Genomic DNA, 72,089 nt, shown 5'->3' on the forward strand with positions numbered 1-72,089 from the left:
CATGAGAAACATTGAATCCATCATAGAGACATACCCATCTCCCTAGCTGTTTCCACATGCAAGGCCTGGATTGGCTCTTTTTCTCTCCAGACATTTTCTCCTGTTCTTTTCTGAAGATTACATCATGGGTTTCCTGGGCCTCTGTGGTAGGGAGAAGAGGATAAAGGAAAAGGATGACAGTTTGGAACTATCAAATGTCAAGAAAAATAAACCAGTTACTCAGCAACAAAAACCATATTATGCAACTAGTATCTTCATTCCTCTATCATCATGGATTCCAACATCAGTACTAACTGATCATTTAAAGTCACTGTCATGATAAGCATCTTTATAACATTTACCTACTTTGTCTGGTTAAAAAAAGTTCATGTTTTGATTGGGAAATTAATTGTAATAGCAGTATAATTCTCTTTAGAATATTAAACAATAGAGTTTCATTTTGAAAGTTAGTATTAAGCTTCATCTTATTTTACTATTGTGTTTTAATACTGATTTACCTGTAATGATGTTGTGTCAACTCATAGAAATAAGTAATAATTTGTATAGTGCTTCCCAGTTTAAAGGTGCTATCACATGCATTTTCTTATCTTTATCTCAACAATTATAATAGTGAAGTATTACAGGGAACAATATTCAATATCTTATAATAACCTATAACGGAAAATAATCTGAAAAAAATATATATGTGTGTATATATATATAACTGAATCACTTTCCTGTACACCCAAAACTAACACAATATTGTAAATCAATGATACTTTAATTATAAATAAATAGTAACAATAGAAAAGAATAATGAAGTACTAGATATATCAACTAAGTACAAGAATAGATGTCATTTGCAATTCATGATTTTGTGACTTTAAAAAACATAGTTCTTGATCATACATGAAGTTTTGTATTTGGGAAAATAAACCTACACACACTGAGGCAAGATGTATACCAAAACTCCCCTAAGTTTAATGTACATGTCTTTTTAAATTCATTTATTAATTTCTATTCCTTTTCTTGAAATGGTTTTTAATAAAAACTTTACAGATAACATTACTCCTACTGATTTTTCTTAAGAATTCATAAAAAGACATTGATATTGTGACTTCTTGACTAGTATTATATTTCCCTTCTCCTATTTCTTTGTAAGTTCTTTGATTTTAAATTTTAGGAGTGATTAAGGTTGAGGTTTGGTATACTATAAGTATATATTTAGTCACAATGGTAATATTATAATGAAGCACTTAAAATTGAGCACTTAATTATTTTAATGGAGGAAATAAACTTGTTTTTGTAATAATAGCACATGGTAAAAACATGTTTAGTACTATTTACACTCTATCTTGCATAATGTTACCATAGTAAAATGGACTTCAATCCAAATAATGGAGTAAATAAATGACACATCATAGTGATAAAAGTGATAATACAGAGCAAAGATGAAAACAGATTATAAGGTCATCTACAACTCTGCACAAAGGTAATTACAGTTGACCCTTGAAAAATAAGTTATTTTTTTTGCCGTTTATTGATCTTATTTGAATTTTATTTTATTTTTTATACAGCAGGTTCTTATTAGTTATCTATTTTATACATATTAGTGTATAGATATCAATCTCAACCTCCCAATTCATCCCACCACCCCACCCCGCTTTCCCCCCTTGGTGTCCATACGCTTTTTCTCAACATCTGTGTCTCTATTTCAGCCTGCAAACAGGTTCATCTGTACCATTTTACAACAAGAGTTTAAACTGTACAGGTCCACTTATACACAAATTTTTTTTTTCAATAGTAAATACTACAGTACTGTGATCCAGGTTTGGCTGAATCCCCAGATACTGAACCACAGAAAAGGAGGAATTGGAACCAGGGATATGGAGGGCTTACTGTAAATTATACTCAGATTTTTGACTGTGTGGAGGGTCAGCTCCCCAAATTCTCATGTTGTTCAAGAGTCAACTGTACTAGGTCTGTCATTAAAACCACCAGCGCCCTCAACACATACATTAGGTTTTTCATTGTAGAAAGTCTGGAACAACCAGAGTAATATAAAGAATGTATATTTATAGGTCTTAATTATCTCTAGTAGTTCTATCATATGGAGATAACCATTGTTAACATTTTAGTTTATACCATCCCAGTCTAATACTTATATATATAATTATATTTATATTATGTACAATTTGTTTTGTATATGATGAAATAAAATTCATTTTTTATGGCAAGATGAGAAAAGTTTAAACATAAAATTTTTCTTTGCCTGGTTGGGCTTCCTCCCTCCCCTTTAGCATGTGTTGTGAATTTGTGTTAGCCAGACCTCCTTAGGAGATAATGTTCCTTCTTAACCTCACAAACAGTCACAACTCCTTCAGAAAGAAAATAACCTTCCTTCTTAATATTGTAAGGGGCCATGATAACCCATGACCACTACTCGCTTTGTATGTGTAGATCTGGATTGTGTAAACTGTCAATGATACATTATTTGACGTATCACACCTTGTCTCAAAAACTTATATAACTGTGCATTGAACTCTAATAAGTGGAACAGTTCTCAGAGCTTCCTGAAAGACTATCTCCTGGGTTATAATCCTCAGGTTGGCTTGAATAAAATTTTCCATTTCTTTCTTAGATCAACTATTGAATAATTTTTTGTCAACATATATATATGTTAATGCAAGTTCGTGTGCTCAATGCATAGTGAGGCCAAACAAACTGAAACTTCGGAGTGTGGAGCAGAGAAAGGTTTACTGCAAGGCCATGCAAGGAGATGAGGTGGCTCAGGCCCTAAAAAGCCCTGAGCTCCCCAAAGGGTTTCTGCAAAGCACTTTTAAAAGCCAGGTGAGGGAGGGGGGGTTGCAGGGTATGTGATCAGCTTATGCATAGTTCTCTGATTGGCTGACGGTGAGGTAGCAGGGTGGTGTCACAAGGGTTAACATTATCAGTCCTTAAGCTCCAGGAGGCCTGGGGCTATGTGCTCAAGGTCAAGTAGTTTCTTCCATTTGGTGAGGGGGGTGGGGGGATGTTCACATCTGAAAAACAACTCAGGAAATTTGCATCAAATACTACTATCTAGGTACTTCATAGAGGAGCTAAAGCAGAGGATATGGGGGAAGGCCTGTCCTGGGAAGGCCCCATGGGGTCCTTCTCGATTACATATATAATTGTCTTGTATGCTGTTTTGGTACTTGTTTTTGTCATTATATATCTACCTTTTCCTCCATCATCAAATAGTCTTCTAAAATATGAAAGGAATAATTTTGGGGAGATTAAATTTTAAGCGAGTTATGGTTGCTTAAAAATCAATCTCTAAGAAAATTATTATGCATAAGAGTTGGCTAATTAACAAATAAATATATCCATGTTTTTATTAACATATACTTTAAAAAACTTCTTATATTACAAAAATTTTATTTTGTTCTTCGTGTTACTTAGAAAATAAAATTCTCCTATAAATATACTTCCTCCTAAGCATTTGCTACATATTCTCCTAGTTACAATGAGCTTTTAAATGACTAAACAGTATTTTATCATATAGATTTACTGTAATTTAATCAATCCCCAAAGTTGGGCATTTAAGCTATTTAAAATATTTCATTATTAGTAAGTGTATTTTGCAGATCCCTGAACATAAATCTTTGAATTCTTCAACAAAATCATGCTAAATTCATCATATCCTATTCTTATAAACATATCATTATTAAAGTCCATGAATTTCAATTCTCCTTTGAACCTCAGCTTCCTTATCAGCAAAATAAGGGGATTGGGTCACAGTCCTAGTATGCTCTAACTATAAAAAATTCAAGTTCTAAACATAGCAGATCTTTAATAATTGGGTGAAACAATTTGTGAATTCTTAGAAGAAACATGAGAAATATAATTCACACCTTTCAAATGAAGGTAGTGTGTGTGTGTGTGTGTGTGTGTGTCTGTGTGTGTGTGTGTGTGTTGGAAGGGGACACACCAAATCATATAGGATGTTATCTTCCTGGAACATCAATTTCACTTCAAGATTTGGGAATAAAGTTTGCTGTTGCTGTTGTTTTTCCTGTTAAATATATTAGAGTGAAATACAAAAATCACACTAATTTTTAAGATAAAAATAAATTCTTTGAAAAAAATGTCATATTTCTGAGTGTGTCCTTTAAGCTCTGCCCCAGAAGTCAGGATTTATTTCCCACTTTTATCAGGAAAGGATGCAAGGCTCTGATTAATAGAATAGGAAGAAGACTTATCAGTGAATTCAAACCATTTCAGAACTGACTACATTTTAAGAGTAATTAGGACATTTGAAGTTGTCTTTGGCCCTGGAATCTAAACACAAATTCACTCCACTGACTCATTTGAGAACTTGTCAATATGTTAAGGTTTGTTTGACTTTACTAAATCAAACCTGTCCATCTTACTTTTCTATAATTTTATGAAACTTCTAGCTCATTTCTTTTAAAACCAGAAGGCCAAAGTCCATACAGCAGGTGTAGCCTTTCTAAACGTGCCCATAGGAGTTTTCTCATTCACTGCTTTATAAGTTTGCATCCAGTGGATGGTTTTTACTCTCACAATCATCAACCCTACTTCAAATGTTCTACATATGTTTACATTAAACATTGAGTTTGCTTTAAAAAAAAAAGTTTCTAAAAGACTTCAAGGATTAAGTAAAAAGAAACAAAAGCAGCTGGATTTTTTCTAACACAGAGGTTGAAAGAAAATCTGATACATGAAAATTTGAATTACAGCATTTCAAAATCCAAATGGACTAGAAAGCCAGTTTTTCTTATAAAAATTATTTGTAGCAAGGCAAATAGCTATTAAGAGCAAACCTTGCCAGGGACTTGGTTTTTTAACTCCAAAACTAACACGCAACGTTCATAGGACACCAAATGACGTGCAAAGCAAGGTACACTCGATGTAGAAAATCTAAAAAATACCTCTGTACTTCTACTCCCTATATGGAGAGAGCAAATAACTTTTCCTTTCCTTTCCTTTTTCTTCCTTTAATCCATTTATTAAATTTTTTAAATTAACTTTTTGAAAGCATCTGCTTAGTGGCCGAAATTGGCACGCAGGTACAAAAGCTTGAAGTCACCAATACGGTCCGACTGGGCCTCATTCCGCCAAGGGTGTCTCTGGACGGCCTCATCCCTCCAACTAAGAAAATACAGGGAACAAGCTCTCAGAACGCCAAGGGACTAACTGCTTAAGAGGATCTTCACTCTCGGTTAAACTTTCCTCCAGGAGCATTCTGGGACTGGCTCCTTTCCAGAACAGCTGAGGACGGGTGCTCTGGGCAGGGTATTCAGGCCAGACCCTGGCTCTGGGAGTGACCTTAGGACCCCTCCCTCCTCGGTCCCCAGTAGACCAGAAACTAAAATAAAAAGTGTAATACAGCAACCTGAGGTAACTGCAAATGAGTCTGCAGCATCTTCTCGGGCGCTTAGAAACTCGCTTACGAGAGGAAGTCAGGGACCAAGCTGCCAGCCTCAGCCTCGTCAGGGACCACACACCAGCCGACCGCGGGCTGACCCGGAAGTGCTCGGCGGCGGCCTCCACGGCGGGGGCAGGGGCGCGGCCAAACCGGCGCTCACGCGCGCGCTCCCCGGGAACTCCCGCGGGTGGCTCGGCGGTCTCCCGGAGGCGCTCCCGAGCCGCCGCGGACGCCGCCAACATGGCCGAGACGAGCGAGGAGGTGGCGGTGCTGGTGCAGCGGGTGGTGAAGGACATCACCAACGCCTTCAGGAGGAACCCGCACATGTGAGTCGCGCGCCGGCGGTGCCCCCGCCTCCGCCGCCTCCGGGGGTCGTCGGGGGCGGGAGGGGGCGGGGCCAAGCCTCGAGCCGACCTCGGACTGCAGGTCTTGACCCGCTGCGCTGCTCACAAGAGCCGACGCAGCTGGGTCGGGGCCCGATAGTTGTCGGCCGCCGCGGGGCCAGCTTTCCGCTACCGGAACAAGCTCTCGGGCGAGTCCTTAGAAGTGACCTCCCTCCCACCCCTTTCCCAGGAGTTCACGAAACTCGAAAGACTTCACCCGTGTGTCCACGTCCCACATCCGTTTAAGGTACACGGTGTGGGTCTGTATGTGCTTTGTTAACACAACTCTTTTGAGGTTCATCCCGGACCTTGGTAAGAAGGGGTTACTGATCATCTTATTCTCCATGGGCCAAAACCCCCTTAGTTTACTAGCCGAAGGTAGCTTGAGGCTGCTTTTGACTTTCGCCTCACCTGTCCCAAAATTGTAGAGGAACTTCGATGAAACATTTTGTTTTGAAGGTGAACAGGGCATTCTCAAGAGAGTAGCTTCTGTAGACACAGGTTGGGTCTGGTGGGAAGCAGATGAAACCTCGACACTTTTTAGCATTAGCTGATTCATAGTTACAGGGAGCATATTAATTGTTTTTTTAGTCAAACGCTGCTGCCCTCTTTAAGTAGGACACCACAGAACTGACACATGTATCTTTCCCTCCTTCCTTTCCATTTTACTTGGAGTACTCCGGGAAGATCCGGTAAGAGACTGTATTCTGTCTGATACTTCTGCTTTTATGTAACGAAAAAGAAGCTATTAAAGAAGAGATATATCTACACATTGTACAAAAGAGTAAGGAAGAAGCAAGAGTGTAGCTATTTTCCTATCCATCCTCCCTTCATCCCTCCTTCCCTCAAGAGAAAGAAACATGGAATCCAGTTTTACATTGTTTTCACTTTACCTAATTGCTTATGGAGTTTTGTTTTTTTAAAAAATATTTTATTCTTTAAACTGGAACGCATGAATTATTCTTTTTAAGCATTCTAACTCCTTAAGCTTTTCCGCTGAAAAGAGGTGCCAAACCTTCATCTAAATGAAGTGTTCTTTTCCTTCAAGGTGATGCCCTCAGATGTCTTGCTCCCTCGTGGCACACAGTTGGAGACCTGCAACTGTGCCTCATTAAAAACAAGACACTGCTGGCCTCAAAACACACCTGCCACCTCTGACAGCGTCCACTTCCTTTCCCCTTGTGACTGCTGCCTTTTTCAGAATGAGAGTTTGGAATGATTTCCTGGCAGTAACCATAGTGGGCACTGGGCCTTCTAAAGAATGCTTTGATGCCTTGTTGTATATCAGTCTTTCAGTCCCCTTTTGAGAATGAGAGCTTTAGTGCAAATAAGAGACATTCTCAAAAAAAAAAAAAAGTTGGACAAATGAAATGACTGTTTTCTCATCATTTGGGGTTATTTTTCTTAAAGAAATTGAGGAGGTTAGAAAGAAGTCTAATAAGTACAGTAATCATCTTAGTTTGTCTTCTTTGAAGTAGACTAGAAAAGCATCAGTATTTCATATTTGAAAAAACTTGAGTTTGTTCATTGGCCTGGCAGGTTGACACAGTGCAGTTTGGAACACATCCCAGTTCTTCTGGATCATATTTATTGAAACTCATAAAGGACTTTAATGCCCCCCCAATCGCATTTTTTATGAGATCTCATCAATGTGCTCTGTGCCAGTGCATAACTTATAATTATTAATAAACATTTGGGTCATTCAGTATTTTTTAAAGTTTGAAATAATTTGAGCATTTGAAAAAATATGAAATAATGATATAGATCTGAAAATTTTAAATAGTTTAACTCATTGTTTAATATTAATCTTCAGCTATATTTTAGTACATATTCCCTACAGTAGCAATATCTCCAGTAATATTACAATGCGTCTTTTAAAATGTCTTATAATTTGGACTTTTCAAAATCGCTCATACTTCCTCCCCTCATCTAACCCTTTTACTTCCAAAATACATATGCTCTATTTCTAGTTAAAAGAAAAAGGCATCATTTACCTTCAAAGTTAGTACCTAATTACACTTTTCAGTATTATAAAAGAAAGTTTTTTATTCTTTTTGTTTTCCTCTTTTCTACAAATACAAGATAGATCATAATTTTATTAGCCAGCATCTACTACAGTAAATATATTGACTTTGTCTCTGGAAATTTCTGGCCAGTAGGAGTTGAAGATATAATGGGTGAAATGTGGATTTTGTTACTGGTGGGTATGGATAGGTTACCCTTTCTCAGCCTGTTTCTGCTTTCTCTCTCTTTTTTTTTTTTAAATTAATTTATTTAATTTATTTATTTTTGACTGCGTTGGGTCTTCGTTGCTGCGCGCAGGCTTTCTCTAGTTTTGGTGAGCGGGGGCTATTCTTTGTTGCAGTGCGCGGGCTTCTCATTGCGGTGGCTTCTCTTGTTGCAGAGCATGGGCTCTAGAGGCTGATGAAAACATAGGAAAATCACCTCACACAGTGTCTTGCACTTAGTTGCCACTAGGTAAATAGTAGACTTAACCTGAATCCCTGTGTTCCTTAGGAAATATATTGGCCAACTGAATGATGAATGTGAAGCACTTTATAAACTGAAAAATACCATGCAAATGTTGTTTGTGTGGTTGACTCCTAGAGAATACTTTGGAAAAATAACTGAAGGCTTGACCCAGCGACAGGTATTAGCTTAATGTACAGATGCTGTGCTAGTGTGGAGGACAGCTGTTTACAGTGTAATTAGGGTCATGTCAAAGTTCTCTTATCCAGAAAGTTATTATTTTTTATTACTCTGTAATATTTATTGAACTCTCACTGTTTATGTAGCTACCATCTTCACAGTATGGAATAGGAAGAAGTATAAAATACAGTTCTTGTACTCAAGACCCTCAGAAATATCTGTGATGTTGGAAATGTTCTTTATCTGTCCTGTCCAAATGGTAACCACTAGCCATATATAGCTATTGAGTGCTTGAAATGTGGCTAGTGTGAAAGAAGATCTAAATTTGAAGTTTTATTTAATTTTAATTGATTTATACATAATGGACACATATGCCTGGTGACCACTGTATTGCACAGTGCAGGTCTAGGTGGAGACCTAAGACTTGTATGTATGAACAGTGCATTTACCCTGCAAAGCCGTTTATAATAAGGGCTGGACTAGCAGTATGGTAAGCAAGTCGTACGTGAGTCTATTAGTAGTTGAAAGGGAAGCTGGGTATGTCTGGGCTAGTGCTTTTAGGGGAGGTGGGTTTTTGAGTGGCACTTTGAAGGCAAGGTAGGATTTACAGTCTTGGAGACCTCTACAAGAAGCAGTGAATGGACTAAATTCACAAAATGTGATTGAAAAGATAAAGTAGGGACAGATTATGGAAGTCCTTGACTATCTGACTTAATTTCATTCATTCCATCGGTGCATTCAGCAAAAGAATGTTTCTATTTGATAGATACAATGCTGGTCTCTAGGTATATGGGGCTAGGATTGGGGTATAGATTGATGAACACACCACACTTGGTCCCTGCCCAGTGGAACTTTAAACAAATCAACACACAAATTATGAAAAGAGCCCCAAAGGATAAGAAGGATAGTTTGAAAGAATAATAACAGAGAGGACTAATTTAGGATGGAAGGTCAAGATAGTTTTCCTGAGGAAATAGCAATTAAATTGAGACATGAGGCTTGGATAAGAGTTGGCTCAGGGAAAATATACTTCTTAGGCGGTGGGTAGGCCCCAGTGAGAATTTTTGAGTAAGGCAGTAGTAATGAAAGGCAGTTTCAGACCGTCTGCAAGTTGAACTGAAGAATAGGAAAGCATAGAATCTTAATTGACTTCTTACACTTGATTTTTATCTATTTATTTGAACAATAGTATACTTGTAAAAGTTTGGGTTTGCAGTCTCACAGTACTGGATTTGAACCTTGGCTTGTTATTTACTAGCTGAGTAGTCTCAGACAAGACTTTTTCCTCATCTATAAAATGGAATTAAAATTCCTACTTTATAAGATTAATGTGTGGAATAAATGAAATAGTGTATATAAAACCTAAAACAGAGCATTGCATATAATAAACACTCAGTAAACAATAGTAATTTGTGTATCTGTTTTCTAAATAGGGTCAGTAATATAATTTCAGTGATAGTAATCTTTAGAATTGAGAAAGCTTATGAGGTCTCTAAAATTTCTTAATCACCAGTAAAGTTTTAGTTAACAATATGCAAGGGTCAGTTCTTTTAGATACTTTTCTAACTTTTTGGTCATTCTGGAAAGAATTCCAGTTTGAAGGAAAAAAATAACTGTTAGATTAAAAAGATTTGTACCATTTGCCGAATCTTGGGCTGTTTTCTCTTCAGTCACTCCACATTACAGGGTTCAGTTTTAATATTTGGGGACCATCCTTACCTGCCCGACAGGAAGCTGGTCAATATTACTTTTGTAAATAAGTGGACCGACTCCAGTTAGACTGATGTTTCTGAAAAGTACAGACAAGAGAAGCTGTCTAAACATGAGGAACAAGGTCAGTATCAGTGCTGTATGAACCTTGAACTTCATCTAGAAGTTAGTGGATCCCCATTGTGAAGTGAAGCGCTAAGGGAGATATACCATGCTGTGGATGATCTTTTTAAGTAAATATGTAGGTTCATTCCATGTTGCTATTCCTTTGGAGCAGCCTTCAAAGGTAACCTACAAAGTGAGCACTGTGGTTTCTCATTGAAAAGATTGGAACTTGATCGCTGTCTCAAATTTTCATGTTTGTAAAAACCCATGACCTTGTTAATGCTGATATTTACTTGAGTATCCTGGTTAAGCACCAGGAATCTAAATTTGCCAGAAACCTAAAAATAAAGAAGAATGGAATGTGGTGGTAGTGAAAGAGTCAGAAATTTCTCTTATGAGACTATTTCATAAGGAAATAACTGGAGATGTATTTGATGTTTATAGCACATTCATTGTACCCATGAATGATACAAAAATTATATAAGAAAATGTTTAATGTGAATTGTTAAATTAAAAAAAAAAAGAATTATAGGGGCTTCCCTGGCAGTCCAGTGGTTAAGATTGCGTGCTTCTAGCACAGGGGGCACGGATTCCATCCCTGGTCGGGAAACTAAGATCCTACATGCCATGGGGCACAGCCAAATAAATAAATAAATAAAATTTTAAAAAGGATTATAGAAGAGTATGTCCAACATAATCCCACTTTTGTAAACTACTTAGAAAAAAAGGATGCATACCCAACATTAGTGGTGGTAGAGGGATGACAAATGACTTTTAGTTTTTTTTCCCTGAATTTTCCAACTTTGGGTATGAAATTAGAATTTAAATAGCCAGAAATCTTGCTAGAACTCTAAAAGGAGTTAATCTAAAGCCTGCTTGCTTTCACTGATGTCTTTATTTTCATTAGTGTCAAGGGTTTTGGGCTAAATAGTAGGAGATCCAGATTTTGAATTAAGCCACTAGCACTATGACCTTGAGTAATCACCTTAACCTCAGTGGATCTCAGTTCCCTCATCTGACAAAATGAGAGACTGGAGGAATGAAGTCCCTTCCAATTTCAAAATGATTCTGGAATTCTGTTCTAAATTGTCTGAAAAAAAGTGGACTATGACCTAAGGGACTAGGCATAGGAGAAATCTGAAGTCAAACACACTGTTATTTGGAATCTTACTGACCTACCTTTATGAAGTACATGTTATATTTTTAGGAAGCAGCAAAGCATTGTATCTTAGGGTCAAATAACTCGACAAAGGCTTAACTTTCTTCGCTTTAGCTTCCCATTATCTGTTAACCAAGGAACTTTTCTGGTTGACCGCAGGCTCTTAACTGAATTAATGGTAATATACTTCATCTCTGCCTGGTACTTTGTAGCTTACCACGGTCTTTACATTGTATTATTTGCTTTTCATGACTGGCAGGGAAGGCATTGTCATTTCTGCATTTCAGATGAGGATACTGATGGCAAGTGCCTAGTCAAATTCACATTGATCATTGGTAGAACAGAGACTAACTGGAACCCTGGACCTTAGAAGGTTGAGTGCTTTTGTCTCTACATCCTCCTACCTCTCTTTTAATGTTTCTTTTTTTTTCATAGTGCTTCATATTCCCTGATATGACCATTTTCATTCTCTTTACATGAGAATAGCTTTTGGGTTTCTCAGTCATAAAATTTGAAAGCTGGATGAGACCTAGCAGCCCATTTCCCTTATTTAGAAATGTAATGCAATTCCTCTATTTTACAAATGAAGAAATTGAGGTCTACAGAGGCCAAGTGGCAGGAGATAGAGATATCGATACATATATAGAGAGATAATCTATATCATATTGACAAAGCTAGGATTTGGACCCACTGCATTAGAAGGAAATCAGAGGTAATGTTCTTTTGGAGAATCAAGAAGTGATATTCTTTGAAAACTATTTGAATATTATCACTGAAGTGCATTGATAATCAGCGTTCCAGTAGCAGTTATTGAGCACCTGCTATATCCAAGGCATTCTTGTTTTTTAAAATTATTTCTTGGAAGGATAATAGCCAACTAACGCAGTGTGTTTTTATTTGTGCAGATGGTTCTGTACTTTCATTTAGGTACCAGATTATTAGTTGGGCATTTTATGTGTGGTGTAAATAGTGAGCAAGGCAGGTTTTTACATTGTGAATTTAAGTAAAAAGTCCTCCCCCCACAATGGACTATACTCAGAAGCTAGGATTCTTTTATTCTTGTTACTCTAACATTCATATTGTTGACTTTTGCAGTTCTTTGTAGTGTTGTAGGTGGTTGTTAGATCTCAGAAAACAGACTTTCTTGAAATAATTACACTGAGTTTATTATTTTTTAACTATAATTCTAGTTTTCTTAAAATATTGTTTTACATAGTAATACCTGAACACCAGAAAATACCAGCAATTCAGACATGTATTTAGTCAGTTATAGATCTAGATGTGGCTAGTTGTCCTAATAGTGTGTTAAATTAGATTAGAATTCATATCACCAAATACAAAAATATATTTTGAAATACTGGACATTGGACTCAGATGCTCTCTCAGCATTGCCCCATTCTTCCTAAGAACTTCATTTATTTTACTAGAGTGGCAAAGTGTTAACATTTTGTTTTAGATATTGACGCAACTCCCCAGCAAAACCATCAGCTTTGTGTAGTCTGGGACCACCTTGTTTTATTCATTTTTGCATTTTCAGAACCTAACACAGTATCCCATTCATTGTAGTACTCAGGAAATGTTTAGATAGTACTGGCATGGTGTATCAAAACACCCCTGAGTCAACTGAGTCAGTTGTCGGGGCAAAAAGCCTTAGGTCCCAAAGTCTACTTGGGCGTTAAATCAGCTCAAAAGAACAGTTAGTGACTTGCAACCCCTAGAATACCCTCTTTTATTGATATATCCCTGTGTCACTAATGAAGCAATCAGTAGAAAGTAGGTTACTTCTGAGCTATCCAGTTTAGAGTTTCCAGGACGGATTTTATTTTAGTTCCACAGCCTCCCACCAGTTTGTGATGGTGGCCTAACAGATAAAGAGTGCTTTTCTTATAACCTGTAATTGAACAGTTTTCCTCTTTGCATTTGTCAGCCAGCATACTGTCTTGGCAGGGGAATTCAAGGGCATAATAGATGCTGTCACACACAAGCTCTGAAAACCAGTTCTTTATTCTGTTTTTTAAAAACACATTAAAAAAAATCTGCTTAGACGCTCTAAAAATATTTATGTCAACTGCTCTTGTTAAAAGGTTTCTTGTAAGTTATTCATTAATTAATGGAAGAACATACTATTTGAGAAAGGATGTTTCACATAGACAAGAACTGTAAATTCTTTGTAGTTGAAAGGAATGAGTGCAGGTTTTACAAAAATATTTTTGTGTTTGCTGGTTCATTTACTGTGTAAGTCAACTGCCCTATGTATTGTTTATTAAATCTCTGCCTGTAATGTAAATTTTCTTTTTTTTTTTATTGGAGTGGATACAATGAAGTGGATCAGCTATATGTGTACATATATCCCCTCCCTCTTGGACCTCCCTCCCACCCCACCCCCATCCCACCCATCTAGGTCATCAGAGAGCACTGAGCTGAGCTCCCTGTGCTATACAGCAGGTTTCCACTAGCTATCTATTGTACACATGGTAGCGTATATATGTCAATCCTAATCTCCCAATTCATCCCACCCTTCCCTTCCCCCACTGTGTCCACATGTCCATTCTCTACATCTGCATTTCTATTCCTGCCCTGCAAATAGGTTCATCTGTACCCTTTTTCTAGATTCCACATGTATGCATTAATATACAATATTTGTTTTTCTCTTTTTGACTTACTTCACTCTGTATGACAGACTCTAGGTCCATCCACATCTCTACAAATGACCTAATTTTATTCTTTTTTATGGCTGAGTAATATTCCTTGTATATATGTACCACATTGTCTTTATCCATTCATCTGTCGATGGACATTTAGGTTGCTTCCATGTTCCGGCTATTGTAAATAGTGCTGCAATGAACATTGTGGTACATGTATCTTTTTGAATTGAAGTTTTCTCAGGATATATGCCTAGTAGTGGGATTGCTGGGTCATATGGTAGTTCTATTTTTTGCCTGTACTGTAAATTTTCAACTTAAGTTGAGGTGGATTAAGGGATATAGAAGCCACCACAGATGAAAATGGTCAAATCCTGAAGTGTATTTTGTATTTTAACAATATTTACATATTAACATGTTTTTTATTTTAGAAATGTATAAAGAATTATAAAAAAGAAAAGAAAATATGGCCCACAGTCTCACTGATAATATAAATTTATTAATAATCTGGTCTACATATATTTATTAGCAGGCAAACATAAATACATTTTTGACATTTTTATAATCATAAATAATATGTACAAGTAACTAGAAAATTTAAACTGTATAAAAATAAATCCCCAAAAGGTTCTTGGTATCCTTTCAAGAAATTTTTTAGTGCATCTATATATCTTTTTAAAAGATTATACAGGGACTTCCCTGGTGGTCCAGTGGTTAAGAATCTGCCTTCCAATGCAGGGGACGTGGGTTTGATCCCTGGTGGGGGAACTAAGATCCCACATGCTGTGGGGCAACTAAACAACTAAACCCATGTGCTCTAGAGCCCACACACAACAACTATAGAGAAGCCCACAACTAAGAGCCCACACACCGCAATGAAGACCCAGAATAGCCAAAAAAAAAAAAAAAAAGAGAAAAGAAAAAGACTAGGACTTTGCCCTTAAAAAAAAAAAAAAGATTATACAAAGGGCTTTGTGCTGTACACTGTATTTGGCATTTTGCTTTTTTTGTTTTATGTATGTTGGCACCCTTTCCATACCAGCATATGCAGATTTACCTCATTATTTTTTTTTCAGCTCTATAACATGGGTGAACCACATTTATTTTACCAGTCTTATATTGTTTGATACACATTCAGAGTATTTCCAGATTGTTGCACTGTTGCCATGAATATCCAATGAATTCATATATTTTGGCACAGGATAATTTCTGAACAGTAGAATCACTGGGTCAAAGGGTATATGTACTTTAAAAATTGACAGACATTTTCAAATTTCTATTCAAAGATTAGACCAGTTTTCATTCCTGTAACAGCAAGTACAGCATACTAATTTTTCCATACTCTTGTCAGTATTATCAAACTTTTAAAAGATTATTATTTCTACCAATCCAGTGGTGAGCTAAATATTTTTAAGAAAGGGAAATATGTACAGTTTTTTTAATATTCTGTAGGATATGAAAATTTTTGAAAAGGCTAGTATTCTTATCTTTAATTCTTTTTTATGTTTTACATATTAAGAGATGAAATTGGCCTGATCCCATGTCCTGAAGCTAGGTATAATCGGAGTCCCATAGTCCTGGTTGAAAACAAACTTGGCGTGGAGAGCTGGTGTGTCAAGTTCCTTTTACCGTATGTCCACAACAAACTCCTTTTGTACAGAACAAGAAAGCAGTGGCTGAACAAAGATGGTAAGTATGGAGTCTATCCTCTTTCTTTGACTTTTAGAAGCAGCATGAAATATAGTGGGAAGAACCCTCTCTGATGTTGCCATTCCTGGATTCTAGTTCTGGCTTTTTCATTCACTGCCTGGGCAGGCGTTTAACGTTTCTGTCAACTGAGGAGTTTGGACTCATCACTCGTTTTCTAATTTTGCATCCATGATGATTCTGTGGAAGGTGCCTCAAGCAGGGTGCCAGGCCCTCTACTGCAAACAGATTTTTTTTTTTTAATGTATTGAGGTCATTTGTAAGATATTTGAAGAAAGCATCTCAAGGCTAAAAACAGTTTGAAAATCTGTGAAGTGAACTCTAGTCCCTACAAGCTCTGATTCTCTGGTTTCTAATCCTTTAGTAGGTTATGAGTAATAGAACTCATTTAGTAACAGTCCAAATGAGATAACCAAGGTGTGATGGTGGTAGTTATACTGTGAACCAGGTCAGTGGTTTATGATGGTGCTGTTGTACTTTGACTCCCAAGTAAGCTCTGGCCCACTGTGTTCTGTTCCTATGCTGAAATGAGCAAAAGAAAACCATCCTATTTCTTCATTTTTTCTGCTTCTCCGAGGTAGTTCTTTGCTGCATCAGACAATCCCTATTCATCCCACCTGGTGTCTTTTCCTTGTTTTCCCCCTGTATGTGATGTTAAGCATCCATGTACACAAATTCAGTTTACTTTTTAGGTAAACGTAGGATCTGAGTTCTCACTTTTTTGGAGAGTGCTCATCCAAGACCATATTCTTGACTGTTTCTGTAAAGCTCCTTCCCCTTCCCACATACAGCAGTACCTTCAAAAGTGCTCAGTATATCTGGTAGCTAATTTTGAATAAGAACTTTGTTTCTTAGAGAATTTTAATTATAAGTTCAGTAGCCATTACCGAGGGCCTACTCCTACCTGAAGCTGTTATAAGTACTGAGGGGGATAAAAAGATGAATAATACCTATTTCCTTTACTCAGGAAGCTTACGGTTGAGTGAGAAACAATCTCTTCATGGAGAATAGTGTTGCCAAAGGGGACATGCCAATTTCCTTGTGTTCCTCTTGGCATTGTCCTTAATATACTGTCATAATAGGTTAATAGAACTTTCCCCTGTTTAGACCAGTAGAAAAGGTAATCTGATTTGAAGATTTAATGTGAAATAGTTTCTATTTTCTGTTTCACTCAGTCCACTGATATATATATTTCTTAATTATAAGGCTATGTCTAAGTTTATGGCATAACTTAAGTTTGTGGCAGAAACTTAAAGGCATAAGTTTAGGCATAAACTTAAAGTTAAGGGCATTTATCTGTTGTTAGCCCCCTTTCATTCTCCATTCCATTACCCTATAGTAGTTTTCATCAACATTAAGGTACAAAGTAGCACCATGTGAATCCATCAAGTTATTTTTTTGCCTAACAGAGCTATATTGTGTATGTTCTGGCACACAGAAATGTATAATTGAGCCAATACGTAACTAACTCTGCAGGGGGAGACAAATGATGCTCTTGTAGAGAAGAAACAGTATGAATTTGAAAGTGTCAAAGGCTGTCATTTCAGATCATCAGCTTTTGCCCTTTCATGTATGCTAGCCCAACCTGCCTTCTTCCTGTAGTCTTCCAAGTTCTTCTCTCCATTTCCCTGTTTCTTGTCTTTCTGGGCAGTGCACTGTAGGCTTTGCTAAATCTCCTCATCATATAGTTTTATCTTGATAGACCCAGGAGAACCCAGGCAGAAGATCAAATGGTTAAGCTCACTCACATGAATTGCTGACATCTAAGGTTTGAATTCTGATGCAACTGTGCGTGTATACAGAAGCAACTTGATTTTATCTTAACCTATATCTTCATGGAAGTAGTTTTCAATTTCACTTTTGGGGGGCAGCGACAGTATAGTTCAATGCGGTGTCATATATTACTCAGGTTGTATATTGTATTATTGGTAAAAATATGGAAGTGAGTTTCTGATGTGATAAAAAAAAGATACCTGAAAATGCAGACTGACTAACATAAGAGTGTTCTGCTAAACTTGTGAACTGAAGAACACCGTGGTGAATTTTGCTAAGGAAAGAAAGTTAAAAGTATTAGGAAAAAAGAAGTCATTTCATGAAAATGCTATACTTTTTAAATTGTTTTTGTAGAAAATATACATATAAGAGCCAAGTGAAGAAAGCTGGCAGTTTAAGAACAATTTCAGAAATGCCAGTGTCTTTGTGATAGATCATGCCAAAATCCTCGGCATTCCCTTAAGAATGTATTCTGTAACTGCAGGTGACCTTTATTCTGGGCATATATTTTTTTTCTTTTTAACCAAACTGAATTCATGCTCTCATTAGTGTGCTGAATTCCTTAGATGTTTGAAAATCATCTGTATTAGTCAGGGTTCTCCACAGCAACAACCAATAGAGATTTTATGTATATATATATACATAAAACGAGATTCATTATGATGAATTGGCTCACATGATTATGGAGGCTGAGAAGTCCCACAATCTGCTTTCTGCAAGCTGGGGACCCAGAGAAGCCAGTGATTTAATTCAGTTTGAGTCTGAAAGATTGAGAAGCAGGGGAGCCAGTGGTTTAAATCCCAGTCTGGAAGCTGGAGAAGATAAGATGAGGTGTCCCAACTCAAGCAGACAGAGGAAGCAAAAAAGGAGTCAATTCTCCTGTTTTCCTCCTTTTGTTCTGTTCAGGTCCTCAACAGATTGATGTTCACCCACATTGGGGAGGGCAGTCTACTGAGTCTTCAGATTCAAATGTTAATCTCATCTGAAAACACCCTCACTAATACACGCAGAAATCATGTTTAGTAATGTTTAATCTGTGCACCCTGTAGCCAGTCAAGTTTAACCAAAAGTAACCATCACAGCCTCCCTGTTTATTTACTTAGAGAGAAACTAATATTTTTTAAAAGTGTGCTGCAGTAATAGCCATATTTGGTTTGGGAGAGGGGTGATACTGTAATTCTGATTTATGAAAAATCCATGGCAGAAACAAAAAGCAAGAGAGAAGTCCATAGCAGTGGAGTCCTGACTGAGTAGTGCTCTGTCCCGCACTCTATCTCCAAGTCAGCGCTTCCATCTTTTTGTTGTTGTTGTTCTTCCCTCTTTCTCACAATGCTTGCTCTCAGTCCATCACTGAGCTCTCTCTTATCTCTTCATTTCTTATTTCTCATCTGGATAAATATTATTACCTCATAGTTGGTCTACTCCATTTTCGGCCTCTCTTCTGTAATCCATGTCCGTCATGCCACTAGTCAGTCGTTTCAAACACTTCTTAGAAACACAGTTTGAAAGATGCTTTTCTGAAATATGTATCCTCTTGTCTCATGATGCCTAGAGGGACAAGGTAGAGTCATTATCCTTGGCATGGTATTCAAGGGCCTTCACGATCTGTCCGCAGGCTGTATTACCAGCTTTTTCCTCTACTTTTTTTTTTTTTTTTTTGCAGTACGCGGGCCTCTCACTGTTGTGGCCTCTCCCATTGCGGAGCACAGGCTCCGGACGCGCAGGCTCAGAGGCCATGGCTCACGGGCGCAGCCGCTCCGCGGCATGTGGGATCTTCCCGGACCGGGGCACGAACCCGTGTCCCCTGCATTGGCAGGCGGCAGGCAGACTCTCAACCACTGCGCCACCAGGGAAGCCCTCCTCTATTTTTATATTTAGCATCAGAGGTTGTAGACTCTCAGCCACCAGGCTGAAGCCAGCCCACATTTTTATTTCATTTTGGCTTGTATAATGTTTTAAAAATTGTTTTTAAAACAACTTTGTTGTTGGTTAAACATTTCAAATCAGGATGAACTTCTAAAATTAGGATGGAAATATGGATTTCTGCCTTCACTTGAAAAATCAGAAGCCTTGGATGCATCCGTTTCTGTGCAGCAGCAATTGGCTGAGGATCATAGCCTCTGCTTTTCTTGACTAGGCAAGCCTATTCCAGTTGACTGCAACCTCCTCATGTCCTTCAGACACTGAGGCAGTGTCATTTGCTACTTACCAGGTTTGCTTTGCCTCTTTTTTGCCATTTATTTGAGCCCTGGAAGCATTTGAGTTTGCAGCTGTTTGATGTACATTCCAGCCACAACAAACACTGTTCCATTCTTGGACTTTGCTGTGTACTACTGCCTTAATTCCATGCCTTTGCTGAGGTCAGGTTCAGGTCTAATGTTGTCATTATTGTTGTGTTTGCCAACACACACACATGTGAAGCCTCTTGACTGCTCCAGGAAGCAACAGTTACTCCTTTGCACTCCTGTGGGAGTCCTTATTCATACTGCATGCATAGTAGAACTTACCAGACTTTACTGTAGTTGATTATTTAAACAACATTTATCCCAGCTAGATTGTGGGTTTGTAAGAAAGAGGGGTTATAGCTTGTCTTTATTTACTCAGCACTTTTATGTGTTCAATAGACATTTGTCAAATAAGTAACAAGAGTTTGGTAAGCAAGAGCTTTTAGCTTAGTCTGGCTATTGATTCAGTGACTGTATTCTGTAATAAACAGGACCTTTCTGATATTTACCACTAGCCTCACCTCAAGCCTCTCTTGTTGTGGTAACCTGAATGTATTTTAGAGGAAGAGATTAATTAATCCAAGTTGACCTTGGATTTATTTTTAGATGCATGAAAACATATCTCTGTTAGAGACAGTTGTCAAACCCAGTGTCCAGTACCAGGTGACTGCTCACCTTGGGCCATTTCTAGAATGCATTGAAGCCAAGAAAGCATATTGGTCTTTCTCTGACTTTTCTGTAACATCCTTAAATGTTCTCTTTGTTACAGCTGAAATTTAGGTACTTTTTTTTCCTGTGTATAATGTGCCCTGATTCATTTTCTCCTTGTGATGTGATGATGAGCTAGTCATATATTGGAGTGTGTGTAACAAAGGAATGGTTATTTGCTGGTATATGTTCTGGTGTTTGGAGAGACATCTGTTTAATTTCAAGGGACTGTAGGGATATCAATAGCTCACATCTTGGTAAAACTGCAAAGAAAAATGGTATATAGTTGATGAGATGGAGAGAGTGAAATAGTCAACTGTTGATTATACATGTTTATCTTTAGATCTTTGGTTCAACACTCACTTGAAGACAGCAAAGTAATTGTAGACAGTGTGCTAGGTTGGAAAGAGCATCTTCTTTGCAAGAAAAACAGAGCTGGATTTAGACTCAATTTATCAGCACACTGAAGTCATTTAGCAGTGATTTTAGGCAAATTACTTAACCTTTTCCTAGTTCCACACCAAAAGAAGAGAATTCTCACAGGTCTCAGAGGGTTGTTATGAGGATCACATGAATTAGTGTATGTAAAGCACCCAGCGCAGAGACTGGCATGTCATTGACTCTCAAGAAACACTAGTTTCCTTTCTCTCATTTATCCAGAGCCAGTGAGGAAGAAGAGCAGAAAAATATATATAATTCAGTAAGGATTCTTTAATTATGTCCAATATTTATAACCTAGTTACTTCTCCTTCATTGGCCCTTTTCCATTTCTGATATTCTACTTCACCCCCACCTCTTGGATCTGACTGGAATGCTTCTTAAAGGAGGTCCCATCTGAACTTAAGTCCTGAATCAGGAAGAGTTAGCAGTTTATCAAAGAGGAAGGGGGAAGGGCATGTGACTGTATGTGTTACTAGGCATTACTGGTGGTTGGCCAAGGCTGTTGATAAGTTTTAAGTGTGTTTAGAGAACAGGGGGGGTTTGAGAAGGATCCCTCCACTCAGCAGTTGCTGCTCAGCCAGCTCAAGAGATTCTTTTCCTCCCTCTGGTGGCATCCAATCCCAGTATCATTTGTAACTGGGCTAGGAGATACAGGCTTTGTAACAGGAGTTATCACTGCGTGCTTGCTGTGTGTCAGGTATTGTCCTAACAATTCACGGGTATGAATCATTTAATACACCCATGAGGTAGTACTATTATTAGCTCAGTTTTACGTATGAGGCGGACACTAAGGCACAGAAAGATTGATGTGCCTCGGAACTTCCCAGTCAGTAGTAGAGCTGGGCTCTGACCCAACAGCTGCTGTTGCCTTGCTAGGGGGAGACCCTCCAGTAAAAGAAGTGCTCTTCACACATCCACAAAGTGAAAAGTGGGGACTTCGGTATTTTCTGTGTTAGTTTTTGCCTTGTGCTGCTATACACAAGTATCTTGTGGAGGATGAACTCCTCTGCATTTATGGGTGGGGAAGGAGAGTTGCATTAGAAGTACAAACAAATAGCAACTATGATTGGTCAAATACACATTTTTTTTAATGCAGAAAGGGAGAGTCCAAGAAACTAAATACCAGTTTATCTCATCTGGGAAGTGTAATGGATTTTGAAAAATTGTGGACTTAAAAAAAAAATTCCAGAGGCCTTCCCATCATGCACAAACATTTTCATACAGCCACTTAATAACCAAGTGGTTTTTTGTTATTGTTCATTACACAAGTTTAGAAATTTAGACAGCTTTGCAATAAGAACAACTGCCTCATTTTTTCTGACTTCTTTGATTAATTGATGTTGAGAATATTCATTTCTTGATAAGTAGTAATGGTGTTTAGTTGAACAAGTATTTATTTAGTCAAACTGTGTGTCAAACAGCTATGGAGAAATGGGATGAATCTCATTGCTTACAACACTAAGGTTGATGTTATGATCCCCATTTCATAGATAAGGAAACTGAAGTTCAAAGACATTAAGTTATGTAGGCAGTAAGTGGAGAAGTTGAGATTTGAACCCAGGCAGAATGGCTTTAAGGCCTGTGCTCTTACCACTTCTCTGTGATGTGGGCAGACTTGGAATTTCTTTTGGGCAGAGGCCATATTTTTTTCATCTTTGATGAATGAATGGCTAATTTGAAGGTGTATTAGAGAGGACCTGCATCCAAAATATATACAGTCTCATCAAGAGGATAATATTTATATAAGTTCAGTAACAAAGTAAGATATACACAGAACATAGAGATGAAAGATTGCTTTCAACCATGTAGGTCAGGAAGGCCTTTATAGAGAAAGATGCTTTTTTTTTTTTCTTTTAAATTCAGGGATAGGAGGACATTTCTGGCAGAGAGAATAGGAAGCAGGTAAATCTGAGTTATAGCCAGAGAAGGAAAGGTAGGCAGATGGGCAGTATGTTTAGGGAATGGGGGGTGTTTGGTTCAGGTGGAATGTAGCACCTGAAGGGAAAGTAATGGAAAGCCAGGCTGACAAGGACATTGGGACCAGATTCTGTTTTCCAGGTACATTTCTCCAGCACCCTCAGCTTTAGTCACGCTCAGGGTACCCATAATCTTTTGAGAGCATACTGTGTGTGAAGTTCCCTGCCTCTCTACCTTTCCTCATAGTTTTTTCCACAGTCTGTAGTGCCCTTTACTGTCTTACTCATTTATAGTCTTCCCTGGGTACTCCAGTAAGAATTAATTGCAGCTGCTTTGGTGGTCCCCAAAATGTGGTATATGTTTCTACTTCACAATTATTTTAGTTTGCCTTATAATTGTTTACATATTCTCTCCAACTAAAGGTTAATCTTTTAGAAGGCAAGATCAGATCTTGCATTTCTCATAATATCCATTCTCTCAGTCCTGTGGGCCCAGTTTAATCTCTGCACATAGTCAGTACTTGGTATATTTTGGAATTAAAGGAATAATGGTATAGAAAATTGTATTTAATTTCCCTGGTAAATGTTAAATTAGTGCCCAAAACTACTAAAAGTAAAAGAAGGAAGAGGTTTATTAGATTGTTCCTTATAGACATATTGACATTATATAATATATACATTGATATTATATAGTATGTTTGTAATCTAGACATTTCATGATGCTTGTAATGAGGACGATAAAGTTAAAAAATAAATGTGTGCTAATCCTACCTTTTGTTGCTCATTTATCAAATGTTATAATATATTCAGTAGTAATGAAATCATAGGCTCACAATAAATGTTAATCTCTTATTGAGATGGTTGAGAATTGAATAATTGATTTTCATGTTCACTAAAATATTTTAAGATGACTATAGGGATGCACTTATGTGTATTTACTCTTAGATTTTTAAAAGTTTATCTTTTACTTAAACAGAGAGTGTCTCAATTATTTATTGTTGACAGACATTTCAACTGCAGTATAACTGAGTTATTAAAAGCAGTCAGACGCTGTCATTGCACATACTAATTGGGTGACTCTGGGCAAATTCCTTGAACTCTCTAGATGTCCATTCCCAAATATCTTGGATTATGATTGTGAGAATTCAATGAAATAATGTAAATAAAATAATAATGTGCCTGATACATAATAATGCCAAATAATTATAACAGTTTTTATTATTTTATTTACTTAGCATTTAATATGAGCTTGGTAGAGGTTACTGTAATTTAGTTTTATGCCCTAGGCTGATCATCTTAATCCTAAAATTCTTTTTTTCAGTTTTAATAAAATGAAGACGATATATCTAAATATTACTGACTGTTTTATTAAATATAGCCTTATGGAGCTTATTCAAGACCATGATAGATACATAGCTAATGAATATGAATAGACTATACAATGAAAATAGAAAATAGTAAACAAAATCAAAAAATGTTTGTATTAATAATTGTAATTAAAGATGTAAATTAAAACAGAAACAAAGTACAATTTTTTTATCTGCCACATTCATTTTCAAAAATATACTTACATAGGTCAAAGTTACAGGGACATAAGTACACTCACGTTACTCTTGGCGATGTAAATAGATACAGTCCATTTGGAGAACAATTTGGAAGTGCTTAGTGGGAGCCATACTGATATTTGTATTGTTTGACATAGTAGTTCTACTCCTGGAAAAATATCCAAAGAAAATAATCTATGAGACAAAAAGTATGCTTAAAAGTGTTTGTAGTAGTATTATCCATAACAGTAAAAACAAAACAGGAAACAGCCTAAAGAAGAAGATAAATGATAATATATTAAACTGAAGGATTGTTATGCAGTTCTTAAAAATGCATACTGTAGGGCTTCCCTGGTGGCGCAGTGGTTGAGAGTCCACCTGCAGATGCAGGGGAAGCGGGTGCGTGCCCCGGTCTGGGAGGATCCCACATGCCGTGGAGCAGCTGGGCCTGTGAGCCATGGCCTCTGGGCCTGCACATCCGGAGCCTGTGTTCCGCAACGGGAGAGGCCACAGCAGTGAGAGGCCCATGTACCGCAAAAAAAAAAAATGCATACTGTAGCAATATAGGAGAATGCATATGTAATAATGTTGAGTGAAAAACATAGAACAAAATTGTGCATTTATCATTGCTGTAACTGTAAAAATGTGTGTAAGAAATAATTTTTGCAGGGGAATGTAAATGAATTGTTAACTAAGTTGGATTATATGTGATTTTCTTTTTGAAAATTTGCACGTAGTCAATTCTTGAAATATTTGTGAAATTAAATGAGTAGTGGTAGAGAAATTGTGTTTTTTTGTGCCAAAAACCGCTAAAAGAATGAATAGGTTAGTTTGATTATTCTTTATAGACGTATTGTAAAGTGGTTTCAGTGTCAACTTTTAAAAAGTTATACTTACTCTAAGTAGAAGAAAATCTTCATGTCTTTGTATCTGAGGATAATCTTTGTGTCTCTGACAGCTTAGAACAAAGTTATCGTTAAAATTACTATGACATGAGATATAAGTATAATGTGATATATATATATAAAATAAAGAGGACCTTAAAAGAAAGAGAAGCCACACCTTCAAGGGTAGGACTGTTTGTTTTTAATATGACTTCTCTTTATTTTAGAATTGATAGATGTCACATGCACCCTGCTACTTCTAAACCCAGACTTTACCACTGCGTGGAACGTGAGGTACGTCATTCTCATCAGTGATAAAATGAAATTGCCCAAATTTCTGAAGACATATAAGCCACATGAATTGTTAGCTTTTTGAAAAGTGAAATATAAATCACATATTCATGGCATCTTAAACTTATTTCTTCTTTATAATATCTCCATGACAATTCTGATATACACTTTGCCCCTTTTTGCATGTTTATGTTTGTTCTCCCTAAACTTCTTGCCTGAAATATAAATTTTCATGTTGAATTACAGTATACCATTTGATACATGCTTTTATCTTCCTTTTTTAGGGGGGTAGAAGGAATCAGCATAATTGGTTGTATTGTAAAGTATTGGTTAGTATATTTGAGAAGCATTGCAGTGCAGTAGAAAGTGTAAAAGTGAGCATTCAAGGTCACAGACTGTTAGTTTAGTCACCTTGTGACCTCTGTGGGCAAATCATTTGAAGTCTCTGGCACTCAGTATTTTGGAGAAGGACCACATCTTATTAGTATCTTAAGTTCTTTAATTCTGATTGTTGTCGCCTTAAACACAGAATACTTTATAGAAATATTAAAAGTCAGGCCAGGTTCATTTCTTAAAATTTTCATTTAAACAGTATGTATGGTTTTTAAAAATTGGTGGTTCTTTAGACTAACACAAATTTTCCTGGAGGAAAGCAGGATACAAATTGTAGATAAATAAAAGTGAAGTCCTGTTGAACATTGTGAATTCATTTGAAATTTCCTATAGGAAAGAGCCATAAATTATAGCTCTTTATCTTTAAAGATGACTTAAACAATACTTCAATTTTCTGTGAATTTTAATTCCACGTTAGTGTTTTATAATACCCACTGAATTTTAAATTTGTAGCTAGTTTTATTAAATTTAGGTAACCTCTATTATTTGTTTTAAATTGTCTTTTGACTGATAATGATCAGATATTTAGAGTAAAGAGTGAGAAAGGATAGAATGAGATAGAAGGCTTTAAAAATTTACAAATTTTAGAATTCTGATTTTCTTTCATGGAAATCTCCACAGTGGTTAGGGAGTAGACTAATGTTTATGAGTGGCTACTCTATTCCAGGGACCATACTACAACTTTATATGTTATCTCATTTAACCCAAACAATACTTGACAACATTTGTTCATTCATTCATCAAATATTTATTGATCAACTGTATACTCCATGCTAGGTCCTAGGCACTGGGAATAGAACCATGAGCAAAACAAACAAAAATCTCTGTCCTTGTGGAACTTTTATTCTAGTAGAGGAAGAAAAGCAATAAGGACATTAATAAGTGAAATATATGGTAGATCAAGTGTTGCTTAATCCTATGGAGAAAAAGTGGGAAAGGAAGGTAGAGAAGACCAGTAAGAGAATGGAAGGAATGGTATTGCAGTTTTAATAGGCTACATTTGAGCAAAGACTGCCATGAAGACAGGGATCAATCTCTGTCAGTTTTGGGCTAAGAACATTCCACGTAGAGAGAACAGCAAGTGGAAAAGCCCTCAGTCATGACTGAAGTGTTCCTGGTTATTCTGGAACAGCAAGGAAGCCAGGGTAGCTGGAGTAGCATGAATGAGGGAGAGAGTAACAGGAGATGAGGCCAGAGAGTGATGGGCCAGATCTCACTGGGCTTTGTAGATCTTCATAAGCTGCTGTCAATAAGACAGCAATAAGAAATTTTGACTTTTACTTGGGGTGAGATAGAAAGTCATTGAAGGTTTTCAAGGTTAGGAGGGACAATATCTTATGTTTTAAAACTCTGGTTCCTGTGTGGAAAGTAGACTGTAGGAGTGCAGGGAGCGGTTAGGAAGTTAAGAAGTGGTTGCAGTAGTTTAGGTGAGTGATGATGGTGACTGAGGTAGATAAAGCTCAGCACTAGAAGTGGTGTGAAGCAGGTAAGATTCTCACTGTATTTTATAAACTATGTAAGCTTTGACTGTATTTAATAAACTGATTTTAAAGACACAGATGATAAATTGGATGTGAGAGAATGAAGGTCAAGATTGACTCTGGTTTTTGGCCTGAGCAACTGAAAGGTTGGAGTTGCTATTTACTGAAATGGGGATGTCTGGAAGAGGAGCAGATTTAAGTGCGTGAGGGGGCAGGTGGTTGGAAGTCAAGAGTTCAGTTTGGGACATGTTAGGTTTGTGTCCAAGCAGTTGTGTATGAATCTAAAGTTCAGGCGAGAGTTCTAGGCCAGATATAATTTGGGAATCACTGGAAAATGTATGGTATTTAAAGCCATGAGATTGTTTGAGATATCCGAAGTAGTGGGTATAGATATTAGAAGAGAACCAGTCCAAAGACTAAGCACTGGGACACTACAGGTTTCTAGAGCTGCACAGTTCAGTATAGTAGCCACTAGCCACAAGTGGCTATTGAGCCCTTGAGATATGACTAGTCTCCATTGAGATGTGCTGTAAGTGTAAACTACACATCAGATTTTGAAGACTGGGTACCCCAAAAGTAAAATATCTTTCTTATTAGTAATTTTTATATTGATTACATGTTGAAATTATATTTGGGGTATATTAATTAAATACAATATATTACTTTGTACTTGTTTTTAATGTAGCTGTTAGAAAATTTTTAATTACATATATGGCTCACATGTATGACTCACATTATATTTCTATTGGACAGTGCTGTTCTAGAGTTTACGAGATGAGGAAGAATCAACAAAGGAGACTTTTAGGAAGGTACTATAAACTTAAAACTGAGCGCTTTCTTAAGGGTAGAGACCATGTCTTTTTTTTTTTTTTTTTTCCTTGTTTCCCTAGCCTCTAACACTTTAGTGCCTGGTATACAATAGATACTCAGTTTGCAGACTGGGCACTGAAAATAATTAAATTCAGTGAAAAAGAAATGAGTGTAATAGAGAAGTGGGAGTACCATTTTTATTTATGTTCATAGATTCCTCATCATTACAGAGGAATTTAAAATCCTGCCACAAAAAAAGATTCTTACTAGCATAATGTGTATACGCAAACACATATAATTCATTGTATATTCTATATGGCAGTTTAGTGGTGAAGAGAGAACCTAGTTCTTAAGATATATGAATCTTAGTCCTGTTTCATCAATTAACTAGCAGTTGCCTTGGACAAGACCTTTAACTTCTCAGGAGTTTTAGTTTCCATAGCTGTGAAATAAAAGATCTGAATTAGGTCTTCCCTGGTGGCGCAGTGGTTGAGAGTCCGCCTGCCGATGTAGGGGACGCGGGTTCGTGCCCTGGTCTGGGAAGATCCCACATGCCGCGGAGCGGCTGGGCCCGTGAGCCATAGCCGCTGAGCTTGTGCGTCCGGGGCCTGTGCTCCGCAACGGGAGAGGCCACAACAGTGAGAGGCCCATGTACCGCCAAAAAAAAAAAAAAAAATCTGAATTAGGTGATTTTTTTTTTTTAATGATTCTGTTGAAACTGTGTTTTGATTGTGTGTGGTTTGGTCCTATGAAGGGAAATTGCTCCATAAATCTGACTTCAGTGATGTTAATAGTTAATCTTGAAGCTATTCTAGTAAGATGATTTAGTAAGTTTTGTGCTAGATGAGTAGAAAGGAAATCTTGATTTTTAAGAAACCCATTGTAGATATGTGTTCTAGTAAATTTTAATTTGTATTGGTAAGATTGACATATAAAGACAGAGTCATGAGTCCATTTTGAGCAAAAAACAAACAACTTTGGAAATAAACTGATATAATGCTGTAAGTTCTCACAAATCAAATACTCAACATTTTATGTTTAATTGTTGGTACATTTCTTCTGCAGTAACTTTGGGAATCGTTGAATGATCTTTGGCTGAATTTATAAACTGCTAAAAGATGTTGTAACATATCAGTAGTTCACTTTATAGGTGTCGCAGTCTTAGGAAGAAAAACAAGGGCAAGAATAAGTTTTTGAGCTGATCTGTGATTAAAGTATGTGATGCATATAGTTTAAAAACCCGGCTGATTCTAGAAAAAAAATGACTGGTACTTTTTTTTTTTTTTTTGCTTTGAATTTGCTTTGAAAATTGGTGAATTAATTGATGAAAGAGGTTGACTTCATAATAATGTCCTATTTTTCCCTCAGTCTGTGAACATAGAGTAAGCAAAACATCTTTGAGCAGCTAGAAGAGCTGACACCAAGCTCCAATGATTCATATTCTTTACTCAAAGTAAAGATTGATTTAAATTTAATTGGTAACTTTACTTTATGCAGATTTGATGTTTGGTTCAGACACTTTGAGCTTGGAGACCTTGAGCAGGTTACTGAATCTCTCCCAGCTTTTGTTTCCTCATCTGTAAAACTGAGGTAACATTGGGTTGTACCATATAAAATTGTTCTTTTTGTAAATCAGAAATGATTAAATCCAAACTTTCAGATCCTGGTTTCTAACACCATTCTCTAATAAAAGGAGCTGGGCTTTTTGGAGAAATGGCTGATTCTAGGACCAAGCCGGGAAATACACCAAATGAGCCTGGAACATCTTTGAGAGACAGAAAGTAAGGAAGTGCTTCCATTGGCCAAAGCTGGAACAGTTTGAACAATAAAATAACATAGTATTGGATTATACCCCAAAGTAGAAAATGGATATCCATAAGTCCATACTGATAAAAGAAATGCTCAAATAAACAAACAAATAAGAGATAATAGACAACTCTCCCATACAGAAAAATTCCAAATAATTTATCTAGGTAACTCCCCTCAAAGAGATGGAGCATATATCTTCACTCCTTAAAGTGTAACCTTTTCCCAAAAAGAACAGTGGAGGAATCTAGCGTATACTGCCTAAGCCAGGTATTCAAGGTCAACATAAACAGTGACAAGTCATGCTGATATTATGTACCCATGATATATGATGAAAATGGCACTTTACCTCTGTGGTCCCCTCAAAACCCATAACCCTAGTCTAACCATGAGAAAAATATCATACAAAATACCCAATAAGTACTCTCACAACTGTCAAGGCCATCAAAAACAAGGTATATCTAAGGGACCGAGAGGAGCCTACAGAGATATAACAACCAAATATAATGTGATATCCTGGTGGGACCCTGATATACAAAAAGGATGTTTGGTAAAAATGAAGTGATTCTGAATAAAGTATGGACTTCCAATACTAATCTATCAATGCTTCATCAGTTGTGACAAATGTACCGTAATAATATAAGATGTTAATAATAAGAGAAACTGGGTACAGGCCATACAGAAATTCTCTGTACTATTCTTAAGAACTTTTCTGTAAATTTAAAAGAATTCTAAAATAAAAGGTTTATTTTAAAAAAACAACAAAACATTGAATATTGGCAGTTTCATATTATTTAACATAATACAGGATCTTTGTGAGAATTGAAGTAGAAAATATATGTAATTCACTTAACACACGGCCTGATTCAGAAGAAGTGTTCAATAAATGGTAGTTTTTATGAGGATGACTTTTATTATTATCATTATTGTTATTTCACACAAAATAACTGAAGATTAAGGGGTGAAAAAACGGTGGCATATGTTTATTCAGTATTTACTATATGCCAGGTACTGAGGCTAACCAGTTGAAATTTAGCCATGGACATGATACACATGGCCCCTGGTCTCCTACAAATTTTGGATAGAGTGACAGCAGAGAGAAGCCATAGTTTGAGATGGTAGAGAAGACATAAAAACTTTATAAAATAAGATAAACTTTGCAGAAATATAAAAGCACAGGAACTCATATAGAGAAAGAAAACATACTACTTAACCTTAGTAGTAGTACTAAGTACTATGTAGTAGTGGCCTGGAGGCTCCTGTGGGTGTGTTTTAACCAACACTAGCTGATTTTCATAGTGATGAACTACAGTCTTCAAGGGAAAGTAATGAGGTTTTTCATATACTGTTTAATTAGTAAGTGAAATGTGTAGCAAAAATTTTAAAGGAGTAACTTATTGTTTGAAAAATCTGCTATGTGAGAAACCTCATTCCTTTTTATCATTCTACTTTTTATTATTTCTTAAAACTTCTTTAGTCTCCTCCCTTCACGCACATTTAAAAAAAAGTCAGCCCTCACATAATTTAATCCCATAACAAGGTTGCATGTGTAGCATAGCACTGTTTCTTACCACCCTGCTCTCTATCCCAAATGACACAGCTGCCTTGTCCTTTCCTAATTAGTTTTTTCCATATTTATTTGATGACCCTCACTTAATGCCTTCTTCATCTGTTAGCAATGGACCACCTAAGGCTTTTAGGATGAATATAGAAGCCCAGCTTATTCAGTATGCCAGAAAATAAAGTCACCTCAAATTTAAGACAATACTCCATTTCCTCAATAACAGTCCAAAAAAAAAAGATTTTTTTAGGCTAATATCAATTTGTAAACTTTAAGGTAAGTACATGAAATAAGCAAATTTCTTCTTAGGATATTTAATTTTTCAATATAGTTACACACCTTTAAAATAACATGTTACCTGAAATATTTTAATTTATAAATTCTTCATTTTGCTCTCACATTTCATTAGACAGTTCAAACTTCTCACATGGCTTACTGACATCAGTGACTTTTTGTCATCACGAGAACTATTTTTTGAGTTATCTAGCACAGTTTTCCAGAGCACATCGTGTTTACTTACATTTTAGTTGTTTCAGATACAGCACTTTCCAAATCCATGTGTGACTGGAAGTTTTATCTCAGACGAGATTCCTACTTGAATATATTAAAGCAGGTGGTTTTTTGTTGGATCTCTAGGTTATATGATAGCCATAACTTAACCAGTTACCATATTTCTTTTTCAAGTGATCTTTTGAAAATTTGCTTTATAATGATCCAATGCCTGCAATGTTCAGTCCTTTCCTAGGAATGTTTATTAAATTGATAGTAAAATTTTGCTACCTTTTTTAATGATTCTATCAGACGATCTTTTTAAGCATCCATATATACCTTTGATTGAGGTTGTTTCAGACTAAGATATCTTCACAAATATGACTTTGTTGTTCAAAATAAAGAGATTAAGAGATAGCCCTTATTTAAGAAACTTTGTCAAGATTCAGTTGTAAGGTAACTTCCTCTTTTCTGAAGAATTTTAATTCCCCTTATATACAGACATATATGGGAATATAGGTAGGCAGTTTTAAATAAGGAGAGGTTTTAAATTTAGTAAATGAAAATTTGGCTTAATACAATAAGTTCTCTACAGTAGTGGTTTTTAAACTCTAGTGTGCCCTGGAGGGCTTGTTAAAACACATTGCTTTGCCCCACTGGAGTTTTTGATTCAGTGGGTCTGGGGTGAGACTTAAGAATCTATATTTCTCACAAGTTCCAAATGATGATGATGTTGCAGTTAGGGACCCTACTCTGAGAAACAAGCGCTCTACAAAGTAGTTTAAATTACATAGAGCAATATTTTGCCTTCTTTTACACTACAGGTATCCTGACTTATTGTATGAACAAAACGTTACTGATTTCAGAAGAGAAGGGATCTAGAACTGCAGAAATAACTGGCTGTTGCATTAAAATATTCTTTTAATGACATAGATTTCCTGCACATTGAAAGAAAATAGTCAATAAATCATTTTTTAAAGCAGTCATAAACCTTGGTATCACTTCAGATTATTTTACAGAGTGAAGTTACTGGTCTGAAATAAAATTGATTGTAAAATGCAAGTATTTATTATCACTATATAGTATTTTCATTAAAAAGGAATTTATTTTCCTTATCAAATAAAATTTTAGAAATAGTACATTGCTGTTGGAAAGAAAATGTATTGTGGTATTTAGGAACTAAATCCATCTAAGTAGTTGAGACATATGAGCTGGGCTCTGGTTTTGTTGAGATTAACATCTCTAAAGTAAATGAATGGTCAGCCCTACCACAGGAAAGACATTTTAAAGTTAATAAAAACTAGCAGGTGACCTAATTTTATTATAAAACAGTAGATAAATTGAAAAATAGGAGTGTAATCAGTAATATCAGAGCTTATTATTAAAAACTTACCTGAGAAAATCTAAACTTAAATTAGAGTAACCTGAGAAATAGGTGGAACTCTTGCGTGACATAGTTTATAATTGCACTGAAGCTTTGAACAGTTTTAAAACAACAACAAAAAGCTCATATTCCTTTTACTTCTGTTTATATTTCAAAAAGGAATGGTCTAGTGTATCAAGAGCCATCCAAGTATTTCACCTGGTAATATGTCTTTTGGAAACTTATCCTAAGTAGTAGTACAAACAAAAGAACTTATAAGCACAAAGATTTTTGTTTCAGAATTCTTTTAGAATAGCAAAAACTTGGAAGCAACCTAAAATGTCTAATTACAGGGGGAAAGGTCATTAAATTACAGGATAGCTACTGAATGAAAACTATTTGACCATTTAAAATGTTCATTTTAAAGATTATATAGAACTGTGGGGTAATTCTTAAGATATAAGAGCAGAATATAAAATTATATTTTAAAATACATACTCATATGAGGAAAGGTAGAAGGGAAAATCCAAAAAAAATAATAATAATTTTGTTAGGGTAGTTATTGAATGAACGATTTTTTTCCTACATCTCAGTCCAGTGTGTTGCTGTATGTGTGTTTTTTGGTAACAAACTAGACCATATCAAGTCCTACTTAGGAAGCTACAATTCTTGACTTGTATTGGATTTGCCCTACAGATACTGAAGTCAGGCCTTGTAAGTTTTGGAAATGCTACAAGCCAGAAAACCCCTTTGCCTTCTACCAAATAGATAACTAAAGTTCCACTGTTGATTTAAGAGCTTCTGTTTTTTAATTTGTTATTTCAAGATTATGAGAATACATTCTTGATTACTGTGTGACATTTATGAGAGTTTTATGTTTCCTTTTTTTTATTCTTGGAAATTTGCTTCACAATGAGGTTATATTAATAGTCATGCAGTATGTTTCTGTAGAAAGGCAAAGTAATGGTTCTTTTTATTTTTCTTTTACAGAAAAGAGCTGATCCTCTCTGGCACTTTAAATCCAATTAAGGACTTACATCTGGGAAAACTGGCCTTAACTAAGTTTCCAAAGAGTCCAGAAACATGGATTCACAGGTTTGGTTAATTTACACCATAGGATTCTTACTTAGAATTTAGAATGGCTGGAGAAAAAAAAAACAAACACAGAATGTGAAGCAGGTCACACAGTGATTCAGAGTATGAATTCTAAAGTCAAATTATATCTACATTTAAGTGTAGATGCCATCACTTTATGTGATCTTCAGAAATTGTTTAACCTCTTCAACAACCTCTTCATTTGTAAAATGGGAATAATAATTATACCTATCTCAGAGTAAATGGTTGAGTTTACATCAGATAATGCATGTAAACACTACCATAGTGCCTGGCATATATGAAATACTCAGTAAATTTTAGCTATTATTATTAACTATCTGAAGCAATCATGGAAATTGCATTTAGATATTCAACTGTAATGAGCAACTTGTTTTATTAAACTTGGATTTAATTCATTCAAGTGTGTTCCTGGTAAAGATGGTGGTGGTGATGGTTATGGTTATTAAAATTAACCAAGTAAGGGCAACTGAGGTGAATGGTGTGTGGGCTGAACTAGAGTTGCTAAGACCGTAAATGCAAAGAATATTTTTAGGTTAAAGGCCTGAAGCAGATATCCAAAGTGCATGTAAGAACTCTTTTCAAAATCCTGGCTATCTGGAAGCATCCTACTCTTGGATCCCATGTAACTACTCTCTTTTGACTAAAATGAGATGGTGTAGGCTTACTGGTTGGGGTCAGTGAGGAGAATCTCTGAAGAAATCTGTTCTTAAGCCCCTTATAACTTTTCTTACATCCTGAGTATTTTTAGGATCTTAAAGTCAGTTTAAGGTTTCTTAACTGTAATCTTGCCTTTGGCTAGCCTTGCAGAGCAGCTACTTCCAAATGATATAGTTAGCTGTATTTTCTTCCTACTAGAAATAGGGATAGCAGACTACAGAGAGATATATGATTGTGTGAATAGAGGTTAGGAAAGGGGTGGTGGCAGGGGAAGGGAGTTATTAAATATGCAGCCATCAATTTATTGGCTTATTATTTTATAAAGCAAGTTTTGGTTGTTAAAAATAACTTCTGTTATTTGAAAACGACAAAATGAGTTTTCTTACTCAATTTTCTGTACCCTGGGTTGGAAATTTTTAATCTAAAAAGAATGCTTTCTTATGAGAAAATATTTGTAAAACCTGAAGACATTAAGTGGTTAGAGACACTTTTTTAGTGCTTTTCATTTAAATGTATGCTAGTGAAAATCTTAAATAGACAAAGGGAAAATCTGTGGATAAAGACATTTTAAAACCTCCTTGGTGGTTTAACTAATCATATTGTATTTGTTTCCTTCCAGATTCTGTGCTATAATATAGAAATTTTGCTTCATGAAAGCTTAATACAGCTTCTTGTTTGCAAACAAACAAATACACGTAGGATGAGCCATGCACATATAATGAAAAGTGAACCGGGACTTCCCTGGTATCCCAGTGGTTAAGACTTCTCCTTCCAATGCGGGGGGTGCAGGTTCAGTCCCTGGTCAGGGAACTAAGATCCCACATGCCTCACCGGCCAAGAAACCAAAACATAAAACAGAAACAATATTGTAACAAATCCAATAAAGACTTCAAAAATGGTCCACATCAAAAAAAAATCTTAAAAAATAAATAAAAGTGAACTATGCTCCTCTTGATTATTTACCAGCCATTAATTAATATCACCCCCTCCCACACACACAGTACCACCACACACACACACACACACACACACACACACACACGTTGCCTTTACATTTCCTGGCCAAATGAAGTTTTGAAGTTGTCATTTTGGAACTGATGACATTCTCTTTTTGACAAATGTTAACATTTCGGAAAGCTTTTTGTTTAATCTTTGTCCTTTATTCCCCGCCACCACCCATATCCGTGCTGCTCAAATTAATTATGTCTTTAAAAACAAAAACAACCCCCCCCCAAAAAAAGTTTGAAAACTGGGCTTTATTTTGCATTGTCTATGAATGGAAATTAAATTGAGAATAAAGAAAACTCTGGTTGTTTTCCTCTGTGGTTTATTTTCTTTCCTCATTTCTTTCCCACATGTTACCTTAACAGGCGATGGGTGCTACAACAGCTAATTCAGGAAACCTCCTTGCCTTCCTTTGTGACCAAAGGAAACTTGGGAATAATTCCTGCAGAAAGGACACAGCAACTAATACGAGAAGAGATGGAGGTCTGTGGTGAAGCAGCAGGGAGATACCCAAGCAACTATAATGCCTGGTCCCATCGCATCTGGGTTTTACAGCACCTGGCCAAGCTAGATGTCAAGGTAGGGCTGTTATTCTATGTCCCTAGGCATACTTCCTGCCTGCCATTTAAATCTTCTGGTAGTATATAGTAGTTCCTTCTCAGAGGAGCTTTAAAAGAGAGAAGTAGAGGAACTAATGACCCAGTAGGCCGGAGAGGATTGTAAGAACTGATACCTCCCGAGAAACCCTGGTAATTTTTTTTAAAAAGTTTGCATTCCTCACCAGCATGGTTTTGACACTTTTTTTTTTTTTTTTTTTTTTTTTTTTGCCGTACGCGGGCCTCTCAGTGCTGTGGCCTCTCCTGTTGCGGAGCACAGGCTCCGGACGCGCAGGCTCAGCGGCCATGGCTCACGGGCCCAGCCGCTCCGCGGCATGTGGGATCTTCCCAGACCGGGGCACGAACCCGTGTCCCCTGCATCGGCAGGCGGACTCCCAACCACTGCGCCACCAGGGGAGCCCTTGACACTCTTAAGGCTAGTCCATTGGTAGAACAAAGCAGGTTTAAGCAGTAAGGAAGACTGAGCATAACTCATTTTGCCCTGAAACAGGAAGAGATTATTAAACCTTATGGAACTGAAATTGTTCTTTCTTGGTAGTCTTTTGTTTTGTGACTTAAAGTGCTAAATCAGCTGGCTGCCTTTTCACAATCTCCTCTGCTGGGGAGGGAACAGAGGATCTCACCCAGGTGTTCCCAAACTTGGCTGAATCTGTAAATTACCTGAGAATTCCTGTGTCCCACCCCAGGCCTACTGAATTGAAGTGAAGGTAGGATTTAGAGATCAGTATTTTTCACAGGCTCAGGGGGTTATTTGGATGCAGAGCCAGTTGAGAACTGTCACAGCCTAATCCTTTTAGTTTAGAAATGAGGAGATGGAAGTTTCCATAGAATTTTAATGGCTTGGACTTAGCCACGGTTGTATCATTTATTATTCATCAGAATGAGAGCCAGGTATCCTTGTGCTCCTTCTTACATACTACAGCTTCTCTATTTTTTCTTCACTTCTTGTGGTATCAGTGCCTTAAGAATCTAGGGTACTCTTCTAAAAGCTTCCCAGGCTTGAGACAATTTAAAGGGGTCAGAATGTCTCATGTGGTGCTTTTAGATTAATAGCGAAGCATTCTCTAATTTTTACTCACCACTCCCTTCCTACGTCTCCCTTCAGTCCCCTCTCCCTTCTCCCCTCTCTGTGTCCTAGCCAGAGATTCCTCCAGGATAAATAGGAGAGCCTTCACTTCTGAGGGATTTTAAGCCAACAGTCTGGAAGAGAAGCCTTTCCCTCCAGTTTACATGGCTTTGCATTTCAGGAGGGGAGGCTACCTAATGGAGTGGAAAGAGAAAAGACAGAATCACATTAACCTGAGTTCAGATTCTGGCCCTATTAGCTGTGTGTGTAAAGTAAGGCTTTAATGTTTTCATCTGTAAGATAGGGGCTCTACTGCCTGCCTCAGTGGATTACTGAGAATTACTTGGGGTAATGTGTATAAAGTACTGGGCACCTAATAGAGGCTCACTAAATTTTAGTTCCTTTCTCTGCTCCCCATAGATAGAAAACTTAGATGAAACTTGCCTACCAATTTGCTAGGTCAACTCAGTGCAATTCATTCATGAAAAAGTAGTGAAACCCTATCATTCCCAGACACTGTTGTATACACTGGGTGAGGCATAAAGACAAAAAGCTTGCTCTCAACAAATTGAAAAATCTAGTTGAAGAAACACATACCGACAGTTACAAAGCAGTGTGACGCTTGCAGGAACTGAGGGAATCTCCGGGTACAGTGGGATCACAGAAATGGCTCCTCATCCAAACTGGGCTCATTGGAAACAGCTGCCAGAGGGAGGGATGCTACACTGTGGGGGTGTCGGGAGGGATGAATTCAAGTTATCTGGTGGGTTGTGACGGATATGGAGTGCTTTAAAACCAGTCATCTCCGCTCCACGACTTGGTATCCTGTGGGAGGTGGAAAGAGGTAAGGGGAGGGTTGAGGATAAAGGAAGGCAGAGTCCAGGTAAGTTGAGAGGTCTTTGGAAACTTTCCTGCCTTTATGTGAACCTTTTAAAGTGGCATTCCCATAAATCAGAAACATGAGGCCAAGGTGAAATTCTTGGTTCCTTGAGACCATCCATTGTTGAAGATGACAACGCGTTAGTAATGTGTTGACTTATCTGCCCTGGTCCACTGCTAGCCTCACATGTTGTCAGTCTGCCCTCCTCTGCCCTTGGGGGGACTTGGCACTCTTCCTGTCACCACTGCCACTGTCTCTCACTCTCAGTGAAGTGCGCTGAATTTACAAAATCCCCTTTCTGTTCTTGTAAGCCATTGGGCCCAGCTAGGAGATCATGTACTATGCTTTGCCTGTTAGAGGAAGTAATCACAAAAGTACCAGTTGTCTAGAGCAGCTTAAAAATACATATGAACTGAGTGGCATTTTTTTACTTAGAAAACTGAAAATGATTTTTTAAAGTGCTGATATTCAGCATTGATAAGGGTATAAAAACAAGCATTGTAGAAATTGGTATAATCTTACCAAAGGGCAACATGGCAGCATTTACCAGATGTTACCCCCGCAAAATGTGTGTTATCTCTAATCTAGCAGTTCTGCTTCTAGGAGTTCATCCTAAAGAAAAAATGGGAGGTGCAGTATGATATAGTGATTAAAGGCTCCACTCAGTGGTCATACAGACGTAATTTGAATCTCGACTCTCCCACCAATTTGCTGTGTGGCCTTAAGAACGTTGCTTAGCCTCTCTAACCTTCAGTTTTCTCATCTGTAAATTGGGGATGATGATAATTCCTACCTCATCGAGGGACGTAAATTAAGTGGGAGAATCTACATAACGTGGCTATCACAAGTGCTCATACTAATTGATCAATAAACACTGGCTGTTATATTAAATATGGGAGTTTGGTATATAAAAATACCACTTATAATAGTGAAAAACTGGAAACAGCCTAATCCTCTAGTAACAAGGGATTGGTTACATTACAGTCCATCAAAAAGTGGAATATTTTATTGCTACTAGAAATTATATTCTAGAAGATTATTTAAAGAAAAATGTTCATTATAGGTTAAGGATATAAAACTAAATAAGAGATGGGCCTACTACAATTTTTTTTTATGTTATTAGCATTGAATGCTATTTAACATGTTTAGAACAGTACCTGGCGTATTGTAAGTGCTCAACAGATATTTATACACACAAACACAGTGGTGTTACAGATATATTTTCTTATATTTTCTATAAGCATGCATTTTCTAGTCAGAAAAAAAAGGTTAGAGAATAAAGAATGTTTACCAGTGCTAGGGAGTAGAATTATGAGAGGTCTTAATTTTCTATTTTTTGTTCCCTGTAATGTTTGTGTGTTTCAGTGGACATACACTGAAGTAAAATTTTAAAATAGTCTAATTTGAGGGTGGGGTGGAAGGAAACAGTCACAGTTGAACAGAGTTCATTACTACTAGCCAATTGAAAGCTGATACCGTGTGTCACCTGAAAAAGCACATAGGGTCATTTCTCCAAAAAAGATACACAAATGACCAAGAAAGACATGAAAAGATGTTCAACAGCATTAACCACTGGGGAAATGCCAATCAAACCACAGTGAGATACCATTTCACACAACTAGGATGACTAAAATAAAAAAGACAATAACAAGTGTTGACAAGGATGTAGAGAAATTGGAACCCTTATACATTGGTGGTAGGAATGTGAAACAGTGCAGCCACTGGGGAAAAGTTTGGCATTTCCTCAAAAAATGAAACATAGAAACACCATGTATGACCCTACAATTCCACTGCTAGGTATATATCCAAAAATATCGAAAGCATATGTTCATACCAAAGTGTGTATGAGAATGTTCATAGCAGCATTACTCATAAAAGCCAAAAAAAAAAGTAATACCCCAAATGTCCAGTATCTGAGGAATAGACAAACAAAATATGGTATATCCATACGGTGGTCTGTTATTCAGCCATAAAAAAGGAATGAAGTTCTGATAAATACTATAACATGGTGAACCTTGAAAACAATATGCTGATTGAAAGTAGTATTCCATTTATATGACATATTCAGAATAAGCAAAGCAGATTAGTGGGTGCCAGAGGATAGGGGGAATGGGGAATTAGAGGACTCCTAATAGGAATAGGGGTTGTTTTGGAGAGGATGAAAATGTTTTGAAATTATAATCATCAGAGATAGGCAAATGAAAACCATCTCACTCCTCTCAGAGTGGCTGTCATCAAAAAGTTTATCATCAAAAATAACAAATGTCGGCAAGGATGTAGGAAAAAGGGAACCCTAGTACACTGTTGGTGGGGATGTACATTGGTGCAGACACTATGGAAAACAGTATGGAGGTTCCTCAAGGAACTAAAAATAGAGCTACCACATGATCCAGCAATTCCACTCTTATTTTTTCATAAATGCTGCTTTTCTTTTTATCATTCCATTTGAAATTCTTTAGTTTGCAGATTTAAAGAATTCACTGCTGAATTTTGTCTTACCTACTTAAAAAAGCCATTTATCATTGATGTTAAGTAAGTTTGAGACAGATAGTGAAAGTCATGAGCACTTGAAAATTCCTGTTATTCTTGCATCATGTTTTTGTAGTAAACCCTTAGAATTAAGTAGTGAACAAAACAGACATGGTCTCTGCCCTGATGACACTTACAGTGAAGAAGAAATAATTACATTGAGTCTATTGTTGAACAAATAGTAAGTTAGGTATAATACAGATTCATTAAATGCAAAAGAAAGTTTCCACCAAAGTGATCTCTGAATTTATATTTTTCCTTCAATATAAGCATTACTTGAAAATGAACACCCAAATGTCTATCATTATTTTAGAATCTGTCTTTTCTATGTGTGTGCCAGTCAGAATGTGATCAAAGTCTAGGGAAAGGTCCGTAAATTCTGCGGCAGTAAAAAAAAAAAAAAAAAAAAAAAAATCAATTACTTTATAAAAGAAAGGGAAAATTAGAATTTACTGAGCTTCCACTAAGTGCAAGCTTCCACTAAATGACAACACTGTGTTGGGCATTATATACAAAATATTGGTAGGAATGGTGTTGTCAAAACAAGAAATGAATCAGAAGAGAAATCCAAAGCATTAATGGAGAAAGTAAAACCTTTGGCAATTCCTTATTTCACTTCCCTTTTTTCTTCCTACAAGATTCTTCTTGATGAACTATCTTCTACTAAACACTGGGCGTCCATGCATGTTTCAGACCACAGTGGATTTCACTACCGCCAGTTTTTATTAAAGTCTTTGGTTAGCCAAACTGTGACAGATGGTTCTGTATTGGAGCAAAATACGTTGAGAAGTGAGCCAGCTATAGTTCTTCCAAAAGATGAAGAAGCAGTGGCTTCAGCAGAGGAATCAAGGATAAATCTTCCCCATCTTCTAGAAGAAGAAGTTGAATTCAGCACTGATCTTATTGATTCCTACCCAGGACATGAAACCCTTTGGTGTCATAGGTAAGAGAAAGGAAGATCTATTTCCTGCATAAAACTGCGTGTGTCCTTATGAGAGCTACAGAAGGTCTTACATCTGACTCGTGCCTACTTGGGTAAATATGGTAATCTGATTGTGGAACTTTGCTTGAGTGCTTCAGAGGAGTTTGTGTTACCATATACTCCTGCTCATGGTCATGATCAATATGAAGTTCCTCATGCAGATCTTTGCCAACGGCTCAAGGTGGTGGCGTTCATCCTTGACTGCGCCACAGAATAAGGTGTGTTACTTTCAAACTAAAGAAAGTTTCTGGACTCCCTCCTTGGAGATCCTGATACTTAGCATATCTGGGATGGAGTGCTGCCATCTGTTTTTTAAAATATAAAGAAAAAACCCTGACAGGTAAATTTGATGCACAGTCAGGGCTGAGACCATTGATTAGACCCTGAGAATAGTTAGACATTTTTATTGTTCTTCCCAACCGTGATGGCCTGCAGATTACTTTACCTTAAGTATAATCTCTTGACACTTTTTGCTTTTTTAAAGTAATATGTACTTTGGGAGTGAATCAGGATTATTAGGAAGGAGTGAAAGAGGGTTAGCAACCTCATAACTTGAGTTTTAAGAACCTTTGACTGTACTTTTCATGTTGAAATGAAATCCAGGTATGGGAACCCCCGATTGATTTATTTTGGATTATCATTTAGTTGGAGGCATCTCTGGCATTATATCTACAGATTTTACTTCAAGTTACAGGATTCTGTTTGTAGACAAAAGAGTTGCCTGTGTTAGGCAGGAGGTAGGCATTTTAAATATTTGTGTATTTTTTAAGTTAAATGTGATTTGTTCCCTTTTTCCAGTCTAAATATATTTGGAAGATATATTAGAAGATGGAAGACAGTCCCCCTCTTTGGCATCTTCATAAATACAGAATTTTCTTTTTCCCTTAAAAACAAAACATTTTTATTACACATTTTTAGGAGAGAAGATAGATCTTGACTTGCATGTTTTGTTGTTACCGATTTTTTATTGCTGTTTTATATTTAGACACATTAATAGCAAGACTCAAAGAATATTAAAAATTATATTTGTGTTTGAGAGAGAGCTAGATCATTAGAACAGAAACTTTCTTTTTTTATATAAAGATTAATTGGAGTTTGGAGTAGGGAGAAGAGACAGTTGGGATGACCTGTATATTACAGGAATGAATTATATTTTCTACTGATTCAGTGCCCTTAAGCAGTTTATCAGCCCTTTTAAGATTTGTCCTCTGTAAAATGGGTGTTATATGCTCCTTTGTCTGCTCCCAAATAAGCTGGGAAAATGAATAGAATTCTCTTTTAAGGGCTTAGAGTTATTAATATGAATGATGAAGTATAACAACCTAGAAACTACCTAAGGTAGTTTACCTTATTTTGTACAGAGATGTGCACCCCTTTGAGTCACAAATTTTGGAAATTAGGCACATGGATCTTCATTTTTAACAAGTAACTCCAGATGATTCTAAGGGCAGGAGAACTCTCCTTAGAGGAAGAACAGGAACTGTGTCTTTTAACATACTTTTCTCAGAGCCCAGCACATCTCTACTGCATGTCGGTGTTTAATAAGACTATAGTGCTGGATTTAGGGGAGAATTCAGAGGGTTTCTAAGATAATAAGTCCAACCACAGCAGTTCTGTTCTTATTAAAGAAAGTATTGGATAGAGGCCATACACTAAGCCTCTAGAGGAGCTAATATTTAATTCTCTTGTTTCTGAAAATCACTTGTCTTTTAGGATATCAATGAGGTTAATTTTTGGTTTTGTTTTATATTTTAACTTATAGCAGAGATTGAGCTAAGACCCATTTCTAGTTTCATATTATAGTAACAGGTGTAACAACACCAAGTGATTGTCATCATCTCAGTCCATTTTTTTTAAACACCTTCGGGGTAGTATTCTTTCTCACAAACCAGTAATCTGGGTTTGTGAGGCTCTGTCCAAATACCCAGAGACTACATCTTAACTATTCTTCCTCCTTCCCCCAGATAGCTCTGGGTTACGAAGGGGGCACTGAACTGAGTACTGTATGTTTTAAGATTATCGACTTTTTTGTCTTTTCTGAAAAGCTTGACTTTGTGATGTGATTTTTCTTTTTCTATTCTCTTCCTTACCCTCCTCTTTCACAGGCGGCATGTTTTCTACCTTCAGCATCACTTAAATGGTAGGTTTCCTCACAGCGTGGTCCAGTTGTCACCTGCAGACAACCCAGGGGGGACTTTGAGTGACTTGCACCTCATCCCAGCAGGACCGCATACATCTCAGGCAATGGAGGTGGATGGACTCAGTGACTCTAGCAAGCAAGGCTATTCCCAGGAAACCAAACGCCTGAAGCGGACCCCTGCTCCAGACTCCCTGGGCCTGGAAATGGAGCACAGGTTCATCGATCAAGTATTGTCCACCTGTCGGAACGTGGAGCAGGCCAGGTTTGCCAATGCATACAGGAAATGGCTGGTTACATTGAGTCAATGAAAGAGGTGGATTAGTCCTGCAAGGTTCCCCTTTTAGTGCAATATTGCTTTCCTTTCTTATTTACATAGTTGCATGAACTGTTTGCTATTATTGTCTAACCATATGTGCTTCATCTTTAGGTTAAAAGTCCATAGTAAATCTTTCATTTTATTTATTTTGTTAAGAACTGGCATTCCTTTGGGGATAAAATAATTGTGTAGTTCCTTCCTGCTGAACAGTGAGTCTTAATTTTTTTCTTTTAAACTTCTCATCCTTTATATTCCTGTACTTGAGGCTTTTCTCATTTGGTTCTCCAGATTGGTTCACACACACCTCAACCCACCTCAGTGTGGTTGCTGCATAGGCTAGTTTTTTTTTTTTTTAAATTAAAAATGTATGTTGTAGTTTAGCTTAAGAACAATACAAATTCAAAATTACTTGATCTAATTGTTGTTTTGAGAATCAAATGGCCAGATGGATGGATGTGTGAAAATACACACCATTTCTCTTTCTCTAGTATGTTCTACTCAAGTCATAGACCAACATAACCAAAGTCAGAAGTATTGGAATTTATATGAACAACATGCTTCCAATATAGTCCATTTTAAAAATGGTTATTTTTAAAAAAAATAATTTTAAGAGTTTATGTAATTGTAGTAGAAAATTATTTTTACTACTAGCTTTGATAGGTTGTTTTTACCTCAATTAAAATCAATTTTAAAAAAACCTAGAATGCTGTTTTTAGTTATTACTACTTACTTTCCTCCAGATTCACCATGAAAAATGGGAAGCTTATGCATAGAAATGTGTCCATTAAAAATCGTCCTTTTTAAAATTTAAGTTATTAAGGATACACTGGATAAACTATAAAGTTTTTGTGAAGTGATTATTAAAAGTTTACTGGCAAAAGCCAGGGGGGATGAATAGTTTTGAAGGTTAGTTCTTCAGTCTTTATTTTAAAAAATAAAACAGTTTAAAAACTTTGATACTAAATTTATCAGGGACAACGTACCAAAGTATCCACCTTTTAGCTGTATCTTATCTTTTCAATAATAAGGGCTGGGTTTTTTAGGTAGGTGAGGCAGGTGTGGGGAAAGTTCCAGGTAATGTCTAATGTCTTAATATGAAAGAATGCTTTGCATTTCTTCTTTCCACACACCTTTCTCTTTATTTTCCCATTCGATTTTTTTGTCATCTCCACTTTTGTATATTTTTCCTTATCTGTTGTATTTCATGGATGTGTACTAAACATAATCTCCTCTCTGTTTCCAGTTAATTCCATACCCCATTAAACACACGCACACATACACACACACACAATATGAATATGAACTGCCCCTCTAAAAGTTCCCCTAATGATGGAAGTTGTCTATTATCTTGTGTGTGTTTGAAATGTAATAGTGGCAGAAACAAGTGTGACCACTATGCTTTGCCTGTTTTCCTCTTTATTTGCTAGGTCACCTGTAGGGTGAGAAGACAGATGTAGGGAAAAGCAGACCTCTCCTATACCACTGTTACGGAGACTCTGGACTTGAGTGAGGAGCATTTCTTTAAGGGAAAAGAATAGGTCCTTTACTTGTATGTCATGATTTTGTTGAGTGGCAAACTGTCAAGTGAGACTTAAGAACACCAAAAAAATTGTCTAGACTGGTCCTTGTAGACAGAAGCTGCCTGTCCTTCTCTCTTAGGGCAAAATTTACCCTTTTTTAGCTTTTTATAGTATTTAGGTGAGAAAATGATTGGCATTATGAGCATAAATCTATGACCCTTTGTGTACAAAGCATATTTTGATTCAAATACCTCAAGGTCTACCTAGACCTCTATGGATAAAACTATTAATTTATGATTTTTAGCACCTGTGGGGCTTGGGGGGCAGACTACACACAGATGACATGGAAGATTTAGCACATTCCACTAATATATGTTGCCAAATTCTGGCCTCACTCAGTATTACCATTCTTCCAAGCATCATTTTAAGTATCATCATTTTAAGTATTAAGTAGTAGGGCTTCTTATGCTTTGATGTGAGAGTGTTGAGACATGAATACAGACAATCCTCTGTGAAACATCAGCTAAATTTGATAATGCTCCACATCTTTTTATACCTTCCACAGAGTCTCTTGCCCTTCTTTGATGTTAACTGCCTTCATGTGTTTTAAGTCTCTTAACCCACCCTTACATGAAGCCATGCAGTCCTTTAATATATCTTGGTCTCCTGTCTTCCTAATAGCTTTAAGTAGGGAGTAAAAATACAAATATCCAAAGGATACTGTTTATATCTGACTTTTGTGTGCTGCTTTATTTCTAAAATTTGCAGTTTTCAAGTGTTCATTCACTGAAAAACCTAGTATTGCCCTGGATGGTTGTATTTTTTCCCTAAATGGTTCACATCTAAACTCACTAGCTGTAGCATGATATTATCTCTTGGAATGAATGAGCTCATGCAGTGGAAAGGATGTGTCTATTTTTAGGGACTCATTAGTCTTCACTTATTTTTCTATAAATATGTCATTGTTAAAGGAAAAGATGATTTAGATTGACACAAATGTCATCCATCTTTCACTGGAAGAATTGTAGGCCATCCTGTGGATCAAGAATACTACTGACAAGCAAAAAAGCAATAAGATCTGTAAATATCTCTACCACTACCCCTCCCCAACCTGACTTTTTTTTTTTTTTTTAAGTGTACCTATTTTGGTAACATGATGTTCCCAGATTCTGTGTGCCTTGCACATTGTAAGGACTCATTAAATATTTATTAAATTTATGAATGATTTAACTGAAGATGAGAAAGTTCAATCATGAGTGATACATAGAGTGAGTTATGATTGAGAAATTGATGGAATAGAGCAATGGATTGTGAATGAATGATGTACTCTGCCTTCATGATACTTAGGGGGAGCTATTGCATATAGAATAAGTTAATTTAGATTTTTTTCCTGCATTAAACTACTTTGTTTATGCTTGTTAAATCCCAGCCAAGAAATGCAGCTGTATAATATCAATTAACTGTACTATAATGTATATTAAAAATTCATAGAAAAATGAAGAACATTTGCAAGAACACTACTTTCTATTCACTTATGATGTTGGAGGACAGATCTTGCCAATAGAGCCATAGCCACTCTTGGAGTATCTGAGGAAACTGATTTCAAAGACGTGTTGATCTGTATCTGTGCATGAATAGTCATTTTAGACTCAAAACCCTTTCTTTTCTAGGTTTTAGCATTTTATTACCTCTTTGAAAACTCTGGGCCCAGACTTTTGAGTCATATCTCTTATTCCTATGGTACAATTCTAATTTAAATTAAAGGCTTCATTATTTATTGGATTAAATATACAGGAGGTCACTCAAAGCCACTTAAGTCTTCAGATAAGGGCTTATGTAACACAAGATGTGCAAACAAAAGTTCTTGGATTTTCATGTGGCATTTTGTAGGAAAGCATATATGGTGGTAGGCTGTGTCATTTAGATATATTCAGGTCATGTGAATTCATGCTTGTTTAGACACATACCTACATGTGTGTAAAAACTTTTAATATTTTTGAGAACAAATTGTCAGCCTAGTATTTTTCTCTTAATAGCACAAGATGGTATCTGACATGAGGGCTAAATATAATTTAGGAATGCAACTACCACTTGCTATGCAGCAATCTCATTTCTACCTTAGTTCCCCTGTATTAGAGAAGATGCTAAATATTTAGTTTATCAAAGGAAGTAAGAAACACTTTTGTTTTTGCAAAAAGCTTTTGTGAGCTTAGTTATTTTGTTACTAGAAAATTATATTTTAAAACTTTAAAATATCTAAAGTATGCTAGAAAATTTGAGCAGCATTGTAACAACTGAACTTTTTGTCTTCTAAGTAAATTTCTCAAATAGAACTGTGCAAACCCTAGCACTTTACGTGCTGCCGCCTCCCTGTACTTGAGTATACTCTGTAATGTGCTCCTTTTTATTAGAGAAGTTCATGGAGGCACAGGAAAGCATAGGCAAATTCAGTGTTATAAAGGCAGTGAGCAGGAAAAATCAACCCTGAGAATTCTCCTTACCATCACACAGTGTCTTTTAAAAAATAACTGTATATACTGTGTTCATTCGAGTGCCTTTCTTTTTGGGGGAGCAAGATTATATTTAAGTCTAACATTTAGGTAGAAAACAAAGGATGAAAATTTTATTAAACAGTTGATTGACTCATTATTTTATTTATTCCACTTGCTAGGCATGGCCCAATGGAATATTTTATCCTTAAGTGAGTTACTGATAAGAGCAGGAAGGATGCTTTGGTTTGCATGTCATTAGTTATCATTTTTAAGCACCCTACCAGGAAGAATTAGTTCTTTCTCAGTGACAACTAATGTTTTTGGGGTTGGAGGCCTCACATTTAGAGGACGGCATATGCATAAAGATCAGCCAAAAACCCTGTGCAGCCCATGTTTAAAGGGAAACAGTGGCCCTCTGCCCTAAAAGAAGCGCCATACAGTTGTCCTAAATGAATCCTTTGCCTCATCTTAAGGACTTTAAAGAACCCCATCCCAAATTTAGTCCTACGTAAGATAGTTGAGTGGGGGGAAAAATGGAACCTTAATCTTTTCAAATATTGGAGGAAAAGAGGCAAATACTGAGATGAAATTTAAAATGTGGCTTTTTATGTATTTGGGTATGGAGAGGGGAGGGATAGGAGTTCCATATTTCCAGATAGCCAATAATTGTTAATTGTAATTTCATTAAAATATATAGCTTAAGATGCCAAAGTGCTTTTCGGAGAACTGTCGAATAATGTATTCCTAACGGACAGCAATAGGTCATGTTCATAGTGGAAACAGAAAACTGTTGTGTCAGTTGTGGATCTGGGGGGTAGGGACTTCAGGCTCCCAACTTTGACTTCTGTATTCTCACTAGGCCATGTTAACACTGTAAAACCAACCCTTTACTTAAAAAAAGAAAAAAAAAAAAATAGAGAGCAGCAGCTTACTCTGCTGATGAAATCTTGTGCTTCCAAGAATATTAGCTATATATAGCTTGTGCTTTCTGGACAATAATATGGTCCACAAAGCTAACCCTGGCATTTCTTTTTATTAATCTGTTATTATTTCTCAGGGTGTAGGAGATTTAGTAAATTTAGGATAAAATTTTATATTCAGTGGCCAAAAAAAGGCAAAAATATGCTAAGTATATTACTAGCTCTTAAAATTTTAGTATAGATAGTATTTTTTATAAACTACTACCAGTGCAGTAGCTCTGTGACTGCCTCATTGTTCATCTCACTGCTTCAATCCCTGTGGTTCTATTATGAATGTTCTCTTACACGTGTCTTCTACGGAAATGGCTTCTGTATTGCATTATTTTCCATGTTTTGCAGAGGTAGGAGTGCTTTAGTTGACATCAATCTCAGTTTTTAGAAATTCTATTGAGAAAGTGATTACTGTTGGTTTTCAAACTGACAACTCTTTTGCTTCTTAAAACTTCAGTTTCCCTGAAAGAGTGCTTTGTGTCAGATCTTGTACACGTTCCGTATGTTGCATAAAGCCTTGCACCTTGTAGGAATTCAACAGGTCAGAATTGTTAAAGGCTAGAAAGTTGAAACTAGCTTATTTATCTCTGTCTTATCATCGTTGTCCACATTCTTAACTTCAGGAGAAATACAGTATTGTGCTGAAGATACATAATCAGGTTCAAACATACAAGGCAAAGATATACAGCTGTACAGCATTGTAAGTGCAATTTAGATACTTTTAAGGCATACATATGTGTGCGTATTCACATATATGTATATATATTTAAATGAGATTTGGAATTTCAACTTATATACTGGTTTTACAAAGAATTTTATCCAAAGGACTTTTATTTTCATACTTGCTTGAAGTGCTTCTGTTTAAAGGCAGTTTTCTTTATTAGACCAGCCCCCTCAAGCAAAGTTGGAAACCTAACACAAGTGCCCATTTGCTTGAATTAACCAGATGTTGCTGTAAACTGTTTATAGTAAGTCTTCGGTTGCTTGCGAACCATGACATTTTGACTTTTCTTCCATACCTTTAGGGAATCAGCCTTAATTTAAAGTATGGCAGTCACTTTCCTCAAAGTACTATGCAGCATACTTCAAATGTTTATTTATCTTTATAAAGTGATCAGTAATAAATTTGAGGTTTTTCAGTGTCATAGGGATGAACAATTTCACATGTCCAGTTATTGACTCATACAGCATTCTGTTAGAAATGCTAATATGTTATCCTCCCTCACAAATGTCATTTTGCATTTGGAGCAGATATTTTTTTTCTTGTTGGTTGAAGAATGAGTATAGGCTGAATGCAATCATAGTAGGTGCTTAATAAATATTTAGTTGATTATTAATCTAACATCAAAGTAACGGCTTTCAGAAAGGAGACTGTTGTCATCTTTTCATTGAGGAGTATATTTTTAGAGTAATATATGTTTGAAACTGAAAAATTTTCTCATTTGACATGAATTATTAGGCTTATTTAGGTTGGAGTTAGTAACGTGTAATAAAAATGCTGTTTATGTAGAAATGGTCTGAAGACAGGAGATGTGAAAAGTTTAAGTAGTATCTCTTTGTGCAGGGCACATTCATAAATGTGATTAAATGTCTTAATAGGCTGCTGAACTCTAGAGAGAACTGCTGTAGTCTTCTGCAATCATTGGTATATCTAGTATTATCTAGTATAGGTACTGTTTATTTCTCCCTAAATCTTGGTTACTTTCCAGTGTCTTAAAAGTAGTCATGGGCTTCCCTGGTGGCGCAGTGGTTGAGAGTCCGCCTGCCGATGCAGGGGACACGGGTTCGTGCCCGGGTCTGGGAAGATCCCATATGCCGCGGAGCGGCTGGGCCCGTGAGCCATGGCCGCTGAGCCTGCACGTCCAGAGCCTGTGCTCCGCAAAGGGAGAGGCCACAACAGTGAGAGGCCCGCATACCGGGGGGGGGGGGGGGGGGGGGAAGTAGTCATGGTAAGGTATGAAGTTTAATTAAATAACTTCTACTTGTTTTTTGAAAACATGTTCAAAATGAAGGAGAAATTTTTATGAATAATATAGTCGTTTCAGAGTCTATTAATTTGTGGCTTTCAGAGCATTTTTGACAGACTTTACCTAATGCAAACAGATTTAAACAGTTTAAAAACAAGCATTCCAACCTGAGCTGTGAGAAGCAGCGTGTGCAGCACAAGCGTATTTAGGCATTGCCTCCTGGCGAGGTTCTTGATGCATGGCTATGACGCTGGCTTCTGACTGAGGTCACCACTGTTGGTATTGTATTTTGGTGCTTGTTGTTCCTAGGAAAATAATGGAGTATGTACTAGGTTAACTTGTTTTTTGAGTTGGACAAAATAAAAGATGAGGTATTATGAATATACCAAATATTTATATCCTCTACTACAAAAAAACTAAAAAAGGAGGAGGGGAAGAAAATGATAAAAGAGCAATGATCTTTTTTTTTAATAGCTTCTAAAAACCTTTTTTTCAATCCACGTCTCTTGGACACTAGGTAGTTGCTTACTTTAACACTGAGGGACTTTAAGGGATAGTTCTTAGCTACTATATTCTGCTATTAGAATCCGTTATGTGTGTTAATTTACATTGCTTGAAGATTCTCCAGAAAATGGAGCATTTAAGTAGGTTGCAATCAGTGTTGTTTTAAGATTTTCTTTTAGGTTATGGTTAAATGGACAAGTTACATGTATGATCTGTGGTGCAAGGTCAGATCCTGGGCATTAAAGATAAGTTTGGCTAACTTATTTTACTGAAGATACTAATTGTCTTCACTATTAAACTATTTTCCCCCAATATAACAGTCTGCATTGAATTTCCTTTAGCCCTAACCATATTCTAGTTGACGTTTTTTAAGGATTAAATATTTTGTGAATTCTTTTTACACTTAAAATGTGTAATTGCAGAGGCATAAAAATAAATTTTGCAATAACGTACATACAGAGTGTGTTTACGGTGTTCTAGTACTCCAGAGCGCTTTAAATGTGATGCTAAGTGCTAAGGCTGATGTAATGACTATAGACATCTGTATCAGTGCTATCCAGTAGAAATAAATGTGAGCCACATATGTAATTTAAAATTCTCTAGTAGCCACATTAAAAAAAGAAACACATAAAATTAATATTTTAATTAACCCAATATATTAAAAATGTTATCTTTTAGGTATGTAATCAATATACAAAATAGAGGTGTTTTACCTTCTTTTTTCTCCATAGTAAGTCCTCAAAATTCAGCGTGTATTTTGCACTCATGTGCATCTCAGTTCTGACTAGCTACATTTTAAATACTCAAAAAGCCACTTGTGGATGAGGGCTGCTATACTGGACAGTGTAGATTCATAGAATACAAAGTATGGCTTTACTTTAAATTGGAGGTGGTGAGGTAGGCATGAAATTATGGTACTTTAAAAATTATTTAGTATACTTAGAAAAGCATCGAACAGAATTGTCCACTCGTTTTTTTGTCTTCATTTAAAATTTTCTCTAGAAGTAGGGTCAACCAGTTTCAATTTGCCAAGCATTATTTAAGAAGGAAGGATTTCTGTGCATGTAAAATACCATGATATGCTGATTATAACAACATATTATTAACAACACATTTTTCAATGTGTTCACTAAATTCTGTCCTGTTTCTTCAAAATAATAGCTTAAATTGCATGTTAATTATATATCTGTACCTATTTTGTTTTTATATTATTGTTATAATACAATAATATGTATTAACAAACAGCCCTCGGATTCTAATCTGCCTATGCAGCTGTCCTCCAGTACTTACTGGTATACATATTAAGTTGTAATAAGTGGCAGAAAAGTAGAATGAACTTTTTTTTTCCATTATATTTGTTTTTATCATGTGACCATGTACCAAGCCAGCTATAAATTATTGTATTTCTGTAGAATATGGAAAATAGTGTTTATGTCTTGTCTTTGCTAAATGTTTGCAATTTCTAAGTAAACTTTTCATCTCCTAAAATGAGTGTTAAGTGTGATTTTATTTTTACTTGTGGTGGTGTTTTAAACTCAACTTCAGTCTCCCAATTTGTCCTGTTTAATTGCTGTGATAGTGGTAGTTGGGTGGAGGTGTGAACTGTTGTCTGTGTGAAGCCAATGATTTGATTACCTACATTTGTAAAAAGAATTTAAACATATCACTTGTGTCTAGGACATTAAAAAAAAATGCCAAAAACAAATTAGAGCGCAGTTGTCTTTAGGGTGCATTAACGATGACTAGCTGACTTGTGAAATCATCATTATGACTACATATGCTTTTTTCCAATATACTTCAGATGAACGTAGGAAGCAGGGAATTACTTGGTTATTTCAGTGTTATACCCCATGTTTTCTTTTTTGTTTGAAATATCTTTATTGGAATATAATTGCTTTACAACGTTATGTTAGTTTCTGCTGTATAACAAAGTGAATCAGCTATATGTATACATATATCCCCATATACCCTCCCTCTTGCGTCCCCCTCCCACCCTCCCTATCCCACCCCTCTAGGTGGTCACAAAGCACCGAGCTGATCTCCCTGTGCTCTGCAGCTGCTTTGTTTGCAAATATTTTCTCCCATTCTGTGGGTTGTCTTTTCATCTTGTTTATGGTTTCCTTTGCTGTGCAAAAGCTTTTAAGTCCCATGTGTTTATTTTTGTTTTTATTTCCATTTCTCTAGGAGGTGGGTCAAAAAGAATCTTGCTGTGATTTATGTCATGGAATGTTCTTCCTATGTCTTCCTCTTAAGAGTTTCATAGTGTCTGGCCTTACATTTGGGTCTTTAATCCATTTTGAGTTTATTTTTGAGTGTGGTGTTAGGAAGTGTTCTAATTTCATTCTTTTACATGTAGTTGTCCAGTTTTCCCAGAACCACTTATTGAAGAGGCTGTCTTTTCTCCATTGTATATTCTTGCCTCCTTTATCAAAGATAAGGTGATCATATGATCATATGTGCGTGGGTTTATCTCTGGGCTTTCTATCCTGTTCCATTGATCTATATATCTGTTTTTGTGCCATTACCATACTGTCTTGATTACTGTAGCTTTGTAGTATAGTCTGAAGTCAGGGAGCCTGATTCCTCCAACTCCATTTTTCTTAAGATTACTTTGGCTATTTGGGTTTTTTGTGTTTCCACACAAATTGTGAAATTTTCTGTTCTAGTTCTGTGAAAATGCCAGTGGTAGTTTGATAGGGATTGCATTGAATCTGTAGATTGCTTTGGGTAGTAGAGTCATTTTCACAATGTTGATTCTTCCCCAAGAACACGGTATATCTCTCCAGCTGTTTGTATCATCTTTAATTTCTTTCATCAGTGTCTTACAGTTTTCTGCATACAGGTCTTTTGTCTCCTTAGGTAAGTTTATTTTATTAGGTATTTTATTCTTTTTGTTGCAGTGTTAAATGGGAGTGTTTCCTTAATTTCTGTTTCAGATTTTTCATTATTAGTGTATAGGAATGCAAGAGATTTCTGTGCATTAATTTTGTGTCCTGCTACTTTACCAAATTCATTGATTAGCTCTAGTAGTTTTTTGGTAGCATCTTTAGGATTCTCTGTGTATAGTATCATGTCATCTGCAAACAGTGACAGCTTTACTTCTTTTCCAATTTGGATTCCTTTTATTTCTTTTTCTTCTCTGATTGCTGTGGCTAAAACTTCCAAAACTATGTTGAATAATAGTGGTGAGAGTGGGCAACCTTGTCTTGTTCCTGATCTTAGTGGAAATGGTTTCAGCTTTTCACCATTGAGAACGATGTTGGCTGTCGGTTTGTCATATAGGGCCTCTATTATGTTGAGGCAAGTTCCCTCTATGCCTACTTTCTGGAGAGTTTTTAACATAAATGGGTGCTGAATTTTGTCAAAAGCTTTTTCTGCATCTATTGAGATGAACATATGGTCTTTCTCCTTCAGTTTGTTAATATAGTGTATCACATTGTTTGATTTGCATATATTGAAGAATACTTGCATTCCTGGGATAAACCCCACTTGATCATGATGTATGATCCTTTTAATGTGCTGTTGGATTCTGTTTGCTAGTATTTTGTTGAGGATTTTTGCATCTTTGTTCACCAGTGATGTTGGCCTGTAGTTTTCTTTCTTTGTGATATCTTGTCTGGTTTTGGTATCAGGGTGATGGTGGCTTTGTAGAATGAGTTTGGGAGTGTTCATCTGCTATATTTTGGAAGAGTGAGAAGGATAGGTGTTAGCTCTTCTCTAAATGTTTGATAGAATTCGCCTGTGAAGCCATCTGGTCCTGGGCTTCTGTTTGTTGGAAGATTTTTAATTAGTTTCAGTTTCAGTGCTTGTGATTGGTTTGTTTATATTTTCTATTTCATCCTGGTTCAGTCTCAGAAGGTTGTGCTTTTCTACGAATTTGCCCATTTCTTCCAGGTTGTCCACTTTATTGGCATATAGTCACCTGTAGCAATCTCTCATGATCCTTTGTTTTTCTGCACTGTTACTATTCATCAGGGATGAGCAAATCAAAACAACAATGAGATATCACCTCATACTTGTCAGAATGGATATAATCAAAAAGACAACAAATAATAAATGTTGGCAAGGATGTGGAAAAAAGGGAACTCTGTACACTGTTGGTGGGAATATAAATTGGTACAGCCACTATGGAAAACAGTATGGAGTTTCCTTAAAAAATTAAAAATAGAACTACCATATGATCCAGCAATTCCACTGCTGGGAATATATCTGAAGAAAACGAAAACACTAATTTGAAAAGATATATGCACCCAGTGTTCATAGCAGCACTATTTACAATAGCCAAGGTATGGAAGCAACCTAAGTGTCTATCAACAGAGGAATGGATAAAGCAGATGTGGTATATATATACAATGAAATATCACTCAGCCATAACAAAGAACAAAATTTTGCCATGTGCAATAACATGGATGGACCTGGAGGGTATTATGCTTAGTGAAATAAGTCAGACAGAGAAAGAAAAATGCTGTATGTTTTCACTTGTATGTGTAATCTGAAAAATAAAACAAATGCATGAATATAAATGAAACTGACTCACAGAGGCAGAGAACAAACTAGTGGTTACCAGTGGGGAGAGGGGTGGGGGGGGAAGGGCAAGATAGGAGAAGGGGATTAAGAGGTACAAATTACTAGGTATAAATTAAGTAAGATATAAGGATGTAATGTACAGCTTAGGGAATAGAGCCAATATTTTATAATAACTCTAAATGGAGTATAATCTATAAAAATATTGAATTACTATTTTGTACACCTAAAACTAATATTGTAAATTAACTATACTTCAATTAAAAAAAGAACTGATCAACCGCAATAAATGCCCAGTAAACTCAAATTTTAAGTCTAAAATTAAAACAAAATCCTAACAATGGAAAGATAAACTATGAACTTGAGGCAACATTTGTAAGCACGCCACAAATGAAAAAATGAATGTTGTTGTTCTTTATACTTTACCTCCAAATTTTTTGTAAGCTTAGGGTTATTTCAAAACAAAAAAAATTTATAAGCACCCTTGATATATGAAGAATTCCTGCAATTTGATAAGAAAAACATCAAGAGCCCAGTAGATGAATGGGTAAAGGGTATAAACAGATAGTACACATACCCACAAACACACACATACACACACACACTCACAAAAAGACAAAAAGGTACCTTAACAGGGCAGAAAAATATCAGTCTTAGCAAAGAAAGGCAAATTAAAATAAGACTTCAATACCTATCAAATTAGCAAAGGTTTTTGGTTTTCCCTGTTTTTAGTAATAATATCAGATATTTGCAAAAGTATAATAAAACATGTACCCTTTCTCTTTACTGGTGGGAGTGTAAATAAGAATAAGCAGTTTCGTCATTTGTATAAGGACTCTTGACATCCTTGAATACAGATATCCCACTTCTAGGAATCACCCTAAAGAGAAATCCTGAACAAAAGAAAAAGCTTTATATATAAAGATGTTCACTAAGAATTATTTATATTAATGAAAATTTGAAAACAACTTAAATGTCAAGCTATACAGGGGGGTTATTAGATAAATAATAAAATATCAACTAGCTATTAAAATGTTTACAAAGAAGCTTTTAAAATGATGTGCTAAGTGAAGAAAGCAAGATGCAAAATTGTCTCTTTTTTTTTGATGTGGACAATTTTTTTAAGTCTTTATTGAATTTGTTACAATATTGCTTCTGTTTTAAGCTCTCGTGTTTTGGCCACGAAGCATGCGGCCAAAACACCAGGGTTCAGTGCAGGTTGAATCCCCGAGCAGGGATTGAACCCACACCCCCTGCATTGGAAGGCAAAGTCTCAACCACTGGACCACCAGGGAAGTCCCACAAAATTGTTTTTACAATATGATCACATACTTGTAAAAATGAAGAAGTGGGGAAAAAAGATTTTTAAAAGTATAGGCTAACAGTAGTTGTTTTGAGTGGAGAAGCTGTGAGGAATTTTGTTCTTTCAATTCTTATATTTACCAAATTTTCTATGAGGAGAATATATTAGCTTATATTTTTATGATATATAATATGCATAAACAATCACTGCTATGTCTGGAACAGCAGGGAAATCTCACAGCATGTGCTCATTACAGATTCCTGGTTTCTAACTTTAATAAAGAAATTCAATATGAACTTTCAAGCCAATGGTGACAGTTTTTCCAATTCCTTCTGGCACTAGCAGCCATACAGAGGTCAGGTATATAAAAAAAAAGTTGTCTGTGAGGATACGGGGAGGGGGAAGGGTAAGCTGGGACAAAGTGAGAGAGTGGCATGGACATATATACACTACCAAACGTAAAACAGATAGCTAGTGGGAAGCAGCTGCATAGCACAGGGAGATCAGCTCGGTGCTTTGTGACCACCTAGCGGGGTGGGATAGGGAGGGTGGGACGGAGGGAGATGGAAGAGAGAAGAGATATGGGGACATATGTATATGTATAAGTGATTCACTTTGTTATAAACCAGAAACTGATGTACAGTTGTAAAGCAATTATACTCTAATAAAGATGTAAAAAAAAAGTGACCAGAAATTCTCTTGCTTGGCACTTCAGTGCTATAAGACACCTGATGACTAGTTGGGCCTGAGGAGGAAAAAGCATTTTTAGAAAAAATACAAGTCTATTAAAATGGACTAACAGTATTTTTTTATTTGCTCTTTTTCTGAACTACTTATTCTGAGTATAAGAATAATAAATCCTTGTTATAAACATTTCAAATGTTATAGGTATTTATGATAGAAAGAGTGACTAACTCTACTATAGTTTGGTATATGTTACTCCAAATTTTTGGATGAATATCTAACATTTAAAAAATAATGGGATCATTCTAAACATACTGTTTTGTAACTTGAATGTTCAGTTAACAATATATTGCAGACAATTTCCCTTTTAAGAACTCATGGGCTGCCTCCCTTGTTTTAATGATTTATAATCTTCCTTTTTTGGTATACTATAGTTTATTTAACCAGTTCCCTATTGATAGTCATTTCAGTTACCATATCATTATTATAAACAATGCTACACTGAATAGGTACATGTCTTTGTATACTTGTACAATGCAAAAATATCTGAAATGTATGACTATTTTACAGTAAGCATCCATCACTCTTGAGTATTTCTGTGTGATAGATTCCTAAATTTCAGGGTCAAAGTTTATTAGCTAAGCAGTCCTTTAAAAATATTGTTTATACTCACATTATACAGTAAGAGTGTATAATGAAAATGCCTGTTTTCTTACATCTTTAACAAGGTAGTATATTATCAAGTTTTGTTTTGTTTTGGCCAATCTAATAGATGCAAAATATTACCATTGTTCCTTTGTATTTCTTTAATTATTAGAGAGGTTGAGCACCTTTTCACAGATCTGTTGGTCATTTGTTTTTCTTCTAGGAATTGGCCTTTATTGTCCTTTGTATTTCTATTTGTTTCCTTTTTCTTGTTGATTTGTGAAAGCTGTTTTTATATCAAGGAAAGTAGCCCTTTATTATGTTATATGCATAATTTTCTAAGGTTTTCTTTTGATGCTTTGTTTTCAATTTTTTTGGTACAGAAATTCTTTAAGGTTAATGTACTTTCATTGGTACTTTCTAATTCTGGGTTTGTGTCATGCTTAGAAAAGCCCTCTCCACTCCAAGATTATAAATAATATTCACTGTGCTTTCTTCAAGTATTTTAATCTCTTCATTATTTTACATTTTTATTTTTGAAGTAGGTGGAATTTATTTTGATATAAGGAGTGGGATCAGGAATTCCCTGGTGGTCCAGTGGTTAAGACTCCATGCTTCCGCTGCAGGGGACAAGGGTTTGATCCCCGATCCAGGAGCTTAGATCTTGCATGCCCTGCATCCCAAAGAGTGGGATGGAGATCCAGTTTATTTCGTCAGAAATGTTTAGTCAGCCAACCTAATAACACTTATTAAATAATACATCTTTCTGCACTAACTTGAAATGCCACATTTATGATGTCCTAAATTCTCATATAGACCTTGTGTATTTCTGGGATCCATTTACCTTTGCTCCTGAGCCAGAAAGTGGCCATTTATCTTTGAGTAAACACACTCTCAGTAGAAAAATAAAATACTTCTGTTCTGGAGTTGAACATCCCTTGACTGTATGGAAAATTCCCTTTTACTAATTTATCTTTCAAGATGAATCTTCAGTCTTGGGTGATATGGTCAACATGGCTAAAAGAGTCAAATTTGGTATCATGCCCAAGTCACCATGAGCCTTACCCACAGTTTCTTACCCTACTCTGTTTGCCAAGTAAGGATCAATACAGTTCATCTCTTATCTCTAGCCAGAGAGTTTGCTGTGGATAAATAATAGAACCACGAATTGAAAGTATTGTCTACAATAAAGGTTGGTAACGTCAATCTAAGCTATGGAACTTTCTCTCTCAAAGATGCTCTGAGTATGAGCCAATGTGGATGTTTAGATTCACATGCATAGATGAGAAACTAAGAATCTCTTTTTCCAGCTACTGAACCTAACCCTATGTAGATTTACACTGAACACATAAAAATAGATACAGTATTTCAGTTTAAGGGAACATTTCTGAATAGAGTTCACATAGAATCAGTGATAGGGAGATTTGCCACAGTCTGCTTTCTTGCCATAGTGTGTGTGTCCTTTTGTTTCTTCAGTTCCCATAGCATGAAGGAAAGGAATGACCCTGTAGACCACCATCTCAGTACCTTAGATGGAATGCCATATTGTGCCTCTCGATTCCATTCTGTAGGTTTTGTGTGGTGACTCACTCCTCCTATGTAGCACTCGGTATGGCCGACTTACCTATTAGAGCAGATACGATGTCTAAGGTCCATAATACTTTAAGGAGCCCATAAAAATGTCTTAATTTCTTTTAAAATCAGAGGCAAAAAAAATTTTAAGTCAAAGAAGATGTTTCGTTATATAATATTAATATATTCATCTTTGTACCAATATAGTTATAAAATGTATTCTTTAATATTTTTTATGAAGGAAAGGGCCCACAAAAGTCATGATACAGCCTTGTCTGTCTCTCAAAAGATGTCTTACAAAGGGAATACTAAACATTTTAGATCTTGCATCTCTATTCTCCTCCTGGAAATTCACAATTAAAGGTTCATAGAAGCCTTGCAATAAATTAAGAAACAAAACAACAAAAACAAACTATAAATTTTAGCTTCCTTCAGGTTGTTCAGATTTGTGTAATCTTGGAACTTTTTTCTTCCACATAATAACTACTGCCTTCCACCAGAACTAGTGATCCATAGAAGAATTTGGGAAATACTTAACTTTCTATTACATTAAGATTCAACATTGATCAAGAGAGTCTATAGCTGAAATCTCTCAACCATATATTATTTTAGCAAACTATACAGAAGCCTAAAGGATTATTCTCTCTTCTATGCAAACAGAATTAAAATGCATACCTGATTCTCTTTGAGCAGCATGGTAACAACACAGCTCTATCTATCCACTTGGCAGGAGAATTTTATTGTTGCACAAGTTGTAGATTTATGCTACACAGTTCACTGAGATGCATTTCAATTCAGTTTTCTTGATAGGCTTGCAGTAGCGTGAGAATGAAAATAATTCTCAAATGACAAGGAAGGGTGAAAAGCTGCTTTCCTGAATTCCAGAACATGTTATTCCTTAACCTATCAGACCTTATTAAGAGTGACTTAAAATCTGTCAGCTCTCAAAATGTTTCTCCAGTAACAGATTTCTTGGTTCCGTCTCAGTTCCTGCAGTTCCCGTAACCACAGCCTATTCAATTTAGCAGTGCTCGGCTGCATGAAGGCTGAAATTAAAATGTGCTTTCAAAATTCAATCCATAGCAAAACTGACCTAACTTAGAAGCATCTCCACAGTTAGATTTAATAAAAAGATAAGAGTTTGACATGGAAGGCCAAAGAAGGATAAATTTCTCTGAGAAATAAAAGTAGAAAATGTTGTTTTTTTTTTTTTTTATGTTGACTAATGTCCTTTTTAAAAAGTCAGTTTACTGTTTGACAGAAAAATTCAGAGACTTCTGAACCAGGAAAAAATAGAAAATATGAACAGACCAATCACAAGTAATGAAATTGAAACTGTGATTAAAAATCTTCCAACAAGCAAAAGTCCAGGACCAGATGGCTTCACAGGTGAATTCCATCAAACATCTAGAGAAGAGCTAACACCCATCCTTCTCAAACTCTTCCAAAAAATTGCAGAGGAAGGAACACTCCCAAACTTATGCTATGAGGCCACCATCACCCTGATACCAAAACCAGACAAAGATATTACAATAAAAGGATATTACAGACCAATACCACTGATGAATATAGATGCAAAAATCCTCAACGAAATACTAGCAAACAGAATCCAACAACACATTAAAAGGATCATACACCATGATCAAGTGGGATTTATCCCAGGGATGCAAGGATTCTTCAATATACTCAAATCAATCAACGTGATACACCATATGAACAAACTGAAGGAGAAAAACCATATGATCATCTCAATAGATGCAGAGAAAGCTTTCAACAAAGTTCAACACCTATTTATGATAAAAACCCTGCAGAAAGTAGGCATAGAGGGAACTTTCCTCAACATAATAAAGGCCATATATGACAAACCCACAGCCAACATCATCCTCAATGGTGAAAAACTGAAACCATTTCTACTAAGATCAGGAACAAGACAAGGTTACCCACTCTCACCACTATTATTCAACATAGTTTTGGAAGTCCTAGCCATGGCAATCAGAGAAGAAAAAGAAATAAAAGGAATCCAAACTGGAAAAGAAGAAGTAAAGCTGTCACTGTTTGCAGATGACATGATACTATACATAGAGAAACCTAAAGATGCTACTAGAAAACTACTAGAGCTAATCAATGAATTTAGTAAAGTAGCAGGATACAAAGTTAATGCACAGAAATTTCTTGTATTCCTATACACTAATGATGAAACATCTGAAAGTCAAATTAAGAAAACACTGCCATTTACCATTGCAACAAAAAGAATAAAATACCTAGGAGTAAACCTACCTAAGGAGACAAAAACCCTGTATGCAGAAAATTATAAGACACTGATGAAAGAAATTAAAGATGATACAAATAGATGGAGAGATATACCATGTTCCTGGACTGGAAGAAGCAACATTGTGAAAATGACTCTACTACCCAAAGCAATCTACAGATTCAATGCAATCCCTATCAAACTACCACTGGCATTTTCACAGAACTAAAACAAAAAATTTCACAATTTGTATGAAAACACAAAAGACCCCGAATAGCCAAAGCAATATTGGGAAAGAAAAATGGAGCTGGAGGAATCAGGCTCCCTGACTTCAGACTATACTACAAAGCTACAGTAATCAAGACAGTATGGTACTGGCACAAAAACAGAAATATAGATCAATGGAACAGGATAGAAATCCCAGAGATAAACCCATGCACATATGGTCACCTTATCTTTGATAAAGGAGGTAAGAATATACAGTGGAGAAGAGACAGCCTCCTCAATAAGTGGTGCTGGAAAAACTAGACCACTACATGTAAAAGAATGAAATTAGAACACTCCCTAACACCATACAGAAAAATAAACTCAAAATGGATTAAAGATCTAAATGTAAGGCCAGACACCATCAAAGTCTTAGAGGAAAACATAGGTAGAACACTCCATGACATAAATCACAGCAAGATCCTTCTTGACGTACCTCGTAGAGAAATGGAAATAAAAACAAAAATAAACAAATGGGACCTAATGAAACTTAAAAGCTTTTGCACAGCAAAGGAAACCATAAACAAGATGAAAAGACAACCTTCAGAATGGGAGAAAACATTTTCAAATGAAGCAACTGACAAAGGATTAATCTCCAAAATTTACAAGCAGCTCATGCAGCTCAACATTAAAAAAACACACAACCCAATCCAAAAATGGGCAGAAGACCTAAATAGACATTTCTCCAAAGAAGATATATAGATTGCCAACAGACATATGAAAGAATGCTCAACATCATTAATCATTAGAGAAATGCAAATCAAAAAGACAATGAGATATCATCTCACATGGGTCAGAATGGCCATCATCAAAAAATCTACAAACAATAAATGCTGGAGAGGGTGTGAAGAAAAGGGAACCCTCTTGCCCTGTTGGTGGGAATGTAAATTGATACAGCCACTATGGAGAACAGTATGGAGGTTCCTTAAAAAACTAAAAATAGAACTACCATACGACCCAGCAATCCCACTACTGGGCATATACCCTGAGAAAACCATAATTCAAAAAGAGTCGTGTACCAAAATGTTCATTGCAGTACTATTTATAATAGCTGGGACATGGTAGCAACCGAAGTGTCCATCAACAGATGAATGGATAAAGAAGATGTTGCACATATATACAGTGGGATATTAGCCATAAAAAGGAATGAAACTGAGTTATTTGTACTGAGGTGGATGGACCTAGAGACTGTCATACAGAGTGAAGTAAGTCAGAAAGAGAAAAACAAATACCGTATGCTAACACACATATATGAAATCTAAAAAAAAAAAAATGGTCATGAAGAACCTAGAATAAAGAATAAAGATGCAGACCTACTAGAGAATGGACTTGAGGATACGGGGAGGTGAAAGGGTAAGCTGTGACAAAGTGAGAGAGTGGCATGGACATATATACACTACCAAACGTAAAATAGATAGCTAGTGGGAAGCAGCCACATAGCAGAGGGAGATCAGCTCGGTGCTTTTTGACCACCTAGAGGGGTGGGATAGGGAGGGTGGGAGGGAGGTAGATGGAAAAGGGAAGAGATATGGGGACATATGTATATGTATAAGTGATTCACTTTGTTATAAAGCAGAAACTAACACACCATTGTAAAGCAATTATACTCCAATAAAGATGTTAAAAAAATAAAAACTGTGATGAGAACTTAAGCTTGTGTTTTTTTCATGTTATTAAAAAATCTGTGGATATAACTTTTTTTTTTTTTTTTTTGCGGTATGCGGGCCTCTCACTGTTGTGGCCTCTCCTGTTGCAGAGCACAGGCTCTGGACGCGCAAGCTCAGCGGCCATGGCTCCTGGGCCCAGCCGCTCCACGGCATGTGGGATCTTCCTGGACCGGGGCACGAACCCGTGTCCCCTGAATCAGCAGGCGGACTCTCAACCACTGCGCCACGAGGGAAGCCCTTTTTTTTTTTTTTTTTGGGATATAACATTTTTAATGGCTGCATAATATAGTACTGTTAAGACATATTAATATATGTGCCAATTCCACTATTATTGTACATTTATGTTAAATTTTCTCATTTTTCTCTGGTATAAGCGTAAGATGAACAAGATAGTTGCTTTCCTCTGTCCATTTCCCGCTCTTTGTGGTAATACTTAGGTCTGCTCTATCCTTAATCAACCACGTGGTTTGAGGAGGATAGACCCAGCTCCGCAGGTGGGAGTCTTGCCGCTGGCCATGGAGGTTGGTTCAGGGACAGGCACATAACCATTTAAACAAGACAATATGTTCCTATGACATTCTTCTTTCAGAAACTCCATTTTCAGTTGTAGACTTACTATGTGTGGAACCAGAATATCTTCCAATGGGTCAGATAAGCATAGCCACAGTACAATATTCTGGTGGGAATCATTAAAGGGCACAGTGAATGTGATTCAAGGAAGAGAGAGAGGGAGCCTGACCTGTTTGGGGAATAGAAAAGACGGGGATCTGTCTGAAGCCAGGACGGAATGTATGTCTAGAGAAAAAGCTGGTGAAATAAGAATCAGTGTGTAAAAGTAAATTCACTGAAATTTAGGATATGTCCATTTCATAATTGTTTATTTTGTCCATACATTTAAAATTCTGTGACAAAATAACTATACTGTAGATTAGAAAGGTTGCTAGATTATCAAATGTTAGCAAAACTGAAATCCTCAAGAAAAACCTCATTACCTGCAGGTTGCTGAGTGTTTGTCCTATATACAACCTCAGCTCATAAGACAAACTCAGGGACTGAGATGGAAAGAAGGCAATCACTAAGCAACTTTCTGAAATCAAGCAAAAGTATCTACCACTACCCAAAGAGACATGTCCAGTTTGGGCTGTCCAGAATCATAACAGAGGCTGAAAGACATGGTCACACTCTTTTGAAGTGTGAATGAATTTAGTGAATCCTGGAATCTTCAGGTCTTTGCTGACAAAAAGAAACCTAAATCAGTAAAAGATCATGGATCCCTGCCCTCTTATCAAGTGAACAAACCGTGCTTATACCACTAAGATATACTTGTAAGTACAGGGCAGGCTGATGAGTTAGGGAACTTGGAGATCACACTAAAGGAAATTATGAAATTATCTATGAGCCAGTGGGAGACAAACTTGAGTGTGCTTGTAATAGGAGGCTCTAGACTGGCATGCACAGAGATTTCAGATCCACATGCAATGGTGGACAAGGCCTGAATTTAAACTCAAGTCACTTGGCACAGTGTCTATAGTATTGTACCCACTACAATGGCTGGCAGGGTGCCAGTATTTTATATCCTGGCTTCTGAAACATTGAACAGTAGTTCTGACCCTTGTTAAAATAGGTGGATACAAATATTTGAAGTGGCTTATAAGAATACCTATAATAAAGTAGAAAAATACCAATAAACAAGGCACAGGAAAACTATAGATAGAACAGAATAACAAGACCAAGGGGAGAACTATGACATAGATATTAATATCATATGGATCTACCCATTTCCTACAATGACCTGCAAATTTGGCTTGAGTTTCCTGCCAGCCAAGGCACAAAGAGTAACACGAGCACTTCAGACAGTTTGTGCTCTCCAAAAGAAATAGGCATCTCTGTGTTTTCTTCGTGGGAGGGTGGAGGGAAGAGGAGGGAGTGAGTTTCCGAGATGTGAATATTTGGTAACTAATTAGTTTCGGAGGTCTCTAAGCTGCCATAATAACAATGATTATTTTCTTTTATATGGTACTTAATACTTCACAGAGTAATTTCACTCACTTTTTTAATCTGCACAAAAATCCTGTGATGCAAGATTTGAAGAAAAGATGTTATATTATTAAAGTAATAATGCATCTCTCATTCATGCATCAAGGAATTTTGCCTCACTGTAAGCACAGCACAAAAGCAGAAAATAAGCAGAAAGATCATGGAGATAACAAACCAAATGGCACCAAGCGTATGCACAGAAAAAGCCTCTCACTCAGAACCTACATCTCCTTACCAAACCTGAAATTCTAACAAGATTAGTTAATTTCTTTCCTAAACCTCAGATTAAAAGTAACAAAATAGGGACTATTACAGAGAGGCACTCTGAAAGGCCCCCAAACTGCTACATATGAAAGCAGAGGGAAGAACTAAAAGCAAACGGAAGAGCAGTCAGTGTAAAGACTAAAAACTCTAAATACTCACCAAGCATATAGGCAGGGATGTGTCATGGGGCTCAGATTCTCTCTGCCCTGGACCCTACCCTCCATGAATCACTTCTTCACACCACTACCTCACCCATCAAGAACTAAAATGTGATGATGATCACTCACTCCCAACTCTTACAGCCTTTCAGTGACCTTCCAAGGCTCACAAGATAAAATCCTTATTCAAAAAGGCCCACAAGGGGCTTCCCTGGTGGCGCAGTGGTTGGGAGTCCGCCTGCCGATGCAGGGGACACGGGTTCGTGCCCCGGTCTGGGAAGATCCCACATGCCGCGGAGCGGCTGGGCCCGTGAGCCATGGCCGCTGAGCCTGCGCGTCTGGAGCCTGTGCTCCGCAACAGGAGAGGCCACAACAGTGAGAGGCCCGCGTACCGCAAAAAAAAAAAAAAAAAAAAAAGGCCCACAGTTTCTGGCTGCAGCTGCCTGCCTCTCCCACCCGGCTTTCCTTCCCTCTCACTTCAGCACCACCTGGGTGGGCTTCTACACATTTCCTTCCATCTGTCTACCTGTAAGTGTCTCAGTGCTGCCTCTCCTGGACAACTTGAAAGGTCACTTCCCCAGAAAGACTTACCCAATCCTGGAGAATATATTAGGTTTCCCTGTGAACCCTTAGCACCTTTGCATTTGAGAACTGATCGTGGTTGCACTTACTAGTCTGATTGTTTAATACCTGTTTCCTCCACTGTACTGAGAGCTCTGGGAGAACAAGGACCTTGTCTGGAGCACATGTCGAATAAATATTTGCTGGAAAAAAAATGGAAATGTAAGGTCACAGGGCAAGTATGTTACATCTTCCTAGTATATAATATTTCAGTTTTACTAAAAGATCTTTTTGAGGAGGGGAAGTTATTATTTGCTTTATTAAAGCGACAAAGAGACAGATTCATTGTCGAGTAGAACGCAAATTCATGTGAATTTTAAAACTGAAACACAAAACTTCAAGAATGCTTCAGGCTACATACCCAGATTTTTCTGGAGGCACTGTGCTAAAATAATATGGAAACACGATGTGATAGAAGATCTCTTTCCCAAGGGTTCTAGATAACCAAAACTTATCTTCATTTTACTAGATGAGAATACGTGTATGAAGATGGCTTTGCAAACTATAAGGCTTTGTGCAAATATCATTTCTTATTATTGCTGAGAAATCTGTGAAGAGGGGAAATGATTTTGCCCATATTACACTGCCAATTACAGGTGAGGCAGGCGCCAGAACCCAGGTCTCCCGAGGCCTGTCCGTCCCACTGCTTTTCATTAACGCAGAGCTCCTGTTACCTGGTCCCTGCTGCAAAGGTCCCCTCCCTTACTCCCTTCCAGGCATATCTGGGGCTGATGCCCTAAGCCAGTCTCAAATACTCTCCCGGCATCATAATCCAGAGGCTTCCTGCTCTTTCCCGCAGGACTGGGCAGTTCCCCTCAAGGGCTGCAAACGCGGCCCAAACCCGAGCAGCTCTCTGCCTAGCGGCGAAAACGCAGAACTGCAGCGCGCTCCAGAGACACCGGCAACCCCATTTTCTCAGGGGGCCTTGTGCGCCTGCCTGGCCGCGCAGTGCAGGCAGCATTCAAGGGGCCGGAGAAGCGGGAAAGCTCGGCAGTAACACAGGAAAGGGAACACCCCTCAGGAGCCGACGCGGCGGCCGGGCTTCGTGGTCCCGAGAGCAGAGGTTGGCCACAGCTGCTGCTGAGGAAGCCGGGGACCCCTTTGGGCTTCTACCGAGGAGGGTGGAGGTCCCGCAGCCGCATTTCCCGCTCCGTGCGCCGGGCCGGGAGCCGGAGGGGGTCCGGGGAGCTCCAGCGGGGCCCGCGCACCCCAGGACGCGCCCACCCGAGCTGGGGCAAAACGGGCTGGGAAAGGCAGTAGGGGCCCTCACGCCCACCCGCGCCGGGACAGTGGAGCTTCAGGGGCGGTGCATGGAAGACTCCGCCCCGCGGCTTCGGGCTCGCGCATCGCGCGTGCGCGCAGGTGGGCGTGGGAGGCGAGGGCGCTCCTAGCACGCGGCGTGCGCGCGCGCTCCCCTCGGCGCCCTCCCTCGCCAGCCCGCCGGCTCAGCCCAGGCGCGCGTCACTAGGGGTGGGGAGAAGGGGGTGGGGCCGCGGGACCGGAGGGGCCCGAGCGCCGGCTGCGGAGCCCCAGCTGTAGCTGGGCGAGGGCGGCTGCGGTCGCGGCGGCGGCGGCGGCGGCGGCGGCGGCGGCGGGAGAAGATGGTGGCGCTGGAGGTAGGAGCGGCTGGAGTGGAGCTTTATTCCCAGCCTCGGCACCAACGCTGTCGTTAGCGTCGCCTGCTTCCGCGGGCCCGCGGACCCAGCTGTCAGGCAAGGTACCACCGCCAGGGACGGGTGGGTAAATGCGGGGTCCCCGGTGCTGATGCTGCCCCCGATAGAGACCCGGTCCTCGCCGAAGGGCGCCTGCAAGGAACAATAGTGCGGATGAGAGGGGACAGCCGGCGACATCCAGGGGGCAATGACTTGAGCCATCGAGCTAACGGGGCGGGGGAAGGGGGCGCTGAGGGTAGGTGGTGTCCGGTGCGCGCTGAGATTCGGTGCTTTGGGGGCAGCGGCGGGCCTGATGACAGTCATGGCAGGAGTGTGTGTGTGTGTGTGTGTGTAAAAGGTAGAGCCGAAGGGATGGGGGTGGCGTACGGTGTTGGGGGAAGGTGTTGGGAGATGACATTTCCAGGAATCCCCGCTAGGATCCCTCAGCTCTCGGCTGACTTCTCCGGGAGAAAGAGTGTGGTGATGGCAACGATGAAGTGTGCAGGATGCACTTGGTGTCTGAGTGTGGAGGGAGGCATTGGGGTGGTGCGGATTTGTAAAATCCCATGTGTGTGAATCTGTGTACGTGTGTATACTCGCGTGATTGCATACTGCTCTCCAAACCCGGAGATCTGCGGGTGCCCTGACTTGCTGCCACCCGTTGACTGTAGGACAGTGTTCGTTATTTCGACCCTGCAACTCTGAGCACAGTCTCGGTTCTGCTCCTGCCGCGTGGATGCCCGGGTGTAGGGATTCTCACTTCCCTTTGCTTCCCCTCACTTCCCCCCTTTTTCACATGTCTCTTGACATGGGGATGTGGAAGTGTGCATATGGCTTTGGGCACATGGAAGGGAAACAGGATAATGGTTACCCTTTCTGGGCTTGCTGGCATCCAGGTTTTGAAGGGAGCTTCCATCCTGTGACACTTCTCCTCTCCTCAGCCCCTGTTCTGTAAGGGTCTTAGATGCCCTGACTCTGCAGTTTCTATTGTTTATCTCTTGTCTGACCTGAAGGAAAGGGTCTTTAATGGTCACAACCTTCTCTCTGTCCCCACAACTTTGAATGTCAACTAGACCTTCTTCCACATTTAAACGCTGGAAATCTTATGGCTGAAGAATATGGTCTTTTTTGTGGGTTCTTGTAGAATGAACTCTGGAGGTGTGTATAAGAGATGGGGGGTAGTATTTAAAAAGAAGAAAAAGATCATACTGAGAAATGTTTGGTATCCCCCCACCCCCAGCCTTGGTCAGCGTCACACAGGCAGGGCGTTTTCCTTAGGAAAGGGGATACTTTATTTCTACTGCTGGTGACATCCACTCTTCCAGCCTTCACAATGACTAGGTGGTACCATGTATTATTCGGGAACTGAAATCCCCAAAGACCCATGGTGATGGGGTCCCAGGTCAGTGTGTCTGCTTTCCAAGCCAATGTAGCCTGCTAGTAGGGAATTTGGAAAATGTCAAGCTGGCAGTAAGTCACCCAGTGGGAGCCAGGACACAGAATTGAATCCAAAGTCTATAGCTGTTTAATTGTTTCTGTGTGATAAAGATAGGCTTGTGTGGGGTTGGGCAGAGAGAGACAGGAAGGGAGATAGCATGTTCATATGTGAGCCCACTGCAGTTTGACTCCCCAGCTCCTGTATTTCTCCTGCGGTATTTATAGGAATGAATGCACCTTTACACTTAACATCTTGATACGTCTTTATTAAAATGTTGTGGGACTAGATTAACCTGCTTAGAACCTATTTTAATCGTAACACCTTAGATTCTACTGCATTGCTGTCAGAATCCAAACTGGCTGCCTCGGTCCTCTTGAAGAGCCTGTAGCAGTCATAGCTACACAAGTAAGTGTACGACACATTGGCATCAGACGTTTCTTTCTCTTTAAAAAAATTTTTGTTTTGTTTTGTTTCGCAGAGGTTGCATTGAAAATAATAGAACCAGGGCTGTCCACATATGTTTTTTTTTCTTCTCTTAATTAATGTTGATCCGTAGACCAGGTTTTCTTGGAGCTGTGAGCATTAAAGTAAATTTCCTCATGTCCTTCAAGTCAAGCTTTCTAAAATTTTAATATGAGGTTGTTGGATCGCATCCAAGGTGTAAGGATAGATTTATAAAAATGAATTTGGAATCTTAGTTCTTTACTCTCTTATTAGTTCTGCCAGTTTCTTTCTGAGAAAAGTACTTTGGAATGTAAAAGGCATTCTAAGAGGTTTTAGCTTTTTTTTAAAAAAGT

General features: G+C 37.4%; 1 protein-coding gene across 2 annotated transcripts; it reads left to right on the forward strand.

Annotated features, from left to right (window-relative positions):
- The first annotated feature begins 5,593 nt into the window (after positions 1–5,593).
- PTAR1 (protein prenyltransferase alpha subunit repeat containing 1) lies at positions 5,594–45,649 on the forward strand. Of its 2 annotated transcripts, XM_082657423.1 has the most exons (8): positions 5,606–5,739; positions 15,581–15,750; positions 25,487–25,553; positions 34,444–34,548; positions 36,597–36,810; positions 41,962–42,266; positions 44,411–44,445; positions 44,527–45,649. In XM_082657423.1, the coding sequence occupies exons 1-8, from the start codon at positions 5,654–5,656 to the stop codon at positions 44,751–44,753; spliced, it is 1,209 nt and encodes a 402-aa protein (XP_082513549.1). In that variant the 5' UTR covers positions 5,606–5,653; the 3' UTR covers positions 44,754–45,649. The 2 variants fall into 2 exon arrangements, with proteins under 2 accessions (XP_082513550.1, XP_082513549.1); XM_082657424.1 differs by having other exon boundaries at positions 5,594–5,739; positions 44,411–45,649.
- The last annotated feature ends 26,440 nt before the right edge of the window (positions 45,650–72,089 follow it).

This window comes from Grampus griseus (genome assembly GCF_964374135.1).
Source record: "Grampus griseus genome assembly, chromosome: 6".
Lineage (NCBI taxonomy): Eukaryota > Metazoa > Chordata > Mammalia > Artiodactyla > Delphinidae > Grampus > Grampus griseus.

What these genes read in the sequence shown, in the direction of transcription:
- PTAR1 (XM_082657424.1), top strand. Translation starts at nt 5,654, where the DNA reads ATGGCCGAGACGAGCGAGGAGGTGGCGGTGCTGGTGCAGCGGGTGGTG. An exon ending in TTCAGGAGGAACCCGCACAT is followed by an intron (nt 5,740 to 15,580) that starts GTGAGTCGCGCG and finishes TTACATATTAAG; the next exon opens with AGATGAAATTGGCCTGATCC. An exon ending in TGGCCAAGCTAGATGTCAAG is followed by an intron (nt 36,811 to 41,961) that starts GTAGGGCTGTTA and finishes TCTTCCTACAAG; the next exon opens with ATTCTTCTTGATGAACTATC.